The sequence below is a fragment of the Salvelinus fontinalis genome, chromosome 29 (assembly GCF_029448725.1).
Source record: "Salvelinus fontinalis isolate EN_2023a chromosome 29, ASM2944872v1, whole genome shotgun sequence".
NCBI lineage: Eukaryota > Metazoa > Chordata > Actinopteri > Salmoniformes > Salmonidae > Salvelinus > Salvelinus fontinalis.
In genome coordinates this window covers 4,060,159-4,132,247 of record NC_074693.1, presented here as the reverse complement: position 1 = coordinate 4,132,247, position 72,089 = coordinate 4,060,159, and the positions used below count along the sequence as shown (strand labels likewise).

The 72,089-nt window shown below is 44.0% G+C and overlaps 1 protein-coding gene across 1 annotated transcript; it reads right to left on the bottom strand.

Moving 5' to 3' along the window:
• Window positions 1-39,741: 39,741 nt before the first annotated feature.
• Window positions 39,742-66,866, bottom strand: tbx22 (T-box transcription factor 22). Its single transcript, XM_055887973.1, has 8 exons — window positions 66,591-66,866; window positions 65,989-66,205; window positions 63,409-63,510; window positions 57,585-57,759; window positions 55,592-55,756; window positions 45,193-45,257; window positions 45,021-45,106; window positions 39,742-40,555 (listed from the first exon to the last, which is right to left on the bottom strand). Exons 1-8 carry the CDS (start codon window positions 66,745-66,747, stop codon window positions 40,023-40,025), a joined length of 1,500 nt encoding a protein of 499 aa, XP_055743948.1. The 5' UTR covers window positions 66,748-66,866; the 3' UTR covers window positions 39,742-40,022.
• Between the last annotated feature and the right edge of the window lie 5,223 nt (window positions 66,867-72,089).

The window sequence follows — 72,089 nt, the reverse complement described above, 5'->3', positions numbered from 1 at the left end:
CACAGAGCCGTATTACCTGTCACTCCACAGAGTGTTGTTACCTGTCACTCCACAGAGCCGTATTACCTGTCACTCCACAGAGTGTTGTTACCTGTCACTCCACAGAGCCTTATTACCTGTCACTCCACAGAGTGTTGTTACCTGTCACTCCACAGAGCCTTATTACCTGTCACTCCACAGAGTGTTGTTACCTGTCATTCCACAGAGTGTTGTTACCTGTCACTCCACAGAGTGTTGTTACCTGTCACTCCACAGAGTGTTGTTACCTGTCACTCCACAGAGTGTTATTACCTGTCACTCCACAGAGTGTTGTTACCTGTCACTCCACAGAGTGTTGTTACCTGTCACTCCACAGAGTGTTATTACCTGTCACTCCAAGGGAAACAACTACTTCTACTTCTCAGAGGGGGGGACATCACTGATTGAGCACTACTAGCATGCACTGCTAACTAGCTAGCCGTTTCATACTGGGTCTGACCATGGAGCTGCCTCAGGGAGAGATGGAGCTGCCTCAGGGAGAGACTGGAGCTGCCTCAGGGAGAGATGGAGCTGCCTCAGGGAGAGACTGGAGCTGCCTCAGGGAGAGACTGGAGCTGCCTCAGGGAGAGATGGAGCTGCCTCAGGGAGAGACTGGAGCTGCCTCAGGGAGAGATGGTGCTGCCTCAGGGAGAGACTGGAGCTGCCTCAGGGAGAGACTGGAGCTGCCTCAGGGAGAGACTGGAGCTGCCTCAGGGAGAGACTGGAGCAGTAGCATCAGCACAGTGTCTACAGAACAGGTAACACACACCTTTCAACATGCTACATAAATACAAACCAAACTCAGGATGATCTGTCCCAGAGGCTAGCCAGACTGCGAGACCATGGCTGCGGTCAAAACACTTAAAAGACACATCCTCGTCCACTTACCCTCGCCGTATGCCCACCTCAGGGGTTGATAGCAGAGCACCTCACCTGTGAGAACCATGAGCACAGACACGTCTGATTTGTCCACTGCTGTTTAGTTTGAACTCAAGTTAATTTAGAGCTCAGACCCCTCCCCTTGTCCCTTACCATTCTGCTGCAGTTTAGTTTTAACTAAAGTTAATTTAGAGATTCCTTCATTTAATGGACTGTTCTTAATGAATACACAACCAGTTTGTAAAACTGGACAGTTGGTGTGTCTCTCTCTGACCTGGATTTGTGTGTGTGTGTGTGTGTGTGTGTGTGTGTGTGTGTGTGTGTGTGTGTGTGTGTGTGTGTGTGTGTGTGTGTGTGTGTGTGTGTGTGTGTGTGTGTGTGTGTGTGTGTGTGGTGCAGATGGTAAAGTGCTCTGCAGTCAGTCACACTCCTGCGTCTCTAATAGAATTAGCGATGACAGGCCAGCTCCGGCCACGTTTGTGTGTGTGTCTCTGTGACCAGCAGTCCGCGGTGTGTGTGTATGGAAGTGAGAAGGCCTACCCCCTGTAATCAATTAGCTGTGTGAGAGTGTGTGTGGAGGTGGGGGTGAGAGGGGCACATCCTGCGCCAGCAGCCCAGACAGACAGCAGCATCTGGGGCATGCGCCGGGCGACCCTGGCCCCGGAGTTGAATGAACCAGGGCATCCAGGACAGGAGGGCACAGGCCACTCCTAAATCACGTTCTCTTTTCCTTCTCTCACACACCCTTCATCCAACACCCGATATACCCGGTTTAGGAGTCTCCTATCTCTCTCTGTTTCAGATGGATTCTCCTCTCCTCTGCCAGCTTCCTGTGTTTGACAGGTTATCATTCCTGAGAGAAAGAGAGCGGAGAGATACAGAAAAGGAGAGAGAGTGAAAGAGAATTCTCTGGTCTTTTTCATCCCCCAACCCAGTTGAATCGTATGTCTACATATGATAAACCGTTACAGAACACACCCTGCAGTGATTGACAGCTGGGGTCAGGGTGTTTGTTGGTCCAGAACTGAGTGCTGACAGGCTTATCAACCCACTTTGTGTATGTGAAGGCTGTTTGCGTCATTAAAGTTAAGTTTAGGCATTCATTGTTAAGGTTAGGCTTGAAGCAAAAATATTTTAAACAAACAACTTACTATGGCTGGATTTAAACATGCAACCTTTGGCTCCAGATGCAGATGTTTAGGTCATCTGCCATCCCCCTCTACAACATCCTAGCAAATCCAAAACTTACTCGACGGTAACAGCACTCACTTTTGCCCCTAGCAGCCGGTTTCCACGCCATCTCTCGACGTTCTCAGACATGGATGGACTTTGAATACCAGCTTGTATCACTAGTGACCTGGCTGGGATGACGTGACATCAGTGTGAGGCCCCAACAGAGGATGGAGGGAACTAGGCCACACACACTATCCTCCCCTCTCCCTCCCGACCGACCAACCTCCACCTGGTAAAGTAATTTCCTCCAGACTCACCTGCCCCCCTTCTCACGTGACCCCTGCTCCCTGGACACATGCCTGACTGACACCTGCCTGACCCCTCACCTCTGACCCTAAACGGAACAAAACCCTTGGCCCTAGACGGAACACCCAGTCCCAGATGGAACATTGGGTTAGAAACGCTCAACACTATCCACTATCCACACTATCCACACTATCCACTATCCACTATCCACTATCCACTATCCACTATCCACTATCCACTATCCACTATCCACTATCCACTATCCACTATCCACTATCCACTATCCACTATCCACACTATCCACTATCCACTATCCACACTATCCACTATCCACTATCCACACTATCCACACTATCCACTATCCACACTATCCACACTATCCACTATCCACTATCCACTATCCACTATCCACACTATCCACTATCCACTATCCACTATCCACACTATCCACTATCCACTATCCACTATCCACTATCCACTATCCACTATCCACTATCCACACTATCCACTATCCACTATCCACTATCCACTATCCACTATCCACTATCCACACTATCCACTATCCACTATCCACTATCCACACTATCCACTATCCACTATCCACTATCCACTATCCACTATCCACACTATCCACTATCCACTATCCACTATCCACACTATCCACTATCCACTATCCACTATCCACTATCCACACTATCCACTATCCACTATCCACTATCCACTATCCACTATCCACTATCCACATCTCAACACTATCCACTATCCACTATCCACTATCCACTATCCACTATCCACTATCCACTATCCACACTATCCACTATCCACTATCCACATCTCAACACTATCCACTATCCACTATCCACTATCCACATCTCAACACTATCCACTATCCACTATCCACTATCCACATCTCAACACTATCCACTATCCACACTATCCACTATCCACACTATCCACTATCCACTATCCACACTATCCACACTATCCACTATCCACTATCCACTATCCACTATCCACACTATCCACTATCCACTATCCACACTATCCACTATCCACTATCCACTATCCACACTATCCACTATCCACTATCCACACTATCCACTATCCACACTATCCACTATCCACTATCCACTATCCACATCTCAACACTATCCACTATCCACATCTCAACACTATCCACTATCCACTATCCACTATCCACATCTCAACACTATCCACTATCCACTATCCACTATCCACATCTCAACACTATCCACTATCCACACTATCCACTATCCACATCTCAACACTATCCACTATCCACACTATCCACTATCCACTATCCACATCTCAACACTATCCACATCTCAACACTATCCACTATCCACTATCCACTATCCACTATCCACATCTCAACACTATCCACACTATCCACTATCCACACTATCCACACTATCCACACTATCCACTATCCACACTATCCACTATCCACTATCCACTATCCACTATCCACTATCCACACTATCCACACTATCCACTATCCACACTATCCACACTATCCACTATCCACTATCCACTATCCACTATCCACTATCCACACTATCCACTATCCACACTATCCACTATCCACACTATCCACACTATCCACTATCCACTATCCACTATCCACACTATCCACTATCCACACTATCCACTATCCACTATCCACACTATCCACTATCCACTATCCACTATCCACTATCCACACTATCCACTATCCACACTATCCACACTATCCACACTATCCACTATCCACACTATCCACTATCCACTATCCACTATCCACACTATCCACACTATCCACTATCCACACTATCCACTATCCACTATCCACTATCCACACTATCCACTATCCACACTATCCACTATCCACTATCCACTATCCACTATCCACTATCCACACTATCCACACTATCCACACTATCCACACTATCCACTATCCACACTATCCACTATCCACTATCCACACTATCCACACTATCCACACTATCCACTATCCACTATCCACTATCCACACTATCCACACTATCCACACTATCCACTATCCACACTATCCACACTATCCACTATCCACTATCCACTATCCACTATCCACTATCCACACTATCCACTATCCACACTATCCACTATCCACTATCCACACTATCCACTATCCACTATCCACTATCCACACTATCCACTATCCACTATCCACACTATCCACTATCCACTATCCACTATCCACACTATCCACACTATCCACTATCCACACTATCCACTATCCACTATCCACTATCCACTATCCACTATCCACACTATCCACTATCCACACTATCCACACTATCCACACTATCCACTATCCACACTATCCACTATCCACTATCCACACTATCCACTATCCACTATCCACTATCCACATCTCAACACTATCCACTATCCACTATCCACTATCCACATCTCAACACTATCCACACTATCCACTATCCACTATCCACACTATCCACTATCCACTATCCACTATCCACATCTCAACACTATCCACTATCCACACTATCCACTATCCACACTATCCACTATCCACACTATCCACTATCCACTATCCACACTATCCACTATCCACTATCCACTATCCACTATCCACTATCCACACTATCCACTATCCACACTATCCACTATCCACACTATCCACTATCCACACTATCCACTATCCACTATCCACACTATCCACTATCCACACTATCCACTATCCACTATCCACACTATCCACTATCCACTATCCACTATCCACTATCCACACTATCCACTATCCACACTATCCACTATCCACTATCCACACTATCCACTATCCACTATCCACTATCCACACTATCCACTATCCACACTATCCACTATCCACACTATCCACTATCCACTATCCACACTATCCACTATCCACACTATCCACTATCCACTATCCACACTATCCACTATCCACTATCCACTATCCACTATCCACTATCCACTATCCACACTATCCACTATCCACTATCCACTATCCACTATCCACACTATCCACTATCCACACTATCCACTATCCACACTATCCACTATCCACTATCCACACTATCCACTATCCACACTATCCACTATCCACACTATCCACTATCCACTATCCACACTATCCACTATCCACTATCCACTATCCACTATCCACACTATCCACTATCCACACTATCCACACTATCCACTATCCACTATCCACACTATCCACTATCCACACTATCCACTATCCACACTATCCACTATCCACACTATCCACTATCCACTATCCACTATCCACTATCCACTATCCACTATCCACATCTCAACACTATCCACTATCCACTATCCACTATCCACATCTCAACACTATCCACTATCCACTATCCACATCTCAACACTATCCACTATCCACACTATCCACTATCCACATCTCAACACTATCCACTATCCACACTATCCACTATCCACATCTCAACACTATCCACTATCCACACTATCCACTATCCACTATCCACATCTCAACACTATCCACTATCCACTATCCACTATCCACATCTCAACACTATCCACTATCCACACTATCCACATCTCAACACTATCCACATCTCAACACTATCCACACTATCCACACTATCCACACTATCCACACTATCCACACTATCCACATCTCAACACTACCCACTATCCACTATCCACACTATCCACACTATCCACACTATCCACATCTCAACACTATCCACTATCCACTATCCACACTATCCACACTATCCACTATCCACACTATCCACATCTCAACACTATCCACACTATCCACACTATCCACTATCCACACTATCCACATCTCAACACTATCCACACTATCCACATCTCAACACTATCCACACTATCCACACTATCCACTATCCACACTATCCACACTATCCACTATCCACACTATCCACACTATCCACACTATCCACATCTCAACACTATCCACTATCCACTATCCACACTATCCACTATCCACACTATCCACTATCCACATCTCAACACTATCCACTATCCACTATCCACTATCCACACTATCCACTATCCACACTATCCACTATCCACACTATCCACACTATCCACATCTCAACACTATCCACTATCCACTATCCACTATCCACTATCCACTATCCACACTATCCACTATCCACATCTCAACACTATCCACTATCCACTATCCACACTATCCACTATCCACTATCCACAATCCACATCTCAACACTATCCACATCTCAACACTATCCACAATCCACATCTCAACACTATCCACATCTCAACACTATCCACTATCCACTATCCACATCTCAACACTATCCACTATCCACTATCCACATCTCAACACTATCCACTATCCACTATCCACTATCCACACTATCCACACTATCCATATCTCAACACTATCCACACTATCCACATCTCAACACTATCCACACTATCCACACTATCCACACTATCCACACTATCCATATCTCAACACTATCCACTATCCACATCTCAACACTATCCACTATCCACTATCCACATCTCAACACTATCCACTATCCACTATCCACTATCCACACTATCCATATCTCAACACTATCCACACTATCCACATCTCAACACTATCCACACTATCCACACTATCCACACTATCCACATCTCAACACTATCCACTATCCACACTATCCACATCTCAACACTATCCACTATCCACACTATCCACTATCCACATCTCAACACTATCCACACTATCCACATCTCAACACTATCCACTATCCACACTATCCACATCTCAACACTATCCACACTATCCACACTATCCACACTATCCACTATCCACTATCCACTATCCACTATCCACTATCCACACTATCCACTATCCACTATCCACTATCCACATCTCAACACTATCCACTATCCACTATCCACATCTCAACACTATCCACTATCCACTATCCACACTATCCACACTATTCACTATCCACAATCCACACTATCCACACTATCCACACTATCCACACTATCCACTATCCACTATCCACTATCCACACTATCCACACTATCCACTATCCACTATCCACTATCCACACTATCCACACTATCCACTATCCACTATCCACACTATCCACACTATCCACTATCCACTATCCACACTATCAACACTATCCACACTATCCACACTATCCACATCTCAACACTATCCACACTATCCACTATCCACACTATCCACTTCTCAACACTATCCACACTATCCACTTCTCAACACTATCCACACTATCCACTTCTCAACACTATCCACACTATCCACTATCCACTATCCACTATCCACACTATCCACACTATCCACTTCTCAACACTATCCACACTATCCACACTATCCACTATCCACTATCCACTATCCACTTCTCAACACTATCCACACTATCCACTATCCACACTATCCACACTATCCACACTATCCACTATCCACTATCCACTATCCACATCTCAACACTATCCACACTATCCACTTCTCAACACTATCCACACTATCCACTATCCACTATCCACACTATCCACACTATCCACTATCCACTATCCACTATCCACATCTCAACACTATCCACATCTCAACACTATCCACTATCCACACTATCCACATCTCAACACTATCCACACTATCCACACTATCCACACTATCCACACTATCCACACTATCAACTATCCACATCTCAACACTATCCACTATCCTCTATCCACATCTCAACACTATCCACATCTCAACACTATCCACACTATCCACACTATCCACATCTCAACACTATCCACACTATCCACACTATCCACATCTCAACACTATCCACACTATCCACACTATCCACATCTCAACACTATCCACACTATCCACACTATCCACATCTCAACACTATCCACACTATCCACACTATCCACTATCCACATCTCAACACTATCCACACTATCCACACTATCCACACTATCCACATCTCAACCCTATCCACACTATCCACACTATCCACTATCCACACTATCCACACTATCCACACTATCCACATCTCAACACTATCCACACTATCCACATCTCAACACTATCCACACTATCCACTATCCACACTATCCACATCTCAACACTATCCACACTATCCACTATCCACACTATCCACACTATCCACACTATCCACACTATCCACTATCCACACTATCCACACTATCCACATCTCAACACTATCCACACTATCCACACTATCCACATCTCAACACTATCCACACTATCCACATCTCAACACTATCCACACTATCCACACTATCCACACTATCCACACTATCCACATCTCAACACTATCCACTATCCACACTATCCACATCTCAACACTATCCACACTATCCACACTATCCACACTATCCACACTATCCACACTATCCCCATCTCAACACTATCCACTATCCACTATCCACACTATCCACACTATCCACATCTCAACACTATCCACATCTCAACACTATCCACACTATCCACACTATCCACATCTCAACACTATCCACACTATCCACACTATCCACATCTCAACACTATCCACACTATCCACATATCAACACTATCCACACTATCCACTATCCACACTATCCACACTATCCACATCTCAACACTATCCACACTATCCACACTATCCACACTATCCACATCTCAACACTATCCACACTATCCACTATCCACACTATCCACTATCCACTATCCACACTATCCACATCTCAACACTATCCACACTATCCACATCTCAACACTATCCACATCTCAACACTATCCACTATCCACATCTGTAGACAACAAGTTACTGTCTCATCAACACCATGAAGTACCATCCACATCAGGTCTGTAGAAGAGAACATTACAGTAGAGTAGAGACCAGTAGAGTAGAGAACAGTAGAGTAGAGAACAGTAGAGTAGAGAACAGTAGAGTAGAGAACAGTAGAGTAGAGAACAGTAGAGTAGAGAACGGTAGAGTAGAGAACAGTATAGTAGAGAACAGTAGAGTAGAGACCAGTAGAGTAGAGAACAGTAGAGTAGAGAACAGTAGAGTAGAGACCAGTAGAGTAGAGAACAGTAGAGTAGAGAACAGTAGAGTAGAGAACAGTATAGTAGAGACCAGTAGAGTAGAGAACAGTAGAGTAGAGAACAGTATAGTAGAGAACAGTATAGTAGAAAACAGTAGAGTAGAGAACAGTAGAGTAGAGAACAGTAGAGAACAGTAGAGAACAGTAGAGTAGAGAACAGTAGAGTAGAGAACAGTAGAGTAGAGAACAGTAGAGTAGAGAACAGTAGAGTAGAGAACAGTAGAGTAGAGAACAGTAGAGTAGAGAACAGTAGAGTAGAGAACAGTAGAGTAGAGAACAGTAGAGTAGAGAACAGTAGCGTAGAGAACAGGAGAGTAGAGAACAGTAGAGTAGAGAACAGTATAGTAGAGAACAGTATAGTAGAGAATAGTATAGTAGAGAACAGTAGAGTAGAGACCAGTAGAGTAGAGAACAGTAGAGTAGAGAACAGTAGAGTAGAGAACAGTAGAGAACAGTAGAGTAGAGAACAGTAGAGTAGAGAACAGTAGAGTAGAGAACAGTATAGTAGAGAACAGTAGAGAACAGTATAGTAGAGAACAGTAGAGTAGAGAACAGTAGAGAACAGTATAGTAGAGAACAGTATAGTAGAGAACAGTGGAGAACAGTAGAGTAGAGAACAGTAGAGTAGAGAACAGTAGAGTAGAGAACAGTAGAGTAGAGAACAGTATAGTAGAGAACAATAGAGTAGAGTAGAGAACAGTAGAGAACAGTATAGTAGAGAACAGTATAGTAGAGAACAGTAGAGTAGAGAACAGTAGAGTAGAGAACAGTAGAGTAGAGAACAGTAGAGTAGAGAACAGTAGAGAACAGTAGAGTAGAGAACAGTAGAGTAGAGAACAGTAGAGTAGAGAACAGTAGAGTAGAGAACAGTAGAGTAGAGAACAGTATAGTAGAGACCAGTAGAGTAGAGTAAAGTAGAGAATAGTAGAGTAGAGAACAGTAGAGTAGAGACCAGTAGAGAACAGTAGAGTAGAGACCAGTAGAGAACAGTAGAGTAGAGACCAGTAGAGAACAGTAGAGTAGAGAACAGTAGAGCAAAGTAGAGAACAGTAGAGTGGCGAACAGTAGAGAACAGTAGAGTGGAGAATAGTAGAGAACGTTAGAGAATAGTAGATAACAGTAGAGTAGAGTAGAGTAGAGAACAGTAGAGTAGAGAGCGTTAGAGAATAGTAGATACCAGTAGAGTAGAGAACATTAGAGAACAGTAGAGTAGAGAACAGTATAGTAGAGAACATTAGAGTGGAGAATGTTAGAGAACAGTCGAGTAGAGTAGAGAACAGTAGAGAGCAGTGGAGTAGAGTAGAACAGTAGAGTAGAGAACAGTAGAGTAGAGAACAGTAGAGTAGAGAACAGTAGAGTAGAGAACAGTAGAGTAGAGAACAGTAGAGAACAGTATAGTAGAGAACAGTATAGTAGAGAACAGTAGAGAACAGTATAGTAGAGAACAGTAGAGTAGAGAACAGTAGAGTAGAGAACAGTAGAGTAGAGAACGTTAGAGAATAGTAGATACCAGTAGAGTAGAGAACATTAGAGTAGAGAATGTTAGAGAACAGTCGAGTAGAGTAGAGAACAGTAGAGTAGATATTAGAGAATAGTAGATACCAGTAGAGTAGAGAACATTAGAGTAGAGAATGTTAGAGAGCAGTGGAGTTAAGTAGAGAACAGTAGAGTGGAGAATGTTAGAGAATAGTAAAGTAGAGAACAGTGGAGTAGAGAATGTTAGAGAATAGTAGAGAATGTTAGAGAATTGTAGAGAACAGTGGAGAACAGTAGAGAACAGTAGAGTAGAGAACAGTAGAGAACAGTAGAGTAGAGAATGTTAGAGAATAGTAGAGAACAGTAGAGTAGAGAAATATAGAGTAGAGAACAGTAGAGAACAGTAGAGTAGAGAATGTTAGAGACTAGTAGAGAGCAGTAGAGTAGAGAAATATAGAGTAGAGAACAATAGAGAACAGTAGAGTAGAGAATGTTAGAGAATAGTGGAGAACAGTAGAGTAGAGAAATATAGAGTAGAGAACAGTAGAGAACAGTAGAGTAGAGAATGTTAGAGAATAGTAGAGAACAGTAGAGTAAAGAACAGTAGAGAACAGTAGAGTAGAGAATGTTAGAGAATTGTAGAGGACAGTAGAGAACAGTAGAGAACAGTAGAGGAGAGAACAGTAGAGACCAGTAGAGTAGAGAACAGTAGAGACCAGTAGAGTAGAGAACAGTAGAGAGCAGTAGAGTAGAGAACAGTAGAGTAGAGAACAGTAGAGTAGAGAACAGTAGAGAACAGTGTAGAACAGTAGAGTAGAGAACAGTAGAGAACAGTAGAGTAGAGAATGTTAGAGAACAGTAGAGTAGAGAACAGTAGAGTAGAGAAATATAGAGTAGAGAACAGTAGAGAACAGTAGAGTAGAGAATGTTAGAGAATAGTAGAGAACAGTAGAGTAAAGAACAGTAGAGAACAGTAGAGTAGAGAATGTTAGAGAATTGTAGAGGACAGTAGAGAACAGTAGAGACCAGTAGAGGAGAGAACAGTAGAGACCAGTAGAGTAGAGAACAGTAGAGACCAGTAGAGTAGAGAACAGTAGAGAGCAGTAGAGTAGAGAACAGTAGAGTAGAGAACAGTGGAGAACAGTAGAGTAGAGAACAGTAGAGAAGAGAATGTTAGAGAACAGTAGAGTAGAGAACAGTAGAGTAGAGAATGTTAGAGAACAGTAGAGTAGAGAATGTTAGAGAACAGTAGAGTAGAGAACAGTAGAGTAGAGAATGTTAGAGAATAGTAGAGAACCGTAGAGTAGAGAGTATCATGCTTCTAAACCAGTTTGAAGCCTTCTTAAAACCTCTACTTCATCACCATCCCTGATCCGGGAGCATCCTCATCAGTAAAAAGCTGACTAGCATAGCCTAGCATAGCGCCACAAGTAAATACTAGCATCTAAATATCATGAAATCACAAGTCCAAGACACCAGATGAAAGATACACATCTTGTGAATCCAGCCATCATTTCCGATTTTTAAAATGTTTTACAGGGAAAACACAATATGTATTTCTATTAGCTAACCACAATAGCAAAAGACTCAACCGCATATTTTCCCAATTGTTTTACCGCATAGGTAGCTATCACAAAACCGACCAAATAGAGATATAATTAGTCACTAACCAAGAAACAACTTCATCAGATGACAGTCTTATAACATGTTATACAATAAGTCTATGTTTTGTTTGAAAATGTGCATATTTTGAGCTGCAAACCGTGGTTATACGTTGTGAATATGTAGCATCGATTCACCAAATTGTCCGGAGCTATTTTGGACAGTCACCTAATCTGACCAAAGAACTCATCATAAACTTTACTAAAAAATACATGTTGTACAGCAAATGAAAGATACACTAGTTCTTAATGCAATCGGCGTGTTAGATTTTTAAAAATAACTTTACCATAACAAACAGCTTACGTTATAGCGAGACAGTGCCCGCAAAAAGGAAGGAAAATAGAAATAAACATTTTCCACAGAAATACGAAATAACATCATAAATGGTTTTTACTTTTGCTGAGCTTCCATCAGAATCTTGTACAAGGAGTCCTTTGTCCAGAATAAATCGTTGTTTGGTTTTAGAATGTCCTCCTCTCCTGTCGAATTAGCAACCTTAGCTAGCCAGGTGGCGCGAAGATGTCCATCTTCACCAAACGCAGAGAACGTAAAACTCCAAAACTCCCGATAAACGTTGAATAATCTGATAAAACTCGATTGAAAAAACGTACTTTACGATGATATTATCACATGTATCAAATAAAATCAAAGCCGGAGATATTAGCCGTCTATACCGAACGCTTTTCAGAAGCCAATGATGATGTCCTTCCAGCGCCTTTGTAGACAAAGGAAATAGTGGTCACGTCATTCCAAGAGCTCTTGTTCGACCTCAGATCAAGCTAGACACCCCATTCCACCTCCCACTGCCTGTTGACATCTAGTGGAAGGCGTATGAAGTGCATGTATATCCATAGATTTCAAGCAAATGAATAGGCAGCCCCTGGAACAGAGCCTCGATTTCAGATTTTTCACTTCCTATCAGGAAGTTTGCTGCAAAATGAGTTCTGTTTTACTCACAGATATAATTCAAACGGTTTTAGAAACTTGAGAGTGTTTTCTATCCAATAGTAATAATAATATGCATATTGTACGATCTAGAATAGAGTACGAGGCAGTTTAATTTGGGCACGATTTTTTACAAAGTGAAAACAGCGCCCCCATATTGACAAGAATTTTAATAACCAATCTTTCCAGCTCTCCTCAGTCACGTCTTTTAAGCTGACCTGATAAATAAACCGTTACAAAGAAAACACTGTCCATTTCCACCCTAACCAGTCTTTAACACAGCCTGTACACAGACAGGCTTATGGGGCATGGACCTGTGTGTGTGCGTGTGCGTGCGTGCGTGTCAATCTAATGAGGAACTTGTATATTTACACTATGTCAGTCTGCTGCAGCATGTAGTCAATGGAACCCTATTCCCTATATAGTGCACTACTTTTGATTATTGCCCAGAGCGAATAGACCACTTTAATTCCCTGAGAGGAGGAGGGGAGGAGGAGAGGAGGAGGGGAGGAGGAGAGGAGGATATATAAATAAATTCTGTATCTCCACACGGTTTAAATGAAGATTTCCTTTCCTCCTTTCTATCAGCCACATTTAGACTGTTAAACAAGAACACTGTCCGGACAGTGGCTACGTCCACTGGCTGGAACAACCAGGCCATGTTGACGGATTTCCGCAGCGGGCTACAGCCGGACGTACAGACCGAGCTGGCCTGTCGCGATGAGGACTGCATGTTGGACCAGCTCATCGCCCTGGCCATCTGCCTGGATAATCTCCTGCGTGCCCGTCGTCACCCATCCCGGAGGTTCGGGTCTTTCCCAGGAACCTTCAGTGAGACTGAGTCCATGGAGGTGGGCACGACGCACCTTCCCCCTGAGGAACACCAACGCCATAGTCAACAGGGTCTCTGCTCCTACTGCGGGGAGTCGGACCACCCCTGGAACACCTGGCGAGAAGTGACAGGCCGAGGAGCGCGCCTGCACCTTCCCAGGTAGGCATGGACGTGCCTTGCTCCTCTCTGTCCACCCAGCCCGTCGTCCTTTCTGTCACCTTCCTGGACTATCCTGGCCCCTCCACTGAGTCCTGCCCTAGTGGAGTCAGGTTCTGCAGGCATTATCCTAGACCGGTCAGTGGCCTTATCATTACGCATTCCTCTAGTCCCTTTACAACCCCCTATCCCAGTCCTTAGATAACCGTCCCCTAGGAACAGGACTGGTGCGCCAGACCACGATTCTCATTTCCTTCACAGTTGCTCACAACCACCATGAACGCATCACTTTCCTCATCTTAAACTCTTCTGCACACCTGCAGTTTTAGGTTTCCCCTGGTTACAGTTGCATAACCCCAGGATATTGTGGACAGAGAGGATGTTGTTGGGTTGGTCGCAGGAGTGTCAGGGGATGTGTCTCTCTGTGTCTATCTGTGCCTCCTCTGTGGAAGGTCTGATAAAGCTACCCACGTCTCAATCTATAATACCGGGACCTACAGGTGGCTTTATCGAAGACTCGTGCCACGTGCCTGCCCCCATCATTACCCTTGGGACTGCACTATCGAGCTAATGCCTGGTTCTACCCTCCTGCGGGGCACATCTACCCTCTCTCGCATGCAGAGAACGAAGCCATGGAGGTCTACGTCCAATAGGCGCTGGCCCAAAGATTCCTCCGTCTGTCCACCTCTCCGGCCTCCTCCAGCTTCTTTTTCGTGAAGAAGAAGGAGGGAGGTCTCTGCCCCTGTATCGATTACCGGACACTGAATAAGGCAACTGTTAAATTCAGTTATCCCCTGCCTCTCATACCCACTGTGATGAACAGATGCACGGTGCTCAGTACTTTACCAAATTGGATTTACGAGGTGCCTACAACCTGGTGTGCATCAGAGAGGGGGGTGAATGGAAGACCGCCTTCAGCACCAGCACCAGACACTACAAATACAGGGTAATGCCCTGCGGCCTGACACCAGCACCGGGCACTACGAATACAGTGTAATGCCCTACTGCCTGACACCAGCACCGGGCACTACGAATACAGGGTAATGCCCTACGGCCTGACACCAGCACCGGTCACTACGAATACAGGGTAATGCCCTACGGCCTGACACCAGCACCGGTCACTACGAATACAGGGTAATGCCCTACGGCCTGACAAATGCACCCTCGGTGTTTCAATCCTTCATTAACGAGGTGTTTAGAGACATGTTGGGTCGCTGTGTAGTGGTGTACATAGACGACATCTTGCTGTACTCCACTACATGTGAGCAACATGTCTCTCATGTCAGGTCCGTTTTGGAGCGGCTGATACGATGGTACGCCAAGGCGGAGAAGTGCCTTTTCTTCCAGCAGGCAGTCTCCTTCCTGGGCCATCGAATAACCACCACGGGAGTGGAGATGGAAGAGCAGAGGGTCAGTTCAGTCGTCGGTCGTGGCCTGTTCCATCCAACATAAAGGCGGTGCAGCACTTCCTTTGTTTTGCCAACTATCCCTCCTGAAGGGAGGTCATCGACAGCTTCTCTGGACTGAGGAGGCAAACAAAGCCTTCCGTGCGCTCAAGGAATGTTTTACGAACCCACCTGTTCTGGCTCATCATGACCCATCTCTTCCCTTCATCTTGGAGGTGGATACCTCTGAGGTTGGAGTAGGGGCTGTTCTCTCCCAACCAACTGGATCGCCGCCTAAATTCCATCCATGCGTCTTCTACTAGCGAAAGCTGTCTCCCGCGGAGCGTAATTGCGAATTGGGGGAACGTGAGTAGCTGGCCGTCAAGAAGGCGCTGAAAACATGGCGGCACTGGCTGGAGGGTGCTCAAAACCCATTCCTTGTTTGGACGGAACACCGGAACCTAGAGTATATTTGAGCAGCAAAGAGGCTGAATCCGCGTCAGGCCAGGTGGGCCATATTCTTTGCCAGGTTTGACTTTACCCTCTCCTACCGGCTGGGATCTAAGAACGTCAAGGCCGATGTCCCGGGTGCATGACACAGAGGATCGGAGGGAGATATTGACACCCATTATTCCCCTGTCCCGCATTGTGGCTCCTGTCGTGTGGAATGTGGATGCGGACATCCAGCCCTCACCTGCCCACTGTCCCGAGGGGCCGGAGGGGCATATCTGTCCCGAGGGGCCGGAGGGGCATATCTGTCCCGAGGGGCCGGAGGGGCATATCTGTCCCGAGGGGCCGGAGGGGCATGTCTGTCCCGAGGGGCCCGAGGGGCATATCTGTCCCGAGGAGCATATTTGTCCCGAGGGGCCCGAGGGGCATATCTGTCCCGAGGGGCCCGATGAGCATATCTGTCCCGAGGGGCCCGAGGAGCATATCTGTCCCGAGGAACATATCTGTCCCGAGGGGCCCGAGGGGCATATCTGTCCCGAGGGGCCCGATGAGCATATCTGTCCCGAGGGGCCCGAGGAGCATATCTGTCCATAGGGGCCCGAGGGGCATATCTGTCCCGAGGAGCATATCTGTCCCGAGGGGCCCGAGGGGCATATCTGTCCCGAGGGGCCCGATGGGCATATCTGTCCCGAGGGGCCCGAGGAGCATATCTGTCCCGAGGGGCGTATCTACGTACCCTCTGATGTGCGGGACCGTCTCCTTGCCTGGGCACACACAGCATCTGTGTCGGGGCACCCGGGTATAGCCTGTACTATCGATTGTCTCTCTGCCAAGTACTGGTGGCCCACCTTGGCCCAGGACACCCTGTTCCACATCAACCCTGGTCCCATCTCTCCATGGACTTTGTCACAGACGCTATCCAGGTTGTTGTGGACCGGTTTTCAAAAGCTTGTCGTTTGATTCCTCTTCCTGGTCTCCCTACGGCCATGCAGACCGCGGAGGCTCTCTTCTCTTACATCTTCCGGCACTATGGGATCCCGGAGGACGGCGTGTCTGAATGTGGTCCTCAGTTCACCTCCCGTGTCTGGAAGGCCTTCATGGACCGACATTACATAACGCACACACGCATACCGACACAACACAAACACAAATACATACACTACTGTTTAAACATTTTTGCGGTCACTTAGAAATGTCCTTGTTTTTGAAAGAAAAGCCCCATTTTTGTCCATTAAAGTAACATCAAATTGATCAGAAATACAGTGTAGACATTGTTAATGTTGACGTTGAGACTGTCATTTAAATGACAGTCTCAATGTCAACAGTGAAGAGACGACTAAAGGATGCTGGCCTTCTAGGCAGAGATGCAAAGAAAAGGCCATATCTTCTTATGGCTGAAGGGGCAGTATTGAGTAGCTTGGATGAAAGGTGCCCATATCAAACTGCCTGCTCCTCAGTCATAGTTCCTAATATTTGCATATTATTATTAGTATTGGATAGAAAACACTCTAAAGTTTCTAAAACTGTTTGAATTATGTCTGTGAGATTAACAGAACTCATATTGGCAGGCAAAATCTTGAGTTGAAATCAAAACAGGAAGTCAGAAATCTGAGCCTGTATGTATTCACCAGAGTCCCTAAAGAAATCCACTTGAGCTATTAATGATGTTGCACTGCCTAGGGGTTCCACTAGATGTCAACCATCAATAGAAATTCCAATGAGACTTCTATGATGTTGTGGGAGAGAATGAGAGCAGAATCAGTCAGGTGTCCATCAAGCAGCCATTTTCTGATCATGCTTTTTTTTCATGGAAGTCACCTACGTTCCATTGCTCACACAGACAAGAACGAATACTCCGGTTGGAACTTGTACAAGGAGTCCTTTGTCCAGAATAAATCGTTGTTTGGTTTTAGAATGTCCTCTTCTCCTGTCGAATTAGCAACCTTAGCTAGCCAAGTGGCGCGAAGATGTCCATCTTCACCAAACGCAGAGAATGTAAAACTCCAAAACTCCCGATATACGTTGAATAATCTGATAAAACTATATTGAAAAAACATACTTTACGATGATATTATCACATGTATCAAATAAAATCAAAGCCGGAGATATTAGCCGTCTATACCGAACGCTTTTCAGAAGCCAATGCTGATGTCCTTCCAGCGCCTTTGTAGACAAAGGAAATAGTGGTCACGTCATTCCAAGAGCTCTTGTTCGACCTCAGATCAAGCTAGCCCTAGCCCTAACCCCATTCCACCTCCCACTGCCTGTTGACATCTAGTGGAAGGCGTATGAAGTGCATGTATATCCATAGATTTCAAGCAAATGAATAGGCAGCCCCTGGAACAGAGCCTCGATTTAGCTTGGATGAAAGGTGCCCATATCAAACGGCCTGCTCCTCAGTCATAGTTCCTAATATTTGCATATTATTATTAGTATTGGATAGAAAACACTCTAAAGTTTCTAAAACTGTTTGAATTATGTCTGTGAGATTAACAGAACTCATATTGACAGGCAAAATTCTGAGTTGAAATCAAAACAGGAAGTCAGAAATCTGAGCCTGTATGTATTCACCAGAGTCCCTAAAGAAATCCACTTGAGCTATTAATGATGTTGCACTGCCTAGGGGTTCCACTAGATGTCAACCATCAATAGAAATTCCAATGAGACTTCTATGATGTTGTGGGAGAGAATGAGAGCAGAATCAGTCAGGTGTCCATCAAGCAGCCATTTCCTGATCATGCCACTTCCTCATGCACGCCACTGACAGTCCATTGCTCACGCAGACAAGAAGGAATACTCCGGTTGGAACTTTATTGAAGCTATATGTTAAAAACATCCTAATGATTGATTCAGTACTTAGTTTGAAATGTTTCTTCGACTGGTAATATCACATTTTGAAGTTTTTGTCCGATAAAGCTGACCAGAATTAGCGTTTGGACATGTTTACCAAACGCACTAACAATTGGACATAAATAACTGATTTTTTCGAACAGAACAAACATTTATTGTGGACCTGGGATTCCTGCGCTTTCTGATCCTAATCAACAAAGGTAATGGAATATTTATCATGTATTTTTGTGTTTATGTTGACGCCATCTTTGCAGCTGTGGTATGCTACTTTTGAGCGCCGTCTCAGATTATAGCGCAATTCTTTTTCTGTAAAGTTTTTTTGAAATCTGACACAGAGGTTGCATTAAGGAGAGGTATATCTATAATTCAATGTGTATAACTTGTATTATCATCTATATTTATGATGAGTATTTCTGTTGAAACGATGTGGCTATGCAAAGTCACTTGATGTTTTTGCATTTTGTGAATCTAGTCGCCTCAATGTAAACTCAGATTTTTTTATATAAATATGAATTTAATCAAACAAAACATGCATGTATTGTGTAACATGAAGTCCTATGTGTGTCATCTGATGAAAATAATCGAAGGTTAGTGATTAGTTTTATTAAAATGGCTGTGCTTATTGTGGTTTGGTGTGACCTAACATAATCGTTTGTAGTGCTTTCGCTGAAAAGCCTATTTGAAATTGGACACTTTGGTGGGATTAACAACAAGATTACCTTTAAAATGATATAAAACACATGAATGTCTGAGGAATTATAATTATGAGATTTCTGTTTTTTGAATTTGGCGCCCTGCACTTCGACTGGCTGTTGTCATATCGGTCCCGTTACCGGGACTTCAGCCATAAGAAGTGTCAGACTGGCCAATAAAAACAAAAGGTTAAGATGGGCAAAATAACACAGACACTGGACAGAGGAACTCTGCCTAGAAGGCCAGCATCCCGGAGGCCATTGTCCTCTTCACTGTTGATGTTGGGACTGGTGTCTTGCGGGTACTATTTAATGAAGCTGCCAGTTGAGGACTTGTGAGGCGTCTGTTTCTCAAACTAGAAACTAATGTACTTGTCCTTTTTGTCACGACTTCCGCCAAAGTCGGTCCCTCTCCTTGTTCGGGCGGTCGACGTCACCGGCTTTCTAGCCATCAATTGTATTCGGCTCTTAGAGCATTGGGCAGTCGTTCTGCCCCTGAGCAAGGCAGTTAACCCACTGCTCCCCTGAACAAGGCAGTTAACCCACTGTTCACCTGAACAAGGCAGTTAACCCACTGTTCCCCTGAGCAAGGCAGTTAACCCACTGCTCCCCTGAACAAGGCAGTTAACCCACTGCTCCCCTGAACAAGGCAGTTAACCCACTGTTCCCCTGAACAAGGCAGTTAACCCACTGTTCCCCTGAACAAGGCAGTTAACCCACTGTTTCCCTGAACAAGGCAGTTAACCCACTGTTTCCATGAACAAGGCAGTTAACCCACTGTTTCCCTGAACAAGGCAGTTAACCCACTGTTCCCCTGAACAAGGCAGTTAACCCACTGTTCACCTGAACAAGGCAGTTAACCCACTGTTCCCCTGAACAAGGCAGTTAACCCACTGTTCCCCTGAACAAGGCAGTTAACCCACTGTTCCCCTGAACAAGGCAGTTAACCCACTGTTCCCCTGAACAAGGCAGTTAACCCACTGTTCCCCTGAACAAGGCAGTTAACCCACTGTTTCCCTGAACAACGCAGTTAACCCACTGTTCCCCTGAACAAGGCAGTTAACCCACTGTTCACCTGAACAAGGCAGTTAACCCACTGTTCCCCTGAGCAAGGCAGTTAACCCACTGCTCCCCTGAACAAGGCAGTTAACCCACTGCTCCCCTGAACAAGGCAGTTAACCCACTGTTCCCCTGAACAAGGCAGTTAACCCACTGTTCCCCTGAACAAGGCAGTTAACCCACTGTTTCCCTGAACAAGGCAGTTAACCCACTGTTCCCCTGAACAAGGCAGTTAACCCACTGTTCACCTGAACAAGGCAGTTAACCCACTGTTCCCCTGAGCAAGGCAGTTAACCCACTGTTCCCCTGAACAAGGCAGTTAACGCACTGTTCCCCTGAACAAGGCAGTTAACCCACTGTTCCCCTGAACAAGGCAGTTAACGCACTGTTCCCCTGAACAAGGCAGTTAACGCACTGTTCCCCTGAACAAGGCAGTTAACCCACTGTTCCCCTGAACAAGGCAGTTAACGCACTGTTCCCCTGAACAAGGCAGTTAACCCACTGTTCCCCTGAACAAGGCAGTTAACCCACTGTTCCCCTGAACAAGGCAGTTAACCCACTGTTCCCCTGAACAAGGCAGTTAACCCACTGTTCTCCTGAACAAGGCAGTTAACCCACTGTTCCCCTGAACAAGGCAGTTAACCCACTGTTCCCCTGAACAAGGCAGTTAATTCACTGTTCCCCTGAACAAGGCAGTTAATTCACTGTTCCCCTGAACAAGGCAGTTAACCCACTGTTCCCCTGAACAAGGCAGTTAACCCACTGTTCCCCTGAACAAGGCAGTTAACCCACTGTTCCCCTGAACAAGGCAGTTAACCCACTGTTCCCCTGAACAAGGCAGTTAAGCAGTTAACCCACTGTTCCCCTGAACAAGGCAGTTAACCCACTGTTCCCCTGAACAAGGCAGTTAACCCACTGTTCCCCTGAACAAGGCAGTTAACCCACCGTTCCCCTGAACAAGGCAGTTAACCCACTGTTCCCCTGAACAAGGCAGTTAACCCACCGTTCCCCTGAACAAGGCAGTTAACCCACTGTTCCCCTGAACAAGGCAGTTAACCCACTGTTCCCCTGAACAAGGCAGTTAGCCCACCGTTCCCCTGAACAAGGCAGTTAACCCACTGTTCCCCTGAACAAGGCAGTTAGCCCACTGTTCCCCTGAACAAGGCAGTTAACCCACTGTTCCCCTGAACAAGGCAGTTAACCCACTGTTCCCCTGAACAAGGCAGTTAACCCACTGTTCCCCTGAAAAAGGCAGTTAACCCACTGTTCCCCTGAACAAGGCAGTTAACCCACTGTTCCCCTGAACAAGGCAGTTAACCCACTGTTCCCCTGAACAAGGCAGTTAATCCACTGTTCCCCTGAACAAGGCAGTTAACCCACTGTTCCCCTGAACAAGGCAGTTAACCCACTGTTCCCCGGGCGCTGAAGACATGGATGTTGATTAAGGCAGCCCACCGCACCTCTCTGATTCAGAGGGGTTGGGTTAAATGCGGAAGACACATTTCCGTTGAATGCAGTCAGTTTTACAACTGACCAGCAATCCCCCTTTCCCTTTCCCTCGTGACAAATAACATTTGATTTGGGTGCAATTTGCGGCACACCCGTAGAGTTTCTCACCTGTCAATCAAAGTGATTGTTAGCAGATCCCTCCCTCTGGGAGCTGTCTGGTTGAAACCACATTATTTCAACAATTTTCATCTAGATTACATTAACATCTAGATTACATTAAGATCTAGATTACATTAAGATCTAGATTACATTAACATCTAGATTACATTAACATCTAGATTACATTAACATCTAGATTACATTAACATCTAGATTACATTAACATCTCGATTACATTAACATCTCGATTACATTAACATCTAGATTACATTAAGATCTAGATTACATTAACATCTAGATTACATTAACATCTAGATTACATTAACATCTAGATTACATTAACATCTCGATTACATTAACATCTCGATTACATTAACATCTCGATTACATTAACATCTCGATTACATTAACATCTCGATTACATTAACATCTCGATTACATTAACATCTAGATTACATTAACATCTAGATTACATTAACATCTAGATTACATTAACATCTAGATTACATTAAGACATTACCAACAATGTTAACAAGGTTAGATACCGTTTTGGATTTGTAAGAAATCACCAATTTAAAGGCTGTGTGTGTGTGTGTGTGTGTGTGTGTGTGTGTGTGTGTGTGTGTGTGTGTGTGTGTGTGTGTGTGTGTGTGTGTGTGTGTGTGTGTGTGTGCGTGCGACATGGGATGTGAACTAGTAATGAAAAGCAGATCTGTTAATCTGTGTTATTTACTGCCAGGGGGAAGAGACGGACACTCAGACAGGAGCCATGACAGATAGACTCTCAGACAGGAGCCATGACAGATAAACACTCAGAGAGGAGCCATGACAGATAGACACTCAGACAGGAGCCATGACAGATAGACACTCAGAGAGGAGCCATGACAGATAGACACTCAGACAGGAGCCATGACAGATAGACTCTCAGACAGGAGCCATGACAGATAAACACTCAGAGAGGAGCCATGACAGATAAACACTCAGAGAGGAGCCATGACAGATAGACACTCAGAGAGGAGCCATGACAGATAGACACTCAGAGAGGAGCCATGACAGATAGACACTCAGAGAGGAGCCATGACAGATAGACACTCAGAGAGGAGCCATGACAGATAGACACTCAGAGAGGAGCCATGACAGATAGACACTCAGAGAGGAGCCATGACAGATAGACACTCAGAGAGGAGCCATGACAGATAGACACTCAGAGAGGAGCCATGACAGATAGACACTCAGAGAGGAGCCATGACAGATAGACACTCAGAGAGGAGCCATGACAGATAGACACTCAGAGAGGAGCCATGACAGGTAGACACTCAGAGAGGAGCCATGACAGATAGACACTCAGAGAGGAGCCATGACAGATAGACACTCAGACAGGAGCCATGACAGATAGACACTCAGACAGGAGCCATGACAGATAGACACTCAGACAGGAGCCATGACAGATAGACACTCAGAGAGGAGCCATGACAGATAGACACTCAGACAGGAGCCATGACAGATAGACTCTCAGACAGGAGCCATGACAGATAGACACTCAGAGAGGAGCCATGACAGATAGACACTCAGAGAGGAGCCATGACAGATAGACACTCAGAGAGGAGCCATGACAGATAGACACTCAGAGAGGAGCCATGACAGATAGACACTCAGAGAGGAGCCATGACAGATAGACACTCAGAGAGGAGCCATGACAGATAGACACTCAGAGAGGAGCCATGACAGATAGACACTCAGAGAGGAGCCATGACAGATAGACACTCAGAGAGGAGCCATGACAGATAGACACTCAGAGAGGAGCCATGACAGATAGACACTCAGAGAGGAGCCATGACAGGTAGACACTCAGAGAGGAGCCATGACAGATAGACACTCAGAGAGGAGCCATGACAGATAGACACTCAGACAGGAGCCATGACAGATAGACACTCAGACAGGAGCCATGACAGATAGACACTCAGACAGGAGCCATGACAGATAGACACTCAGACAGGAGCCATGACAGACGGACACTCAGACAGGAGCCATGACAGATAGACACTCAGAGAGGAGCCATGACAGACGGACACTCAGACAGGAGCCATGACAGATAGACACTCAGAGAGGAGCCATGACAGATAGACACTCAGAGAGGAGCCATGACAGATAGACACTCAGAGAGGAGCCATGACAGACGGACACTCAGACAGGAGCCATGACAGACAGACACTCAGAGAGGAGCCATGACAGACGGACACTCAGAGAGGAGCCATGACAGACGGACACTCAGACAGGAGCCATGACAGACGGACACTCAGACAGGAGCCATGACAGACGGACACTCAGACAGGAGCCATGACAGACGGACAGTCAGACAGGAGCCATGACAGACAGACACTCAGACAGGAGCCATGACAGATAAACACTCAGAGAGGAGCCATGACAGACAGACACTCAGACAGGAGCCATGACAGACGGACACTCAGACAGGAGCCATGACAGATAGACACTCAGAGAGGAGCCATGACAGACGGACACTCAGACAGGAGCCATGACCGATAGACACTCAGAGAGGAGCCATGACAGATAGACACTCAGAGAGGAGCCATGACAGATAGACACTCAGAGAGGAGCCATGACAGACGGACACTCAGACAGGAGCCATGACAGATGGACACTCAGAGAGGAGCCATGACAGACGGACACTCAGAGAGGAGCCATGACAGACGGACACTCAGACAGGAGCCATGACAGACGGACACTCAGACAGGAGCCATGACAGACGGACACTCAGACAGGAGCCATGACAGACGGACACTCAGACAGGAGCCATGACAGACGGACAGTCAGACAGGAGCCATGACAGACGGACACTCAGACAGGAGCCATGACAGACGGACACTCAGAGAGGAGCCATGACAGACGGACACTCAGACAGGAGCCATGACAGACGGACACTCAGACAGGAGCCATGACAGACGGACACTCAGACAGGAGCCATGACAGACGGACAGTCAGACAGGAGCCATGACAGACGGACACTCAGACAGGAGCCATGACAGATAGACACTCAGACAGGAGCCATGACAGATAGACACTCAGAGAGGAGCCATGACAGACGGACACTCAGAGAGGAGCCATGACAGACAGACACTCAGAGAGGAGCCATGACAGACGGACACTCAGAGAGGAGCCATGACAGACGGACACTCAGAGAGGAGCCATGACAGACGGACACTCAGAGAGGAGCCATGACAGATAGACACTCAGAGAGGAGCCATGACAGACGGACACTCAGAGAGGAGCCATGACAGATAGACACTCAGAGAGGAGCCATGACAGATAGACACTCAGACAGGAGCCATGACAGATAGACACTCAGAGAGGAGCCATGACAGATAGACACTCAGAGAGGAGCCATGACAGATAGACACTCAGACAGGAGCCATGACAGATAGACACTCAGAGAGGAGCCATGACAGATAGACACTCAGAGAGGAGCCATGACAGATGGACACTCAGAGAGGAGCCATGACAGACGGACACTCAGAGAGGAGCCATGACAGATAGACACTCAGAGAGGAGCCATGACAGGAAGACACTCAGAGAGGAGCCATGACAGATAGACACTCAGAGAGGAGCCATGACAGATAGACACTCAGAGAGGAGCCATGACAGATAGACACTCAGAGAGGAGCCATGACAGATAGACACTCAGAGAGGAGCCATGACAGATAGACACTCAGACAGGAGCCATGACAGATAGACACTCAGAGAGGAGCCATGACAGATAGACACTCAGAGAGGAGCCATGACAGATAGACACTCAGAGAGGAGCCATGACAGATAGACACTCAGACAGGAGCCATGACAGATAGACACTCAGAGAGGAGCCATGACAGATAGACACTCAGAGAGGAGCCATGACAGATAGACACTCAGACAGGAGCCATGACAGATAGACACTCAGACAGGAGCCATGACAGATAGACAGTCAGAAAGGAGCCATGACAGATAGACAGTCAGAAAGGAGCCATGACAGATAGACACTCAGAGAGGAGCCATGACAGATAGACACTCAGAGAGGAGCCATGACAGATAGACACTCAGAGAGGAGCCATGACAGATAGACACTCAGACAGGAGCCATGACAGATAGACACTCAGAGAGGAGCCATGACAGATAGACAGTCAGAAAGGAGCCATGACAGATAGACAGTCAGAAAGGAGCCATGACAGATAGACACTCAGAGAGGAGCCATGACAGATAGACACTCAGAGAGGAGCCATGACAGATAGACACTCAGAGAGGAGCCATGACAGATAGACACTCAGAGAGGAGCCATGACAGATAGACACTCAGAAAGGAGCCATGACAGATAGACACTCAGAGAGGAGCCATGACAGATAGACACTCAGAGAGGAGCCATGACAGATAGACACTCAGAGAGGAGCCATGACAGATAGACACTCAGAGAGGAGCCATGACAGATAGACACTCAGAGAGGAGCCATGACAGATAGACACTCAGAGAGGAGCCATGACAGATAGACACTCAGACAGGAGCCATGACAGATAGACACTCAGAGAGGAGCCATGACAGATAGACACTCAGAGAGGAGCCATGACAGATAGACACTCAGAGAGGAGCCATGACAGATAGACACTCAGAGAGGAGCCATGACAGATAGACACTCAGAGAGGAGCCATGACAGATAGACACTCAGACAGGAGCCATGACAGATAGACACTCAGACAGGAGCCATGACAGATAGACAGTCAGAAAGGAGCCATGACAGATAGACAGTCAGAAAGGAGCCATGACAGATAGACACTCAGAGAGGAGCCATGACAGATAGACACTCAGAGAGGAGCCATGACAGATAGACACTCAGAGAGGAGCCATGACAGATAGACACTCAGAGAGGAGCCATGACAGATAGACACTCAGAAAGGAGCCATGACAGATAGACACTCAGAGAGGAGCCATGACAGATAGACACTCAGAGAGGAGCCATGACAGATAGACACTCAGAGAGGAGCCATGACAGATAGACACTCAGAGAGGAGCCATGACAGGTAGACACTCAGACAGGAGCCATGACAGGTAGACAGTCAGAGAGGAGCCATGACAGATAGACACTCAGAGAGGAGCCATGACAGATAGACACTCAGACAGGAGCCATGACAGGTAGACAGTCAGAGAGGAGCCATGACAGATAGACACTCAGAGAGGAGCCATGACAGATAGACAGTCAGAGAGGAGCCATGACAGATAGACACTCAGAGAGGAGCCATGACAGATAGACACTCAGAGAGGAGCCATGACAGATCTGATTACACTAACGCTCTGGGCAAGTTCTACTGTGAGACGTTACTAGACAGGTGCACAGCCCTGCAAGGCTGACCACGGTATGAAAGCAATTAGTCTAATAGGAGAATCATGAAATGAGCCTTCAACGAGGTTAGAATCGGTTTCGTAGAGTTGACTGTATCAGATTACTGGACAAAGACGGGCCTGTTGGACGCTCAAACACCTGACCTATGAGACACACGCATGCACTGGGGCCTCCCATCAATTAACTCCTTCCTGCTATTTCCCTACCCCAGGCAGCAGCCGTAGAACGTTAGTTCACTGGCATGACAGCCCCTCTGTGACAGCTAAATCACTGTTTGGTTTTGGATGTTGGTTTGGAGGGAAACTGGCCATTTCCACAGCTTGGCTAAACCCCCATTTGCCCTCCTGAATGCTTCCTCCCTGTGGTTCCTCCCTGCGCGTCCTGCTTGACTCCTCACTGTGCCTCCTCCCTTCGCCTCCTCTGCCTCCTGCGTGCCTCCTCCCTGCGCATCCTCCCTGCGCCTCCTCCCTGCGCCTCCTCCCTGTGCCTCCTCCCTGTGCCTCCTACCTTTGCCACCTCCTTACGCCTCTTGCATGCCTCCCCCCTGCGCCTCGTCCCTCTGACTCCTCCCTCTGCCTCATCCCAGCGCCTCCTCCCTAAGCCACTTCCTTAAACCACATCCCTGTGACTCCTGCGCACCTCCTCCCTTCGCCTCCTCCGTGTTCCTCCTGCGCGCCTCCTGCGTGCTTTCTCCCTGTGGCCTCTCCCTGTGCCTCCTAAGTAACTCCATCCTGTGGCCTCTCCCTGTGCCTCCTCCCCTGCCTCATCCCATCGCCTTCCTGTGTCTCCTCCCGTCGCCTCCCCTGCCTCCTGCATGCCTCCTTGATTCCTCCCTCTGCCTCATCCCTGCACCTCCTATCTTCGCCACCTCCCTGCGCCTCCTTCCTAAGCCTCCTCCTTGTCTCTCCTCCCTGCGCCTCCTCCTGGTGCCTCCTCCCTGTGCCTCCTGCATGCCTCCTCCCTGTGCCTCCTGCATGCCTCCTCCCTGTGCCTCCTGCATGCCTCCTCCCTATGCCTCCTCCCTCTGCCTCCTCCCTGTGCCTCCTGCATGCCTCCTCCCTCTGCCTCCTCCCTGTGCCTCCTGCGTGCCCTCCTCCCTGTGCCTCCTGCATGCCTCCTCCCTGTGCCTCCTGCGTGCCCCCCTCCCTGTGCCTCCTGCATGCCTCCTCCCTCTGCCTCCTCCCTGTGCCTCCTGCATGCCTCCTCCCTCTGCCTCCTCCCTGTGCCTCCTGCATGCCTCCTCCCTCTGCCTCCTCCCTGTGCCTCCTGCATGCCTCCTCCCTCTGCCTCCTCCCTGTGCCTCCTGCATGCCTCCTCCCTCTGCCTCCTCCCTGTGCCTCCTGCATGCCTCCTCCCTCTGCCTCCTCCCTGTGCCTCCTGCATGCCTCCTCCCTCTGCCTCCTCCCTGTGCCTCCTGCATGCCTCCTCCCTCTGCCTCCTCCCTGTGCCTCCTGCATGCCTCCTCCCTCTGCCTCCTCCCTGTGCCTCCTGCATGCCTCCTCCCTCTGCCTCCTCCCTGTGCCTCCTGCATGCCTCCTGTTCTTTTGTTAGGAGCTTTGGCTTATATTAATCCTTTAAATAATCTTGTCATCTCCAGAAGAATGATGAGAAGAATATATTGATATAATATAATGAGAAGAATATGTAATATAATAGAGTAATAAACTCTTGGAAACTGGCAGAATGAGCCTGGCTAGAGGACTGGCTGCTTCATCACTCAGACCTGAATGAGCCTGGCTAGAGGACTGGCTGCTTCATCACTCAGACCAGAATGAGCCTGGCTAGAGGACTGGCTGCTTCATCACTCAGACCTGAATGAGCCTGGCTAGAGGACTAGCTGCTTCATCACTGAGACCTGAATGAGCCTGGCTAGAGGACTGGCTGCTTCATCACTCAGACCTGAATGAGCCTGGCTGCTTCATCACTGAGACCTGAATGAGCCTGGCTAGAGGACTGGCTGCTTCATCACTGAGACCTGAATGAGCCTGGCTAGAGGACTGGCTGCTTCATCACTGAGACCTGAATGAGCCTGGCTAGAGGACTGGCTGCTTCATCACTGAGATCTGAATGAGCCTGGCTAGAGGACTGGCTGCTTCATCACTCAGACCTGAATGAGCCTGGCTAGAGGACTGGCTGCTTCATCACTCAGACCTGAATGAGCCTGGCTAGAGGACTGGCTGCTTCATCACTCAGACCTGAATGAGCCTGGCTAGAGGACTGGCTGCTTCATCACTCAGACCTGAATGACCCTGGCTAGAGGACTGGCTGCTTCATCACTCAGACCTGAACGAGCCTGGCTAGAGGACTGGCTGCTTCATCACTCAGACCTGAATGAGCCTGGCTAGAGGACTGGCTGCTTCATCACTCAGACCTGAACGAGCCTGGCTAGAGGACTGGCTGCTTCATCACTCAGACCTGAACGAGCCTGGCTAGAGGACTGGCTGCTTCATCACTCAGACCTGAACGAGCCTGGCTAGAGGACTGGCTGCTTCATCACTCAGACCTGAATGAGCCTGGCTAGAGGACTGGCTGCTTCACCACTCAGACCTGAATGAGCCTGGCTAGAGGACTGGCTGCTTCACCACTCAGACCTGAATGAGCCTGGCTAGAGGACTGGCTGCTTCATCACTCAGACCTGAATGAGCCTGGCTAGAGGACTGGCTGCTTCATCACTGAGACCTGAATGAGCCTGGCTAGAGGACTGGCTGCTTCACCACTCAGACCTGAATGAGCCTGGCTAGAGGACTGGCTGCTTCATCACTGAGACCTGAATGAGCCTGGCTAGAGGACTGGCTGCTTCATCACTCAGACCTGAATGAGCCTGGCTAGAGGACTGGCTGCTTCATCACTCAGACCTGAATGATCCTGGCTAGAGGACTGGTAGCTTCATCACTGAGACCTGAATGAGCCTGGCTAGAGGACTGGCTGCTTCATCACTCAGACCTGAATGAGCCTGGCTAGAGGACTGGCTGCTTCATCACTCAGACCTGAATGAGCCTGGCTAGAGGACTGGCTGCTTCATCACTCAGACCTGAATGAGCCTGGCTAGAGGACTGGCTGCTTCATCACTCAGACCTGAATGAGCCTGGCTAGAGGACTGGCTGCTTCATCACTGAGACCTGAATGAGCCTGGCTAGAGGACTGGCTGCTTCACCACTCAGACCTGAATGAGCCTGGCTAGAGGACTGGCTGCTTCATCACTGAGACCTGAATGAGCCTGGCTAGAGGACTGGCTGCTTCATCACTCAGACCTGAATGAGCCTGGCTAGAGGACTGGCTGCTTCATCACTCAGACCTGAATGAGCCTGGCTAGAGGACTGGCTGCTTCATCACTGAGACCTGAATGAGCCTGGCTAGAGGACTGGCTGCTTCATCACTCAGACCTGAATGAGCCTGGCTAGAGGACTGGCTGCTTCATCACTCAGACCTGAATGAGCCTGGCTAGAGGACTGGCTGCTTCATCACTCAGACCTGAATGAGCCTGGCTAGAGGACTGGCTGCTTCATCACTCAGACCAGAATGAGCCTGGCTAGAGGACTGGCTGCTTCATCACTCAGACCTGAATGAGCCTGGCTAGAGGACTGGCTGCTTCATCACTCAGACCTGAATGAGCCTGGCTAGAGGACTGGTAGCTTCATCACTCAGACCTGAATGAGCCTGGCTAGAGGACTAGATGTTTAATCACTGAGACCTGAATGAGCCTGGCTAGAGGACTTTAGCTTCATCACATAGACACTATTAATGACACCTTACATCAGCCTCGTGAACTGTGGAATATTTTAATAGACTTTGGCTCAAAAACTCCCCATACGGTAAAATCCTGTAGTATTGGCCTGTATATTGATGATGATATGGTAAAATCCTGTAGTATTGGCCTGTATTTTGATGATGTGGTAAAATCATGTAGTATTGGCCTGGATATTGATGATGATACGGTAAAATCCTGTAGTATTGGCCTGGATATTGATGATGATATGGTAAAATCCTGTAGTATTGGCCTGGATATTGATGATGATATGGTAAAATCCTGTAGTATTGGCCTGGATATTGATGATGATATGGTAAAATCCTGTAGTATTGGCCTGTATATTGATGATGATATGGTAAAATCCTGTAGTATTGGTCTGGATATTGATGATGATACGATAAAATCCTGTAGTATTGGCCTGGATATTGATGATGATATGGTAAAATCCTGTAGTATTGGCCTGGATATTGATGATGATATGGTAAAATCCTGTAGTATTGGCCTGGATATTGATGATGATACGGTAAAATCCTGTAGTATTGGCCTGGATATTGATGATGATATGGTAAAATCCTGTAGTATTGGCCTGGATATTGATGATGATATGGTAAAATCCTGTAGTATTGGCCTGGATATTGATGATGATACGGTAAAATCCTGTAGTATTGGCCTGGATATTGATGATGATATGGTAAAATCCTGTAGTATTGGCCTGGATATTGATGATGTGTCATGTTATGACCAGGCAGAGGTTGCTAATTATTTTAACCCAGTTTTAACCACTACAGCCTCATCTCTGGTTAAGAAGTTACCTGCTCTGGACACTATGACCAGTCTTTCATTATCAACTTTCACCACAGCAAAGGATGACTAATGATTTGTTTGAGCTGTGCCTGGTAACAGAGGACAACGTTTCCAATCTACTATGCTTAATGAGCACCAACAAAGCAACTGGGCTGGATAACCTTCCTTCAAGATTCATAAAGGATAACGCTCGTGTCGCTGCTAGAATGATAACTCATATTGTAAACCTTTATATTACTAGTGGTACGTTCCCCAAGGATCTCTAAACAGCCCGGATAGTTCCACTCCACAAGAAGAGCAGTGGAACAAATGTAGGAAACTACAGGCCTGTGTTGATCCTCAGAACCTCATCCAAAGTTGTTGAGAGATGAGTTTTTAACAACTTGAGGAATACTTTCTGGAGAACAATCTGGCTCTATGAACTCCGGTCTGGCTCTATGAACTCCAGTCTGGCTCTATGAACTCCAGTCTGGCTCTATGAACTCCAGTCTGGCTTTATGAACTCCGGTCTGGCTCTATGAACTCCAGTCTGGCTCTATGATCTCCAGTCTGGCTCTATGAACTCCAGTCTGGTTCAATGAACTCCAGTCTGGCTCTATGAACTCCAGTCTGGCTCTATGAACTCCAGTCTGGCTCTATGAACTCCAGTCTGGCTCTATGAACTCCAGTCTGGCTCTATGAACTCCAGTCTGGCTCTATGAACTCCAGTCTGACTCTATGATCTCCAGTCTGGCTCTATGAACTCCAGTCTGGCTCTATGAACTCCAATCTGGCTCTATGAACTCCAGTCTGGCTCTATGAACTCCAGTCTGGCTCTATGAACTCCAGTCTGGCTCTATGATCTCCAGTCTGGCTCTATGAACTCCAGTCTGGCTCTATGAACTCCAGTCTGGCTCTATGAACTCCAGTCTGGCTCTATGATCTCCAGTCTGGCTCTATGAACTCCAGTCTGGCTCTATGATCTCCAGTCTGGCTCTATGAACTCCAGTCTGGCTCTATGAACTCCAGTCTGGCTCTATGAACTCCAGTCTGGCTCTATGAACTCCGGTCTGGCTCTATGAACTCCAGTCTGGCTCTATGAACTCCAGTCTGGCTCTATGAACTTCAGTCTGGCTCTATGAACTTCAGTCTGGCTCTATGAACTCCAGTCTGGCTCTATGAACTCCGGTCTGGCTCTATGAACTCCAGTCTGGCTCCAAGAACTCCAGTCTGGCTCTATGAACTCCAGTCTGGCTCTATGATCTCCAGTCTGGCTCTATGAACTCCAGTCTGGCTCTATGAACTCCAGTCTGGCTCTATGAACTCCAGTCTGGCTCTATGAACTCCAGTCTGGCTCTATGATCTCCAGTCTGGCTCTATGATCTCCAGTCTGGCTCTATGAACTCCAGTCTGGCTCTATGAACTCCAGTCTGGCTCTATGAACTCCAGTCTGGCTCTATGAACTCCAGTCTGGCTCTATGATCTCCAGTCTGGCTTTATGAACTCCAGTCTGGCTCTATGAACTCCAGTCTGGCTCTATGAACTCCGGTCTGGCTCTATGAACTCCGGTCTGGCTCTATGAACTCCGGTCTGGCTCTATGAACTCCAGTCTGACTTTAGAACAGCTCATTCCACTGAAACTTGCCTTATCCACCTTTTTGACCACATTAAGCAGGAACGTGAGAACTGGAACTATACAGTTATGCTCATGAAAGCTTGTGAGTTGATGAAACTGAAATGCATAGGTCTAAATGATGTAGCAGTGAATTGGTTTAGGTCTTATCTGACCAATAGAACAGAAGTATGTAATGTTGGTGATGTCAGAGGCCAAATAAATATCCTGTGGAGTACCACAGGGATCCATTTTAGGGCCTCTCTCATTTCTAATCTACGTCAATGATATGCCAGATACAGTAAAGTGAAACTCCTGCTTTCTGCTGATGACTCAGCCATACTGGTACAGTTTACATAGAGGAGACCCTGAGCAAGGAAATGCCTCTTGTTAGAGTTTGTTAGAGATTGGTTGACTGACAAATTGTCACTACATTTGGGAAAACCATTTGGGAAAACCAGAATTTAATTTGTTTGGAACAAAAAGTAGATTGCTTAGGGCTGACAAGATAAAGGTAAATGCTGAATGTCGTCCCCCCCCAGGACCCACATAATGTTATCAGGTATATGCTGAATGTCCCCCCCCCCCAGGACCCACATAATGTTATCAGGTATATGCTGAATGTCCCCCCCCCCAGGACCCACATAATGTTATCAGGTATATGCTGAATGTCCCCCCCAGGACCCACATAATGTTATCAGGTATGTGCTGAATGTCCCCCCCAGTACCCACATAATGTTATCAGGTATATGCTGAATGTCCCCCCCCCCCTCCAGGACCCACATAATGTTATCAGGTATATGCTGAATGTCCCCCCCCCCCCTCCAGGACCCACATAATGTTATCAGGTATATGCTGAATGTCCCCCCCCAGGACCCACATAATGTTATCAGGTATATGCTGAATGTCCCCCCCAGTACCCACATAATGTTATCAGGTAAATGCTGAATGTCCCCCCCCCAGGACCCACATAATGTTATCAGGTATATGCTGAATGTCCCCCCCCCCCCCCCCCAGGACCCACATAATGTTATCAGGTATATGCTGAATGTCCCCCCCCAGGACCCACATAATGTTATCAGGTATATGCTGAATTCCCCCCCCCCCCCCCCCCCCCCCCCTCCAGGACCCACATAATGTTATCAGGTATATGCTGAATGCCCCCCCCCCCCCCCCCCAGGACCCACATAATGTTATCAGGTATATGCTGAATGTCCCCCCCCCCAGGACCCACATAATGTTATCAGGTATATGCTGAATGTCCCCCCCCCCCCCCCAGGACCCACATAATGTTATCAGGTATATGCTGAATGTCCCCCCCCCCCCCCCCCAGGACCCACATAATGTTATCAGGTATATGCTGAATGTCCCCCCCAGTACCCACATAATGTTATCAGGTATATGCTGAATGTCCCCCCCCCCCCAGGACCCACATAATGTTATCAGGTATATGCTGAATGTCCCCCCCCCCCCAGGACCCACATAATGTTATCAGGTATATGCTGAATGTCCCCCCCCCAGGACCCACATAATGTTATCAGGTATATGCTGAATGTCCCCCCCCCCCAGGACCCACATAATGTTATCAGGTATATGCTGATTGTCCCCCCCCCCCCCCAGGAACCACATAATGTTATCAGGTATATGCTGAATGTCCCCCCCCCCCCCAGGAACCACATAATGTTATCAGGTATATGCTGAATGTCCCCCCCAGGACCCACATAATGTTATCAGGTATATGCTGAATGTCCCCCCCAGGACCCACATAATGTTATCAGGTATATGCTGAATGTTCCCCCAGGACCCACATAATGTTATCAGGTATATGCTGAATGTCCCCCCCCCAGGACCCACATAATGTTATCAGGTATATGCTGAATGTCCCCCCCAGTACCCACATAATGTTATCAGGTATATGCTGAATGTCCCCCCTAGGACCCACATAATGTTATCAGGTATATGCTGAATGTCCCCCCCCCCCCCCCAGGACCCACATAATGTTATCAGGTATATGCTGAATGTCCCCCCCCAGGACCCACATAATGTTATCAGGTATATGCTGAATGTCCCCCCCAGTACCCACATAATGTCACCAGGTATATGCTGAATGTCCCCCCAGGACCCACAGAGGAGTACAGGAGTCCCGGGAGGTGGGCTCGTTGTCTTTGGAGTCCAGACTGGACCAACTTAATTATATGTATGACATCTTAAATGATCGTTATATTTTGATTTCATCTGACCATATGACATTCTCCCAATCTTCTTCTGGATCATCCAAATGCTCTCTAGCAAACTTCAGACGGGCCTGGACATGTACTGGCTTAAGCAGGGGGACACGTCTGGCACTGCAGGATTTGAGTCCCTGGCAGCGTGGTGTGTTACTGATGGTAGGCCTTGTTACTTTGGTCCCAGCTCTCTGCAGGTCATTCACTAGGTCCCCCCGTGTGGCACGTTTAAACATGTCAATATAAATGAATGTATTTATGTTAATTTGTAATTTAGTCTTGCCTTTTAATCATTATATGTGTTATTGTTTTTACCATCGACGACCACTTTGGAAACAACCGTTTTAATTAATACCTTTCAGTGATATCCTCTGGTTCCACATTTTATATTTTGTTGTAGATGTATCTGTTTCCCAAAATAAATTTGATAAAAAAGAGTAATGGCTTCTACATCACTGAGCTCACATCACCAGGCAGGTGTGGAAACTGGCAGAATGGGTCTGGCTAGAGGATTAGCTGCTTCATCACTCAGACCAGAATGAGCCTGGCTAGAGGACTGGCTGCTTCATCACTCAGACCTGAATGAGCCTGGCTAGAGGATTAGCTGCTTCATCACTCAGACCAGAATGAGCCTGGCTAGAGGACTGGCTGCTTCATCACTCAGACCTGAATGAGCCTGGCTAGAGGACTGGCTGCTTCACCACTCAGACCTGAATGAGCCTGGCTAGAGGACTGGCTGCTTCACCACTCAGACCTGAATGAGCCTGGCTAGAGGACTGGCTGCTTCATCACTCAGACCTGAATGAGCCTGGCTAGAGGACTGGCTGCTTCATCACTGAGACCTGAATGAGCCTGGCTAGAGGATTAGCTGCTTCATCACTCAGACCAGAATGAGCCTGGCTGCTTCATCACTGAGACCTGAATGAGCCTGGCTAGAGGACTGGCTGCTTCATCACTGAGACCTGAATGAGCCTGGCTAGAGGACTGGCTGCTTCATCACTCAGACCTGAATGAGCCTGGCTAGAGGACTGGCTGCTTCATCACTGAGACCTGAATGAGCCTGGCTAGAGGACTGGCTGCTTCATCACTCAGACCTGAATGAGCCTGGCTAGAGGATTAGCTGCTTCATCACTCAGACCTGAATGCGCCTGGCTAGAGGACTGGCTGCTTCACCACTCAGACCTGAATGAGCCTGGCTAGAGGACTGGCTGCTTCACCACTCAGACCTGAATGAGCCTGGCTAGAGGACTGGCTGCTTCATCACTCAGACCTGAATGAGCCTGGCTAGAAGACTGGCTGCTTCATCACTCAGACCTGAATGAGCCTGGCTAGAGGATTAGCTGCTTCATCACTCAGATCTGAATGCGCCTGGCTAGAGGACTGGCTGCTTCACCACTCAGACCTGAATGAGCCTGGCTAGAGGACTGGCTGCTTCACCACTCAGACCTGAATGAGCCTGGCTAGAGGACTGGCTGCTTCATGACTCAGACCTGAATGAGCCTGGCTAGAAGACTGGCTGCTTCATCACTCAGACCTGAATGAGCCTGGCTAGAGGACTGGCTGCTTCACCACTCAGACCTGAATGAGCCTGGCTAGGAGACTGGCTGCTTCATCACTCAGACCTGAATGAGCCTGGCTAGAGGACTCGTGTGTGTGTGTGTGTGTGTGTGTGTGTGTGTGTGTGTGTGTGTGTGTGTGTGTGTGTGTGTGTGTGTGTGTGTGTGTGTGTGTGTGTGTGTGTGTGTGTGTGTGTGTGTGTGTAACTGAGTCCAACAGCTCAACTAAACTGTAAAATAATATTTGTGCTGTAAAATAATATTTGATTCCATAATTCAACAGAAAGTATTTTTAAAGCGTTTTATGAAGTGGCATAATAATAACACTTATATAATTTGGTGTTTGTTAGGTCTGAGATATACACAGTACATTATACATGTACACACACACACACACACACACACACACACACACACACACACACACACACACACACACACACACACACACACACACACACACACACACACACACACACACACACACACACACACACACACACACACATTTATACACAGCTCAGAGGGAACCTGAAAGCTTGCTTGTAGGAAACAACATTTGGACTGCAGCTGAAAAAAATCTGTCAGAGGTAAAGTAGAAAGGTTAGAGTTGGAGTTAGGGTCAGGGTTAGATTTAGGGTCAGGGTTAGATTTAGGGTCAGGGTTAAGGTCAGGGTTAGAGTTAGGGTTAGAGTTAGGGTTAGGGTCAGGGTCAGAGTTAAGGTCAGGGTTAAGGTCAGGGTTAGCGTAGGGTCAGTGTTAAGGTCAGGGTTAGGGTAGAAACAGAGATACAATTTAAAACAGTAGATGATGGTCTGATACAGCTTTAGTAGTTGATGGTCTGATACAGCTTTAGTAGTTGATGGTCTGATACAGCTTTAGTAGTTGATGGTCTGATACAGCTTTAGTAGATGATGGTCTGATACAGCCTTAGTAGATGTTGATGGTCTGATACAGCTTTAGTAGATGATGATGGTCTGATACAGCTTTAGTAGATGATGGCCTGATGCAGCTTTAGTAGTTGATGATGGTCTGATACAGCTTTAGTAGATGATGATGGTCTGATACAGCTTTAGTCGATGATGATGGTCTGATACAGCTTTAGTAGATGATGATGGTCTGATATAGCTTTAGTAGATGATGGTCTGATACAGCTTTAGTAGATGATGATGGTCTGATACAGCTTTAGTAGTTGATGGCCTGATACAGCTTTAGTAGATGATGGTCTGATACAGCTTTAGTAGATGATGGTCTGATACAGCTTTAGTAGTTGATGGCCTGATACAGCTTTAGTAGGTGATGATGGTCTGATACAGCTTTAGTAGATGATGATGGTCTGATACAGCTTTAGTAGATGATGGCCTGATACAGCTTTAGTAGGTGATGATGGTCTGATACAGCTTTAGTAGATGATGATGGTCTGATACAGCTTTAGTAGATGATGATGGTCTGATACAGCTTTAGTAGATGATGATGGTCTGATACAGCTTTAGTAGTTGATGGTCTGATACAGCTTTAGTAGATGATGATGGTCTGATACAGCTTTAGTAGATGATGATGGTCTGATACAGCTTTAGTAGATGATGATGGTCTGATACAGCTTTAGTCGATGATGATGGTCTGATACAGCTTTAGTCGATGATGATGGTCTGATACAGCTTTAGTAGATGATGATGGTCTGATACAGCTTTAGTAGATGATGATGGTCTGATACAGCTTTAGTAGATGATGATGGTCTGATACAGCTTTAGTCGATGATGATTGTCTGATACAGCTTTAGTAGATGATGATGGTCTGATACAGCTTTAGTAGATGATGATGGTCTGATACAGCTTTAGTAGTAGATGGTCTGATACAGCTTTAGTAGATGATGATGGTCTGATACAGCTTTAGTAGATGATGATGGTCTGATACAGCTTTAGTAGTTGATGATGGTCTGATACAGCTTTAATGGATGATGATGGTTTGTCCAGAACATACTGTATGCTGCCTCTAATTCTCCCATCTCTCTGGCGCTATAGTTTCCAGGATAAGGGCTACTTGTTATTGCTAGGTTAGGGTAAGGTTAAGGTAGGGTCAGGGGTTAGAGGTCAGAGGCAGTGGTTGATGGTGGTGTTCCAGGGTGTCTGGCGTAGCAGACAGTCTGTGGTGCTGTCAGCCAGTTTGGCGTGGCATGAGAAAGCAGCGAGGTGAGCGTTTCTGGGTAGACCTGAGCGGTACAGACAGTACGGGGGAGCTGGGTCTGGGTGGGAGCAGTGAGGGCCGGGTCCCCGCGGGGAGCTGTGAGAGGGAGGGGCCTGTAGGAGGTGTGGCTGCAGGCTTGGAGGATGTCTGGGACCGCCCCCCTGAAGACACAGAGCACTGAAGCCTGGAGCCTTCTTCCCCTGCAGGGCCGAGAGGAGGGGAGGCAGGGGGGAGTAGCGCCGGGGGCAAGGGTAGGGTCTGGCCGGCATGGGGGAGAAGGGGGAGGTCTTGCAGCAGAGGGGAAGACAACAGGAGTGCAGGCTGGTGTCAGGGCAGGAGAAGGAGGAGAGGGTGAAGGGGTGAGAGGTCGGAGGACAGGAGAGAGGGACAAGGCTCTTCAGAGGAGAAGTGCAGTTGCCTAGAGACCCACAGCTACCTCCTGATGAAACAACAGAAGGGGTTTAAAAACAAGATCAATAACTGTAACTAATAACTAATAGTAGTAACTAGTAATCAAAAACTATTCTTAGATTAATAACCAAAAACACACCTAGATTATTAACCATAATAAGAGTTAGATTAACAACCAAAAACACACTTAGATTAACTTCACTAGGGTAGGTGGCAGCATTGGGAATTTTGGATGAAAGCATGCCCAAATTAAACTGCCTGCTACTCAGCCATAAAAGCTAGAATATGCATATAATTAGTAGTATTGGATAGAAAACACTCTGAAATTTCTAAAACAGTTTGAATGATGTCTGTGAGTAAAACATAACTCATATGGCAGGCGAAAACCTGAGAAAAAATCCAACCGGGGAGTGGGAAATCTGAGGTTTGTAGTTTTTCAAATCTTTGCCTATCAAATACACAGTGTCTATGGGGTCATATTGCACTTCCTACGGCTTCCACTAGATGTCAACAGTCTTTAGAACCTTGTTTGAGGCTTCTACTGTGAAGTGGGGGCGAATGAGAGGGGAATGAGTTAGAGGTCTGCCAGGGAGCCACGAGCTGGTCACGCGCGTTCACGTGACAGCTTGCGTTCCATTGCAATTCTACAGACAAAGGAATTCTCCGGTTGAAACATTATTGAAGATTTATGTTAAAAAGATCCTAAAGATTGTTTCTATACATCGTTTGACATGTTTCTACGGACTGTAACGGGAACTGTTTGACTTTTCGTCTGCACCTAGTGTTCACGCCTCATGAATTTTGATTACTGGGCTTAACACGCGAACAAAAAGGAGGTATTTGGACATACATGATGGACATTATCGAACAAAACAAACATTTTTTGTGGAACTGGGATTCCTGGGAGCGCATTCTGATGAAGATCATCACAGGTAAGTGAATATTTATAATGCTATTTCTGACTTCTGTTGACTACACAACATGGAGGATATCTGTTTGGATTGTGTTGGTCTCTAAGCGCTGTACTCAGATTATTGCATGGTGTGCTTTTTCTGTAAAGTTTTTATGAAATCTGACACAGCGGTTGCATTAACCTCTTGACGCTAGGGGTCAGATTTTTTATTTCTTCAATTAACCTGTTTGGGCTGCAGGGGCAGTATTGAGTAGCCGGATAAAAAGTGCCCATTTCAAACGGCCTCGTACTCAATTCTTGCTCGTACAATATGCATATTATTATTACTATTGGATAGAAAACACTCTCTAGTTTCTAAAACCATTTGAATTATGTCTGTGAGTAAAACAGAACTCATTTTGCAGCAAACTTCCTGACAGGAAGTGGAAAATCTGAAATCGATGCTCTCTTCTAGGGGCTGCCTATTAAAGTCCTTGATATTTATTAGTTTAGATGCACTTCATACGTCTTCCACTAGCTGTCGACAAGGAGTGAGAGAAGAAATGGAGTATGTAACTTGATCTGGGCTTGCATAATAGCTCTTGGCATGACGTGTCACCAGTTTCCTGTTTTCTGGAGAGCGCGCGAAGGGACCTGGATTTGCCTTCTGTACAGCTGTCGTTATAGACGACTAATATCTCCGGCTTGATTTTATTTGATACATGTGACAATATCATCGTAAAGTATGTTTTTTCAATATAGTTTCATTAGATTATTGACATTTTTTCGGGACGTTAGGCGTGTTGCGTTGTGTGCCTTTGTTCAGGAAGGAGAGCTTAGCGCCACTTTGCTAGCTTTCCATGCTAATTGACTGGAGAACAGGACGTTCTAAATCCAAACAACGATTGTTCCCGACAAAGGACCCCTTGTACAACATTCTGATGGAAGATCAGCAAAAGTAGGACCCATTTTATGATGTTATTTCATATATCTGTCGTACATGTGAACTAGTCGTTTGCGGCCAGGTTTTGGGTACTCTCTCGCCATAACGTAAACTGCATATCGTAATGAAGTTATTTTTAGAATTCTAACACGGCGATTGCATTAAGAACTAGTGTATCTATCATTTCCTATACAACATGTATTTTTTAGTTATGTTTATGAATAGTAATTTGGTCAGAATAGTTGAGTGTCAGAAAAAGTGTCAGAAAAATATCCGGACGTTGTGGGAAAAAGATGCAACGTTAGCACAATGTATAATCACTGATTTCAGCTCTAAATATGCACATTTTCGAACAAAACATAAGTGTATGTATAACCTGATGTTATAGGACTGTCATCTGATGAAGTTTATCAAGGTTAGTCAAAAATTATATATCTTGCTGGTTTATTCGCTATCGCTAACGTGCCTATTGCTATCGCTAACGTGCCTTGATGAATGAATGCGGTAGTGTGGTAGGCTATTGTAGTAAGCTAATAAAATGCTATATTGTGTTTTCGCTGTAAAACATTTTAAAAATCGGAAATGTTGGCTGGATTCACAAGATGTGTACCTTTCATTTGCTGTATTGGACTTGTTAATGTGTGAAAGTTAAATATTTCTAAAAAATGTATTTTGAATTTCGCGCCCTGCACTTGAAGTGGCTGTTGTCATATTGTGGCCGGCCTCGGGCTTGCAGCCAGAAGAAGTTAACGTTCCCAAGGTAAACGGACATTTTCTCTGGCCCAGATTGTAGAATATGCATATAATTTACAGATTAAGAGAGAAAACACTCAAGTTTCCAAAACTGTCAACATATTGTCTGTGAGTATAACAAAATGTATTCTGCAGACGAAAACCTGAGAAAATATAACCTGGAAGTGATTTTTTATTTTATTTTTTAATCTGTGTTTCCTGGACCGTCTTTCTTCCATTTAAAGGGGTATCAACCATATTCCTTTTCCAATGGCTTCCTCAGGCTGTGACCAGGCTTTAGACATAGTTTCAGGCTTTTATTTTGAACAATGAACGAGATGTTTCAAAACTAGCCAGGTGTCCTCCGAATAGTTCCTGCGTGCGCGAGAGGAGCTCTCCATTTTCTGTTTGTCTCTTAATGAATAGGTTATGGTCCGGTTGAAATATTATCGATTATGTTTGTTAAAAACAACCTGAGGATTGATTATAAAAAAAAATTCACAGGTTTCTACGACCATTACGGATACTTTTTGGAATTTGTCGAACGGAACAAGGCTTTGGTTTTCTAAAAATAACGCGCAACCCAAATGGCATTTTTTTTTGATAAAAGTTTATCGATTAAAAAAAATAACATTTGTTGTGTAACTGGGAGTCTCGTGAGTGCAAACATCCAAAGATTATCTAAGGTAAGCGATTCATTTTATTGCTTTTCTGACTTTCGTGACCAAGCTAACAAAGCTAATGTAAGGCTAACTGTTCTAGGATTGATTGCTACACTCACAAAAGCTTGGATTTCTTTCGCTGTAAAGTATATTTTCAAAATCTGACACGATAGGTGGATTAACAACAAGCTAAGCTGTGTTTTGGTATATTTCACTGTGATTGCATGATTATAAATATTTTTAGTAATATTTTTGCATTTGGCGCCCTGCAATTCTAGCGGTTGTTTAGGAAAATGTAGCGCAGAGAAGTTAAGGAGAAGTGGATCTAAAATTCCATGCATAACAGTTGTATCTTTTATCAATGTTTATTATGAGTATTTCTGTAAATTGATGTGGCTCTCTGCAAAATCACCGGATGTTTTGGAACTACTGAACATAACGCGCCAATGTAAACTGAGATTTTTGGATATAAATATGAACTTTATCGAACAAAACATACATGTATTGTGTAACATGAAGTCCTATGAGTGCCATCTGATGAAGATCATCAAAGGTTAGTGATTCATTTTATCTATATTTTTGCTTTTTGTGACCCCTCTCTGGCTGGATAAATGGCTGTGTTTTCCTGTGACTTGGCTCTGACCTAACATAATCGTTTGGTGTGCTTTCGTCGTAAAGCCTTTTTGAAAATGACACTGTGGCTGGATTTACAACAAGTGTATCTTTAAAATGGTGTAAAATACTTGTATATTTGAGGAATTTTAATTTTGGGATTTCTGTTGTTTTGAATTTGGCGCCCTGCAGTTTCACTGGCTGTTGACGAGGTGGGACACATACCCTAGTGAGGTTAACAACTATAACTATAGATAGATTAACAACAATATCTAGAGGTAGATTAACATCTATAACTAGAGTTAGATTAACAACCATAATTATAGTTAGATTAGCAACCATAACTAGAGTTAGATTAGCAACCATAACTAGAGTTAGATTAACAACCATAACTAGAGTTAGATTAACAACCATAATTAGAGTTAGATTAACAACCATAATTATAGTTAGAGTAACAACCATAACTAGAGTTAGATTAACAACCATAACTAGAGTTAGATTAACAACCATAACTAGAGTTAGATTAACAACCATAACTAGAGTTATACAATGTAAATGTCTGTGATTTGAATTAACAGAATTGTTCTTAGTTTTACTTTTGTAATAATGAGTGTCGGAATTGGTCTGTGTGTGTCTGTCAGTAGCCATTCACCTTGTAGCTGTAGAGTAAATGGTTTGAACTCCAGACTGAGGGGACTTCTCCAGGGATGGTACTCCATGAGGCCGTCCAACACACCCCTACACAGAGAGAGCGTTCACAAGTGTTAAAATAGTCAACTCTATAGAGAATATGGTGTAGACACTTTATAGCTGTGTTTGTTTACCTGTTCCGTCCTGGGTCTCTGAAGCCCTTAGCAAATGGGTTCCTGTCAATCTTCAATTTGGTGATCTGACAGCACAAACAACAAATCAGGACAGAGGGTTAGGAATACGACCTACATGGTTTAGTAGGAGCAATGGTTTCCAAAGTCACAGCTTTGCCTAGAAGGCCAGCATCCCGGAGTCGCCTCTTCACTGTTGACATTGAGACTGGTGTCTTGCGGGTACTATTTAATGAAGCTGCCAGTTGAGGACTTGTGAGGCGCCTGCTTCTCAAACTAGACACTCTAATGTACTTGTCCACCTGCTCAGTTGTACACCGGGGCCTCTCACTCCTCTTTCTATTCTGGTTAGAGCCAGTTTGCGTTGTTCTGTGAAGGGAGTAGTACACAGCGTTGTACAAGATATTCAGTTTCTTTCCAAGAAAGTGTTTTGTTTCTGGCCATTTTGAGCCTGTCATCGAATCCAGATTTGCTGATGCTCCAGATACTCAACTAGTCTAAAGAAGGCCAGTTTTATTGCTTCTTTAATCAGCACAACAGTTTTCAGCTAACATAATTGCAAAAGTGTTTTCTAATGATCAATTGATCAAAAGCTAATTTGATGTTATTTTAATGGACAAAAAGTGTGCTTTTATTTAAAAACAAGTACATTTCTAAGTGACCCCAAACTTTTGAACAGTAGTGTAAGTGAAACCCAAATCAATGTGTTCTCATCATATTTGTTCCTCTTCGATGGTCCAACGTCCCTGTCTGTTGTTCGGTGCTTTCCCGGGTAAGGGGGCAGTAGCTCTTCGATGGTCCAACGTCCCTGTCTGTTGTTCGGTGCTTTCCCGGGTAAGGGGGCAGTAGCTCTTCGATGGTCCAACGTCCCTGTCTGTTGTTCGGTGCTTTCCCGGGTAAGGGGGCAGTAGCTCTTCGATGGTCCAACGTCCCTGTCTGCTGTTCGGTGCTTTCCCGGGTAAGGGGGCAGTAGCTCTTCGATGGTCCAACGTCCCTGTCTGTTGTTCGGTGTTTCCCGGGTAAGGGGGCAGTAGCTCTTCGATGGTCCAACGTCCCTGTCTGCTGTTCGGTGCTTTCCCGGGTAAGGGGGCAGTAGCTCTTCGATGGTCCAACGTCCCTGTCTGTTCGGTGCTTTCCCGGGTAAGGGGGCAGTAGCTCTTCGATGGTCCAACGTCCCTGTCTGTTGTTCGGTGCTTTCCCGGGTAAGGGGGCAGTAGCTCTTCGATGGTCCAACGTCCCTGTCTGCTGTTCGGTGCTTTCCCGGGTAAGGGGCAGTAGCTCTTCGATGGTCCAACGTCCCTGTCTGCTGTTCGGTGCTTTCCCGGGTAAGGGGGCAGTAGCTCTTCGATGGTCCAACGTCCCTGTCTGTTCGGTGCTTTCCCGGGTAAGGGGGCAGTAGCTCTTCGATGGTCCAACGTCCCTGTCTGCTGTTCGGTGCTTTCCCGGGTAAGGGGGCAGTAGCTATTCGATGGTCCAACGTCCCTGTCTGCTGTTCGGTGCTTTCCCAGGTTAAGGGGCAGTAGCTCTTCGATGGTCCAACGTCCCTGTCTGTTGTTTGGTGCTTTCCCAGGTAAGGGGCAGTAGCTCTTCGGCTGCATCAGATTTACAACTGTCAATGTCCATGCTAGCTGGGCTAATAACAAATATAGAATTACTGATGCTAGCATTGGATGTTCTCGTGGAAGCAGAACAACTTGTGTCGTCGACAGGTGCAGGTGTAGTACTGCTGGCAGTAGCAGTACTACCAGTAGAGCTGGTATTTGTCTCTATGGATGCAGGCCTTACTTTTTTTAACCATTTATCAATTTTCGAGCAGCAGCTACATATGGATCTTTAGTGGAATTCCCGCGAGAGAGTAACGGTTAATGTGATTGGATGTTGAGAAATCTGTGAATGTATTGTAATGTTTTAAAATTGTATAAACTGCCTTAATTTTGCTGGACCCCAGGAAGAGTAGCGGGGATCCATAACAAATACAAATACAAATTTGACATTGTGTTGTTATTTCGCTGAACACTAGATGGTTTCATTCGATTTTTGGCAGTGAAACGAGGCTACTCAGGTGAGAAAAAACTAATGTATAGCCCCGTGGAAAAATCTAAATGGAGTATTTGAAAATGTGAATCACATTTTTATTTGGCGTACCCCCGACGGCATCGTACCCGTACCCCAGTTTGGGAAAAGACGGTTTAGTAGGAACTATGGTTTCCCAAGTCACAGCTTGTCATAGTGACCCCTGTAGCAGGGGTCAGGGCCATGAACAATATGAACTACAGTACCAGTCAAAAGTTTGGACACACCTACTCATTCAAGGGTTTTTCTTTATTTTTAATATTTTCTACATTCTCTAATACTTGTGAAGACATCAGAACTATGAAATAACACATTTGAAACCATGTAGTAACCAAAAGATGGTTAAACAAATCCAAATCTATTTTATATTTGAGATTCTTCAAAGTAACCACCCTTTGCCTTGATGACAGCTCAAAATCAAATCAAAATCAAATCAAATTTATTTGTCACATACACATGGTTAGCAGATGTTAATGTTCACATACACATGGTTAGCAGATGTTAATGCGAGTGTAGCGAAATGCTTGTGCTTCTAGTTCCGACAATGCAGTAATAACCAACAAGTAATCTAACCTAACAATTCCACAACTACTACCTTATACACACAAGTGTAAAGGGATAAAGAATATGTACATAAAGATATATGAATGAGTGATGGTACAGAACGGCATAGGCAAGATGCAGTAGATGGTATAGAGTACAGTATATGCATATGAGATGAGTAATGTAGGGTATGTAAACATAAAGTGGCATAGTTTAAAGTGGCTAGTGATGCATGTATTACATAAAGATGGCAAGATGCAGTAGATGGTATAGAGTACAGTATATACATATGAGATGGGTAATGTAGGGTTTGTAAACATTATATTAAGTGGCATTGTTTAAAGTGGCTAGTGATACATTTTTACATAATTTCCATCAATTCCCTTTATTAAAGTGGCTGGAGTTGAGTCAGTATGTTGGCAGCGGCCACTAAATGTTAGTGATGGCTGTTTAACAGTCTGATGGCCTTGAGATAGAAGCTGTTTTTCAGTCTCTCGGTTCTAGCTTTGATGCACCTGTACTGACCTCGCCTTCTGGATGATAGCGGGGTGAACAGACAGTGGCTCGGATGGTTGTTGTCCTTGATGATCTTTATGGCCTTCCTGTGACATCGGGTGGTGTAGGTGTCCTGGAGGGCAGGTAGTTTGCCCCAGGTGATGCGTTGTGCAGACCTCACTACCCTCTGGAGAGCCTTACGGTTGTAGGCGGAGCGGTTGCCGTACCAGGCGGTGATACAGCCCGACAGGATGCTCTCGATTGTGCATCTGTAGAAGTTTGTGAGTGCTTTTGGTGACAAGCCGAATATCTTCATTCTCCTGAGGTTGAAGAGGCGCTGCTGCACCTTCTTCACAACGCTGTCTGTGTGGGTGGACCATTTCAGTTTGTCCGTGATGTGTACACAGAGGAACTTTCCACCTTCTCCACTACTGTCCCGTCGATGTGGATAAGGGGGTGCTCCCTCTGCTGTTTCCTGAAGTCCAAATTCATCTCCTTTGTTTTGTTGACGTTGAGTGTGAGGTTATTTTCCTGACACCACACTCCGAGGGCCCTCACCTCCTCCCTGTAGGCCGTCTCGTCGTTGTTGGTAATCAAGCCTACCACTGTAGTGTCGTCCGCAAACTTGGTGATTGAGTTGGAGGCGTGCATGGCCACGCAGTCGTGGGTGAACAGGGAGTACAGGAGAGGGCTCAGAACGCTACCTTGTTGTTACCTACCCTCACCACCTGGGGGCGGCCCGTCAGGAAGTCCAGGACCCAGTTGCACAGGGCGGGGTCGAGACCCAGGGTCTCGAGCTTGATGACGAGTTTGGAGGGTACTATGGTGTTAAATGCTGAACTGTAGTCAATGAACAGCATTCTGACGTAGGTATTCCTCTTGTCCAGATGGGTTAGGGCAGTGTGCAGTGTGGTTGCGATTGCGTCGTCTGTGGACCTATTGGGGCGGTAAGCAAATTGGAGTGGGTCTAGGGTGTCAGGTAGGGTGGAGGTGATATGGTCCTTGACTAGTCTCTCAAAGCACTTCATGATGACGGAAGTGAGTGCTACGGGGCGGTAGTCATTTAGCTCAGTTACCTTAGCTTTCTTGGGAACAGGAACAATGGTGGCCCTCTTGAAGCATGTGGGAACAGCAGACTGGGATAAGGATTGATTGAATATGTCCTTAAACACACCAGCCAGCTGGTCTGCGCATGCTCTGAGGACGCGGCTGGGAATGCCGTCTGGGCCTGCAGCCTTGCGAGGGTTAACACGTTTAAATGTTTTACTCACCTCGGCTGCAGTGAAGGAGAGCCCGCAGGTTTTGGTAGCGGGCCGTGTCAGTGGCACTGTATTGTCCTCAAAGCGAGCAAAGAAGTTGTTTAGTCTGTCTGGGAGCAAGACATCCTGGTCCGCGACGGTGCTGGTTTTCTTTTTGTAATCCGTGATTGACTGTAGACCTTGCCACATACCTCTTGTGTCTGAGTCGTTGAATTGCGACTCTACTTTGTCTCTATACTGGCACTTAGCTTGTTTGATTGCCTTGCGGAGGGAATAGCTACACTGTTTGTATTCGGTCATGTTTCCGGTCACCTTGCCCTGGTTAAAAGCAGTGGTTCGCGCTTTCAGTTTCACGCGAATGCTGCCATCAATCCATGGTTTCTGGTTTGGGAATGTTTTAATCGTTGCTGTGGGTACGACATCGTCAATGCACTTTCTAAGAAGACCGAAGACCGCTTCGTTTGCCCCTTTTACGGCGTCGTTGTTTAGGGTCGCCGGCTGGGATCAGATCCATTGTACTGGGTGGAAGGCAAAACACAGGATCCGCTTCGGGAAAGTCATATTCCTGGTCGTAATGATGGTGAGTTGACGTTGCTCTTATATTCAGTAGTTCCTCCCGACTGCATGTCGGGACCTAAGATTACCTGGGGTACCAATGTAAGAAATAACACATAAAAAAATTCTAGTTTCCTAGGAACACGAAGCGAGGCGGCCATCTCTGTTGGCGCCGGAAGTAGAACATTTTTGCACACTCTTGGCATTCTCTCAACCAGGTTCATGAGGTTGTCACCTGGAATGCATTTCAATTAACAGGTGCATTTTGTAAAAGTACATTTGTGGAATTTCTTTCCTTCTTAATGCGTTTGAGCCAATCAGTTGTGTTGTGACAAGGCAGGGGTGGTATAACAGTGAGTTACCGCTGCTCTAATATCCAAAAGTTCTTCCCGGCTTAAAGTAATAATTCAACAACGTTCTGGGCTAATAATGTGAGGAGAAAATACTGCAGAGTTACCTAGGAGACAGAAACAGAGCGGCCATGACTAACATCTTCAGCTTGACGATAGATGATAGTAGTAATGTAAATACAGGAACGATAGTAGTAATGTAGCTACAGTGATGTGATGATAGTAGTAATGTGATGATAGTAGTAATGTAGCTACAGTGATGTGATGATAGTAGTAATGTAGCTACAGTGATGTGATGATAGTAGTTATGTAGCTACAGTGATGATAGTAGTAATGTAGCTACAGTGATTTGATGATAGAAGTAATCTAGCTACAGTGATGTGATGATAGTAGTAATGTAGCTACAGTGATGTGATGATAGTAGTAATGTAGCTACAGTAATGATAGTAGTAATGTAGCTACAGTAATGATAGTAGTAATGTAGCTACAGTGATGTGATGATAGTAGTAATGTAGCTACAGTGATGTGATGATAGTAGTAATGTAGCTACAGTAATGATAGTAGTAATGTAGCTACAGTAATGATAGTAGTAATGTAGCTACAGTAATGATAGTAGTAATGTAGTTACAGTGATGTGATGATAGTAGTAATGTAGCTACAGTAATGATAGTAGTAATGTAGCTACAGTAATGATAGTAGTAATGTAGCTACAGTAATGATAGTAGTAATGTAGTTACAGTGATGTGATGATAGTAGTAATGTAGCTACAGTAATGATAGTGGTAATGTAGTTACAGTGATGTGATGATAGCAGTAATGTAGTTACAGTGATGTGATGATAGTAGTAATGTAGCTACAGTGATGTGATGATAGTAGTAATGTAGTTACAGTGATGTGATGATAGTAGTAATGTAGCTACAGTAATGATAGTGGTAATGTAGTTACAGTGATGTGATGATAGCAGTAATGTAGTTACAGTGATGTGATGATAGTAGTAATGTAGCTACAGTGATGTGATGATAGTAGTAATGTAGTTACAGTGATGTGATGATAGTAGTAATGTAGTTACAGTGATGTGATGATAGTAGTAATGTAGCTACAGTAATGATAGTAGTAATGTAGCTACAGTGATGTGATGATAGTAGTAATGTAGTTACAGTGATGTGATGATAGTAGTAATGTAGTTACAGTGATGTGATGATAGTAGTAATGTAGTTACAGTAATGATAGTAGTAATGTAGTTACAGTGATGTGATGATAGTAGTAATGTAGCTACAGTAATGATAGTAGTAATGTAGTTACAGTGATGTGATGATAGTAGTAATGTAGCTACAGTAATGATAGTAGTAATGTAGTTACAGTGATGTGATGATAGCAGTAATGTAGTTACAGTGATGTGATGATAGTAGTAATGTAGCTACAGTGATGTGATGATAGCAGTAATGTAGTTACAGTGATTTGATGATAGAGTAATGTAGCTACAGTAATGATAGTAGTAATGTAGCTACAGTAATGATAGTAGTAATGTAGTTACAGTGATTTGATGATAGTAGTAATGTAGCTACAGTAATGATAGTAGTAATGTAGCTACAGTAATGATAGTAGTAATGTAGCTACAGTGATGTGATGATAGTAGTAATGTAGCTACAGTAATGATAGTAGTAATGTAGCTACAGTAATGATAGTAGTAATGTAGTTACAGTGATGTGATGATAGTAGTAATGTAGCTACAGTAATGATAGTAGTAATGTAGTTACAGTGATGTGATGATAGTAGTAATGTAGCTACAGTAATGATAGCAGTAATGTAGCTACAGTAATGATAGTAGTAATGTAGCTACAGTAATGATAGTAGTAATGTAGTTACAGTGATGTGATGATAGTAGTAATGTAGCTACAGTAATGATAGTGGTAATGTAGTTACAGTGATGTGATGATAGCAGTAATGTAGTTACAGTGATGTGATGATAGTAGTAATGTAGTTACAGTGATGTGATGATAGCAGTAATGTAGTTACAGTGATGTGATGATAGTAGTAATGTAGTTACAGTGATGTGATGATAGCAGTAATGTAGTTACAGTGATGTGATGATAGTAGTAATGTAGCTACAGTAATGATAGTGGTAATGTAGTTACAGTGATGTGATGATAGCAGTAATGTAGTTACAGTGATGTGATGATAGTAGTTATGTAGCTACAGTGATGTGATGATAGTAGTAATGTAGTTACAGTGATGTGATGATAGAGTAATGTAGCTACAGTAATGATAGTAGTAATGTAGCTACAGTAATGATAGTAGTAATGTAGCTACAGTGATGTGATGATAGTAGTAATGTAGCTACAGTAATGATAGTAGTAATGTAGCTACAGTAATGATAGTAGTAATGTAGTTACAGTGATGTGATGATAGTAGTAATGTAGCTACAGTAATGATAGCAGTAATGTAGCTACAGTAATGATAGTAGTAATGTAGCTACAGTAATGATAGTAGTAATGTAGCTACAGTAATGATAGTAGTAATGTAGCTACAGTAATGATAGTAGTAATGTAGCTACAGTGATGTGATGATAGAAGTAATGTAGCTACAGTAATGATAGTGGTAATGTAGCTACAGTGATGTGATGATAGAAGTAATGTAGCTACAGTAATGTAGTTACAGTGATGTGATGATAGAAGTAATGTAGCTACAGTAATGATAGTAGTAATGTAGCTACAGTGATGTGATGATAGTAGTAATGTAGCTACAGTAATGATAGTAGTAATGTAGCTACAGTGATGTGATGATAGAAGTAATGTAGCTACAGTGATGTGATGATAGTAGTAATGTAGCTACAGTAATGATAGTAGTAATGTAGCTACAGTGATGTGATGATAGAAGTAATGTAGCTACAGTAATGAATTTACAGTGATGTGATGATAGAAGTAATGTAGCTACAGTAATGTAGTTACAGTGATGTGATGATAGAAGTAATGTAGCTACAGTAATGTTGTTACAGTGATGTGATGATAGTGTTTCTGTCCTGAACAGATGGTGTGTGTTTCTCTATATTACTATGCAGCAAAAGTGAGGTGGACCCTGATGAAGAGAGCTGCTCCCACGAGAGTCTTCTGTTACTGCAGGGACCACAGGCAACACCACGGTCACATGGACACACACATGGACACACACATGGACACACACATGGACACACACATGGACACACACATGGACACACACACACACACACACACACACACACACACACACACACACACACACACACACACACACACACACACACACACACACGAAGCCAGTCCTCCATATTAATTCTACTGAGTTTCTAGTTCAGACCACAGTGAAGCCATAGTTCCTGATCCATTATACTGAGTATCTAGTTCAGACCATAGTTCCTGATCCATTATACTGAGTATCTAGTCCAGACCATAGTTCCTGATCCATTATACTGAGTATCTAGTCCAGACCATAGTTCCTGATCCATTATACTGAGTATCTAGTCCAGACCATAGTTCCTGATCCATTATACTGAGTATCTAGTTCAGACCATAGTTCCTGATCCATTATACTGAGTATCTAGTCCAGACCATAGTTCCTGATCCATTATACTGAGTATCTAGTTCAGACCATAGTTCCTGATCCATTATACTGAGTATCTAGTCCAGACCATAGTTCCTGATCCATTATACTGAGTATCTAGTCCAGACCATAGTTCCTGATCCATTATACTGAGTATCTAGTTCAGACCACAGTGAAGCCATAGTTCCTGATCCATTATACTGAGTATCTAGTTCAGACCACAGTGAAGCCATAGTTCCTGATCCATTATACTGAGTATCTAGTTCAGACCACAGTGAAGCCATAGTTCCTGATCCATTATACTGAGTATCTAGTTCAGACCACAGTGAAGCCATAGTTCCTGATCCATTATACTGAGTATCTAGTTCAGACCACAGTGAAGCCATAGTTCCTGATCCATTATACTGAGTATCTAGTTCAGACCACAGTGAAGCCATAGTTCCTGATCCATTATACTGAGTATCTAGTTCAGACCACAGTGAAGCCATAGTTCCTGATCCATTATACTGAGTATCTAGTCCAGACCATAGTTCCTGATCCATTATACTGAGTATCTAGTCCAGACCATAGTTCCTGATCCATTATACTGAGTATCTAGTCCAGACCATAGTTCCTGATCCATTATACTGAGTATCTAGTCCAGACCATAGTTCCTGATCCATTATACTGAGTATCTAGTTCAGACCATAGTTCCTGATCCATTATACTGAGTATCTAGTCCAGACCATAGTTCCTGATCCATTATACTGAGTATCTAGTCCAGACCATAGTTCCTGATCCATTATACTGAGTATCTAGTCCAGACCATAGTTCCTGATCCATTATACTGAGTATCTAGTCCAGACCATAGTTCCTGATCCATTATACTGAGTATCTAGTCCAGACCATAGTTCCTGATCCATTATACTGAGTATCTAGTTCAGACCATAGTTCCTGATCCATTATACTGAGTATCTAGTCCAGACCATAGTTCCTGATCCATTATACTGAGTATCTAGTCCAGACCATAGTTCCTGATCCATTATACTGAGTATCTAGTTCAGACCACAGTGAAACCTGTTAGTTCTGACTGGCTGAGAGAAAGTACCTATTGGTTCTGACTGGCTGAGAGAAAGTACCTATTGGTTCTGATAGGCTGAGAGAAAGTACCTATTGGTTCAGACTGGCTGAGAGAAAGTACCTATTGGTTCTGATAGGCTGAGAGAAAGTACCTATTGGTTCTGACTGGCTGAGAGAAAGTACCTATTGGTTCTGACTGGCTGAGAGAAAGTACCTATTGGTTCTGATAGGCTGAGAGAAAGTACCTATTGGTTCTGACTGGCTGAGAGAAAATACCTATTGGTTCTGACTGGCTGAGAGAAAGTACCTATTGGTTCTGACTGGCTGAGAGAAAGTACCTATTGGTTCTGATTGGCTGAGAGAAAGTACCTATTGGTTCTGACTGGCTGAGAGAAAATACCTATTGGTTCTGACTGGCTGAGAGAAAATACCTATTGGTTCTGACTGGCTGAGAGAAAGTACCTATTGGTTCTGACTGGCTGAGAGAAAATACCTGTTGGTTCTGATAGGCTGTCACGGTGGTGAACTCTGTCTCTGGGAAGGAGAAGCTGGCCATACCCTCAGTGGCCAGCGAGGGGATCTTTGATAGGTCCAGCCGGGGGTCGTGGCGGATCACATGGACGCGAGGCTTGTACTTATGCATTGACTGTAGAATAATCTGAACCAACAGAGTAATTTAGAGAACGAAGTCAATGTGATGTCCATCAGCACAACATAGATGTTACATGCATTTTGGCCATGTATGTTGTGTTTTGGCGGTTTCTAAACTTCGTGCAAGATTATATAGCAACCAGCTGCCTTTAAAGATACGCCAACTTCACAACAGGTCTACCAATAACAACCACCAAATCCCAGACAAACATACCGGACACCATCACCGTGCAGTAGCCATTTTAACTTTCATCGTGATCTTTTTTCTAACAAAACATTTCTCATCTCAGATAGTTCGAAGCCTCTTTCAGTAAATTGTTTATTCTTGAACCATAAAATACAGTGATAGAATAGAATTAAGCAATAAGGAGGTGTGGTATATGGCCGATATACCACGGCTAAGGGCTGTTCTTATGTACAACGCAATGCGGAGTACAGCCTGCATAAAACCCTTAGCCGTGGTATATTGTCCATGTACCCCCAACCCCAGAGGAGCCTTATGTAATTATAAATTGTTATAAGACTTGTTTACTGTCCTAATAATGTTGGTAACCAGTTTATAATGTTGGTGACCAGTTTATAATGTTGGTGACCAGTTTATAATGTTGGTGACCAGTTTATAATGTTGGTGACCAGTTTATAATGTTGGTAACCAGTTTACAATGTTGGTGACCAGTTTATAATGTTGGTAACCAGTTTACAATGTTGGTGACCAGTTTATAATGTTGGTAACCAGTTTACAATGTTGGTGACCAGTTTATAATGTTGGTAACCAGATTATAATGTTGGTGACCAGTTTATAATGTTGGTGACCAGTTTATAATGTTGGTAACCAGTTTACAATGTTGGTGACCAGTTTATAATGTTGGTAACCAGTTTACAATGTTGGTGACCAGTTTATAATGTTGGTAACCAGTTTACAATGTTGGTGACCAGTTTATAATGTTGGTAACCAGTTTATAATGTTGGTGACCAGTTTATAATGTTGGTAACCAGTTTACAATGTTGGTGACCAGTTTATAATGTTGGTAACCAGTTTACAATGTTGGTGACCAGTTTATAATGTTGGTAACCAGATTATAATGTTGGTGACCAGTTTATAATGTTGGTAACCAGTTTATAATGTTGGTAACCAGTTTATAATGTTGGTAACCGGTTTATAATGTTGGTAACCAGTTTATAATGTTGGTAACCAGTTTATAATGTTGGTGACCAGTTTATAATGTTGGTAACCAGTTTATAATGTTGGTAACCAGTTTATAATGTTGGTGACCAGTTTATAATATAATGACTCGTTTACTGTTCTAATAATGTTGGTAACCAGTTTATAATGTTGGTGACCAGTTTATAATGTTGGTGACCAGTTTATAATGTTGGTAACCAGTTTATAATGTTGGTAACCCGTTTATAATGTTGTTAACCAGTTTATAATGTTGGTAACCAGTTTATAATGTTGGTGACCAGTTTATAATGTTGGTAACCAGTTTATAATGATGGTAACCAGTTTATAATGTTGGTAACCAGTTTATAATGTTGGTAACCAGTTTATAATGTTGGTAACCAGTTTATAATGTTGGTGACCAGTTTATAATGTTGGTAACCAGTTTATAATATAATGACTTGTTTGATAAACCATGGCTTCCAGCCAATCAGCATCCAGTACCTACACTTCCCGGATTATAAAAGTAGTTTTAAACCTGGTAGTTTGGATCCTGGATGCTGATTGGCTAAAACAGCATTCTAGCCATGTTTAATAAAGTCCTATAGATTAGCAGTCAGATAGTAGAACACAGATGATTAAATGATTGTAGATCAGAAAGAGAGATGTGACTTACGTGTCCCTTGTCCTCCATCTCGTTGTTGGTCAGTTTGACCCGATCGAAGCTGATCACCTGACGCATCCACGTCTCGCCCACGCACGGGGAGTCCGGGTGCATGTACAAGCGTGGCGCAATGCAGGAGTGGTCCGTGTTTCCTGCCACCATCCACTGAGAGCTGTGGTACACATACCTAAATAAAACAGAACATCACATCATCAGAATATCACATACCTAAATATAACAGAACATCACAACAGAACATCAGAATATCACATACCTAAATATAACAGAACATCACATCATCAGAATATCACATACCTAAATATAACAGAACATCAGAATATCAGAACATCACATCATCAGAATATCACATACCTAAATATAACAGAACATCACATCATCAGAATATCACATACCTAAATATAACAGAACATCAGAATATCAGAACATCACATCATCAGAATATCACATACCTAAATATAACAGAACATCACATCATCAGAATATCACATACCTAAATATAACAGAACATCAGAATATCAGAACATCACATACCTAAATATAACAGAACATCACATCATCAGAATATCACATACCTAAATATAACAGAACATCACATCATCAGAATATCAGAATATCACATACCTAAATATAACAGAACATCACATCATCAGAATATCAGAACATCACATACCTAAATAAAACAGAACATCAGAATATCACATACCTAAATAAAACAGAACATCAGAATATCAGAACATCACATACCTAAATAAAACAGAACATCAGAATATCACATACCTAAATAAAACAGAACATCAGAATATCAGAATATCACATACCTAAATATAACAGAACATCACAACAGAACATCAGAATATCACATACCTAAATAAAACAGAACATCAGAATATCAGAACATCACATACCTAAATAAAACAGAACATCAGAATATCACATACCTAAATAAAACAGAACATCAGAATATCACATACCTAAATATAACAGAACATCAGAATATCAGAATATCACATACCTAAATATAACAGAACATCAGAACAGAACATTAGAACAGAACATCAGAACAGAACATCAGAATATCACATACCTAAATAAAACAGAACATCACAACAGAACATCAGAATATCACATACCTAAATAAAACAGAACATCAAAATATCACATACCTAAATAAAACAGAACATCAGAACATCACATACCTAAATAGAACAGAACATCAGAATATCACATACCTAAATATAACAGAACATCAGAACAGAACATCACATACCTAAATAAAACAGAACATCAGAATATCACATACCTAAATATAACAGAACATCAGAAGAGAACATCAGAATATCACATACCTAAATATAACAGAACATCAGAACAGAACATCACATACCTAAATAAAACAGAACATCAGAATATCACATACCTAAATATAACAGAACATCAGAAGAGAACATCAGAATATCACATACCTAAATAAAACAGAACATCAGAACATCAGAACAGAACATCACAACAGAACATCAGAATATCACAAACCTAAATATAACAGAACATCAGAATATCACATACCTAAATATAACAGAACATCACAACAGAACATCAGAATATCACATACCTAAATAAAACAGAACATCACAACAGAACATAAGAATATCACATACCTAAATAAAACAGAACATCACAACAGAACATCAGAATATCACATACCTAAATATAACAGAACATCACAACAGAACATCAGAACATCACATACCTAAATAAAACAGAACATCACAACAGAACATCAGAATATCACATACCTAAATATAACAGAACATCACATCATCAGAATATCACATACCTAAATAAAACAGAACATCACATCATCAGAATATCACATACCTAAATATAACAGAACATCACATCATCAGAATATCACATACCTAAATAAAACAGAACATCACAACAGAACATCAGAATATCACATACCTAAATAAAACAGAACATCACAACAGAACATCAGAACATCACATACCTAAATATAACAGAACATCACAACAGAACATCAGAATATCACATACCTAAATAAAACAGAACATCACAACAGAACATTAGAACAGAACATCAGAATAGAACATCAGAACATCAGAACAGAACATCAGAACAGAACATCAGAACAGAACATCAGAACAGAACATCACAACAGAACATCAGAACAGAACATTAGAACAGAACAGCAGAACATCAGAATAGAATATCAGAACAGAACATCAGAACAGAACATCAGAACAGAACATCAGAACATCAGAACATCAGAACATCAGAACATCACATACCTAAATATAACAGAACATCACAACAGAACATCAGAATATCACATACCTAAATAAAACAGAACATCACAACAGAACATCAGAATATCACATACCTAAATATAACAGAACATCATAACAGAACATCAGAATATCACATACCTAAATATAACAGAACATCACAACAGAACATCAGAATATCACATACCTAAATAAAACAGAACATCACAACAGAACATTAGAACAGAACATCAGAACAGAACATCAGAACATCGGAACAGAACATCAGAATATCAGAACAGAACATCAGAACAGAACATCAGAACAGAACATCAGAACAGAACATCAGAACAAAACATCAGAACAGAACATCAGCACATCAGAACAGAACATCAGAACAGAACATCAGAACAGAACATCAGAACAGAACATCACAACAGAACATTAGAACAGAACATCAGCACATCAGAACAGAACATCAGAATAGAATATCAGAACAGAACATCAGAACAGAATATCAGAACAGAACATCAGAACATCAGAACAGAACATCAGAACAGAATATCAGAACAGAATATCAGAACAGAACATCAGATCATCAGAACAGAACATCAGAACAGAACATCAGAACAGAACATCAGAACAGAACATCAGAACATCAGAACAGAACATCAGAACAGAACATCAGAACAGAACATCAGAACAGAACATCAGAACAGAACATCAGAACAGAACATCAGAACAGAACATCAGATCAGAACATCAGAACATCAGAACAGAACATCAGAGCAGAACATCAGAACAGAACATTAGAACATCAGAACAGAACATCAGAACAGAACATTAGAACAGAACATCAGAACAGAACATCAGAACAGAACATCAGAACAGAACATCAGAACAGAACATCAGAATAGAATATCTTTGACTTTATTGTCCACCCAGAGTTGACAAGTTGGCTTCACTAACAACAGGTGAAAAGACTAATAATGAGTTGTGACCACATAGTTCTCCTCTTACAAAGCTTTGCCATGAAGTAACTGACTTTCCAAGTAAAACATTTTTGTGACTATATTTAGACTATAGAGGCCTAGCTCTATTTGATATACCCCTCCACCCTCCAGTGGTGCGTATTCATGGATGCTAAGGAAAGCCAGGCTTCCCACAGAAATTACCAAGAAAAAGGGGAAAAAACATACATTATTTTATATCTTTCGTGTCTCTGTGTTTCATAATGTTCCTTTCATTCGCCAGAGGCTGAATGTATCTCACTGGAGAAAGCATCCGAGTGAGCGAAACAGCGCCCCTCTGTCTCTCTATGTGTAGGTCATCTGTCTGATCCTGTCTGGTCAAAAAGAGCATGACATTGTTGCAAGGGAAGCCAGCAATCATTTGGCCTTCCTTGATGAAAAAAGTATACAAAAATAGGCAATGAGCTTTGAGCTAAGATGAGTGAACTCAACACCAAAAAAAGCGTTAAGGGAAGCCAGTTTGGAATTTCACATCACATCAAAAGCCAAACCTCATTGACAGAAAAAAACTAGAATTGTTGCATCTCGTTGTGTTGTTATCCTCTGGTGGCTAGCTAGCTAAAATGGTCCCTTTCCTAAATTAGCCATGGATGGAGATAGGGATTTGGACTTGTGGTTTTACTTAATTCTCCTTCCTGGCCAATGATTAAAAAGGCGATTCTGATTGTGCCTCTGGCCTGAGAGGCTGGAAGTTCAATATGTAGATAGACATAGTTAACTAGTTGGCTAATCGTTGCCCATGAAAGGAAGTTAGGCTAGCAAGCATTTTAGTCAAGTAGGCTAGGACAACAACAACTCAAAGGGTTTATGACAGAGTAATAGACCGTTTCATCAACATGAAAGAGAGGAGGAGGGCATTGGTGTTTCTCTACAAGTAGGGTGAGTCAACATGGTGTTATACTTAAACACACACACAGCAAGCAGCACCATGGACATAGTATTGAGCTGACATTGATTTCTAAATAGTTTTTTGGAATCTTGTAGTTGGCGCTGTATTAGACTAAGCAGAGGTGCTTAGATGATGTTGATGTGGTTCTGTAGTAGTGGAGGCAGCTCCTGTTTATGTTCCACTTGTGGTAACTCGTTCCAAATCAATAGTTGTTTAGTAGTTTAAACATGTTAGAAATATGACCATGCTACCGGTCATGTAACTGTTACATGCTATATGCTTTGTGGACTCCACCGGACACATCTTGACCATGCTACCGGTCATGTAACTGTTACATGCTATATGCTTTGTGGACTCCACCGGACACATCTTGACCATGCTACCGGTCATTTAACTGTTACATGCTATATGCTTTGTGGACTCCACCGGACACATCTTGACCATGCTACCGGTCATGTAACTGTTACATGCTATATGCTTTGTGGACTCCACCGGACACATCTTGACCATGCTACCGGTCATGTAACTGTTACATGCTATATGCTTTGTGGACTCCACCGGACACATCTTGACCATGCTACCGGTCATGTAACTGTTACATGCTATATGCTTTGTGGACTCCACCGGACACATCTTGCTCTCAGGTTTTGTAATAAAACAAAGGTGTGGTGGATTTTATTCTGCCATTGTGTCTTCTAAATATGGTATTGGAACTGAATTTTTTTAATTTTCCTGGATATAGTATGCTTACTTACTTACTTACTTTATTGTGTATTTCATATTTCTAATTCTTAACTTTCTTTATTATTTTTTATTTAAATACATTTTTATTCTTTATTGCATTGATGGGTTTTGAGTTTGCAAGAATGGCATTTCACTGTACTTGTGCACGTGACATTAAAAGCTGAAACGTATTGTCTCGGCCTCAGGCCTATCACCGTAGCAAGGCATACGAACTAACAGGTTATAGAGGCATACGAACTAACAGGTTATAGAGGCATACGAACTAACAGGTTATAGAGGCATACGAACTAACAGGTTATAGAGGCATACGAACTAACAGGTTATAGAGTCATACGAACTAACAGGTTATAGAGGCATACAAACTAACAGGTTATAGAGGCATATGAACTAACAGGTTATAGAGGCATATGAACTAACAGGTTATAGAGTCATATGAACTAACAGGTTATAGAGTCATACGAACTAACAGGTTATAGAGGCATATGAACTAACAGGTTATAGAGACATATGAACTAACAGGTTATAGAGACATATGAACTAACAGGTTATAGAGCAAACAACGCATTTATCACAACACATTGGTTGTAATATGACTTTTTTCCCCCTAGCTTGGCTTCCCGGGTGATTTTACCCAAGCACCGCTACTGTCACCCTGTGCTCGTTAAATGTGTGTATATTGGGTAAAATGTTTGATTTACAGTACAAAAATATAGTAGAATTTGCAGCTTCATTCAGAGAAATGTGGAAAGAAAGAAAAGACCGACTGGTGCAATAATGCGCTGGTTTTAAAGTACGTTTCTAAAATAGGAGACCATTTCCTTTCGTGCAATTTACAATTGTAGGCTACATATACGTTGAGATTCTACCTGTATCGTTTGGAGTCGACGGGCAAAACGTCCATGGCGATGTAGTACTGCTGGCACGGGTCCAAGTTACGCACCTTTACGCGCAAGGACGGGAACATCCTCCTGTAGAAAACACACACAAAGAGTTTAAAGTAGGATAAATGAGCTACAATGATCATCATATAATAGCGTATTTAATTCAATACATAATGTTATTAAATATCAACTAGTGTGGAGAAGTAATAAAACTAACAGAGATCAGTGTTTTGATGCGTCAGTTAGATTCGTTGGAAATGTAACACCATTGAAAGAGAAGCTGCGGGCCCCAGTCAAGGTGAAGCTCTGAGACCTCGAAGCCGTTCTGCCGAGATTTATTACTCGTCTCATAAAAAGCACTATCAAATGTTTTAAAAGAACTTTGCAGCAACAGAGATAATAGACTTTATAACAAGTCATGAAATGTTTAGCCTATATAGAATAACATGTGCTTTTATGAAAATGTTATGAAAATGTTAAAGAATATGCAAAGAGATTAAAATGACAAAATTACCCCAAAATGTAATTACAAAATAACAGAGCTCCAATTCCTGAGGAATAAAGCATGTACATTGTTAATTATATGATAAGAGTCAAAGAATATAAAGTTATAGAAATACTATGAAAAAATACAACCCTAAAATACTATGAAAAAAAATCCAGCGGCCTTTATAAAATGATAAAAAGCATCCCCATTTAGTTTTTACGGGGTAGTGCTGACCCTGTAAAATAAATACTCGACAAGCCCTTTCGCCTTTTCCCCCTCCTTCACAAACTGCTGTTGTTGCTTTAACTGTGCAAAAACGTTTTTTCTAGTGGTGAAATCAAATAAACATTCAATAGTTCAACGGCTGCAGTAAATTGTACATTTCATTTGGCTGTCATCTTATACAACGAAAACACAATTTGCTAACTGTAGATACAGCCTACATAAGGATTTCGTACACATCAATCGAATAATAGGCTTTAGGCCTGTATAATAAACTATAGGCCTGTATAATAAACTATAGGTCTGTATAATAAACTATAGACCTGTATAATAAACTATAGGTCTGTATAATAAACTATAGGCCTGTATAATAAACTATAGGCCTGTATAATAAACTATAGACCTGTATAATAAACTATAGGCCTGTATAATAAACTATAGACCTGTATAATAAACTATAGGCCTGTATAATAAACTATAGGCCTGTATAATAAACTATAGTCCTGTATAATAGACTATAGGCCTGTATAATAAACTATAGGTCTGTATAATAAACTATAGACCTGTATAATAAACAATAGGCCTGTATAATAAACTATAGGCCTGTATAATAAACTATAGGCCTGTATAATAGACTATAGGCCTGTATAATAAACTATAGGTCTGTATAATAAACTATAGGCCTGTATAATAAACTATAGGCCTGTATAATAAACTATAGACCTGTATAATAAACTATAGACCTGTATAATAAACTATAGGCCTGTATAATAAACTATAGGCCTGTATAATAAACTATAGGCCTGTATAATAAACTATAGGCCTGTATAATAAACTATAGGCCTGTATAATAAACTATAGGTCTGTATAATAAACTATAGGTCTGTATAATAAACTATAGGTCTGTATAATAGACTATAGGCCTGTATAATAAACTATAGGTCTGTATAATAAACTATAGGTCTGTATAATAGACTATAGGCCTGTATAATAAACTATAGGCCTGTATAATAAACTATAGGCCTGTATAATAAACTATAGGCCTGTATAATAGACTATAGTCCTGTATAATAGACTATAGGCCTGTATAATAAACTATAGGCCTGTATAATAAACTATAGGCCTGTATAATAAACTATAGGCCTGTATAATAAACTATAGGCCTGTATAATAGACTATAGTCCTGTATAATAGACTATAGGCCTGTATAATAAACTATAGGCCTGTATAATAAACTATAGGCCTGTATAATAAACTATAGACCTGTATAATAGACTCTAGGCCTGTATAATAAACTATAGGCCTGTATAATAAACTATAGTCCTGTATAATAGACTATAGGCCTGTATAATAAACTATAGGTCTGTATAATAAACTATAGGCCTGTATAATAAACTATAGTCCTGTATAATAAACTATAGGTCTGTATAATAGACTATAGGCCTGTATAATAGACTATAGGCCTGTATAATAGGCTTTAGGCCTGTATAATAAACTATAGGCCTGTATAGAAAATATGTTTTTGCAAGTGCAACATCAGTGACTTGTTGTAAAACGATTGTACGCCAATACGATTGTACGGCCCTCTTTCCTAACCAATGTGTATTATCCTCATACTGTAAATCAGATTAATTAACAGTTTGATTAGTGTGTAGTCCATCGTGTAGTGTCTTGGCTACTGTGTGTTAGTGTGTAAAGGTCTGAGTTTTACCTAGTTTAGCTAGCTTGTGTAAAGGTCTGAGTTTTACCTAGTTTAACTAGCTTGTGTAAAGGTCTGAGTTTTACCTAGTTTAGCTAGCTTGTGTAAAGGTCTGTAATTTGACAGTTTGGTAGGCGTGTGAAAGGGTCAGTTTTACCTGCCCGCTTTGGTAATAATCATCTCTGTCCCGATCTCATGGAACCTGGTCCACAGATCCGACCCCTGGAGCTCCACCCGGACCTCTCTCTCATCTCTACCCGGGTTAGAGTCAATATCTCCCGGTCTTCTCCTTTCTTCTCGCCCCGGCTCAGAGTCGCACTCTCCCAGCCTTCTTGGCGTGTTACCAGCCTTCCTCCTCTGGTCGTTTGGGTCATCTTTTTGAGTAAAGGAACAGTTTCAGACATTCTATATTGTTGATAAATTAGAAGTGTTGCATCGTGAACATGCGGAATGCTGCTGGCTTGATTCCATTTAAGTGTAAAGCTTTCAGCTGTTTCCTTTAATTAAAACACATCAGTTTGACAAACCATTGACGTGAAAAACGCTAGGAATGTGTCATCAATAGTCCTACAAACTCAAAACAAAGCCACAAAACAAGTTGCTGTTTTCTATTTTACTACTTGGACAGTGTACTGTTTTTCTTTTTACATTTTTATATTTATTTTTTCTTTCTTATAAAATATATGACTTTTTATTCAAGTTAGACGCAGAAGAGTGCGTGTGTAAACCAGTGAGATGCGCGGGTTAAAGTTGACCGACCGTGTTCGTTTGTCTCCTGTCGAACGGAGCTTGTCTCTGTCTCTGTGTCTCCCGGTGAGCTCGAGTCCTTCCCGTTCTCCTTCTTCATCCTCTTTATCGTTTTACCGACCAGCGCTTCCACCGAGAAAGCGTGGGCTCGTGAGCTCAGACCCTGCATCCTGGCGCGAGGCGGTTAGTCTTCTCTGGGGTCCTGAAGGCTGCACTCTTGTCGCGCGCTGTTCCGTTTTTTCCGCTTCACCCAGGGCCTCTGCGAGCCCCCGGTCTGTCTGTCTGTCTTCTGTTCATGTGGCTACGCGACGCAGCTAATTGACCCGGTGAGTTCCCATGGCTCCATGGCGCGCGCACTGTGCATCTAAATCCTTGTTAACGGCCCCGCGGTTTCCGCTTCCCTCTCTCCTCCCTTTCCTCCTTTTCACGCTCCTCTGTTGCTCTCCTCGCTTTCCTTCTCTCTCTCTCTCTCTCTCTCTCTCTCTCTCTCTCTCTCTCTCTCTCTCTCTCTCTCTCTCTCTCTCTCTCTCTCTCTCTCTCTCTCTCTCTCTCTCTCTCTCTCTCTCTCTCTCTCTCTCTCTCTCTCTCTCTCTCTCTCTCTCTCTCTCTCTCTCTCTCTCTCTCTCTCTCTCTCTCTCTCTCTCTCTCTCTCTCTCTCTCTCTCTCTCTCTCTCTCTCTCTCTCTCTCTCTCTCTCTCTCTCTCTCTCTCTCTCTCTCTCTCTCTCTCTCTCTCTCTCTCGGTCTCAAATCAATTCAAGGCGCTTTATTGGCATGGGAAACATGTGTTTACATTGCCAAAGCAAATGGAATAGACATAAACAAAAAGGGAAATAAACAACGTAAATAAACACTAAACATGACACTCACGTCGAAAGACGGCAATTATCAGTTCTCATTATGTATTTCTTTGGTAATTACATTTGTCTAATAGCGTCGTCATTCTATTTTATTATGTGATACTCTTCATTCTCCTTTTGTCTGGGTTTCTGGACAGCTTTTAGACTCACCTCTTGACGGAAACAAACATTTAGACAGCCATATTAGGTGCACTGTTAAAAGACCACCAAGAAACATATTGCTCATCCCAGTCAAAACCGGCGCTTTTTTGTACATTTCAGATTGTAACAAAACAATCTGGAGTTATTCAAATCATTACTTTAGTGGTGAAAAAAGAGTGAATAATGAATTTATTGCTTCATTTGTTTGGTGTGTTGGTTTAAAGCCAGCTTCTCCACGTTCAATTTTTAAATGTGTAATTTGTCTATTATTAAAAACAGTAAAATACATTCAACATCTTTTGATTTTGTTGAATAACTCGTTCCTAAAAGGCACCCAAGTATAAGATTGATTTTAGCTAAACGAAGGATGTTTTTAATACACTAGTATTTTGTTTTAACGTGAACAACAGTATTTCCCGTTTTCCCGTATAGAAAGCCGTGCTCTGACCACACGTAATAAAACAGCCTGTTGGAGAACATTTACATCTCGGATATTTCATCTAAAATAACAGGTGTTTAAAACGGAAAAAGACTGAAAATCAATGTTAGTTTCTCAATCAAATAAATACAACTTTAGTTTGTCAATAAAATACATGAGATGTTAGTTTGTCAATAAAATACATGAGATGTTAGTTTGTCAATAAAATACATGAGATGTTAGTTTGTCAATAAAATACATGAGATGTTAGTTTGTCAATAAAATACATGAGATGTTAGTTTGTCAATAAAATACATGAGATGTTAGTTTGTCAATAAAATAAATACAACTTTAGTTTGTCAATAAAATACATGAGATGTTAGTTTGTCAATAAAATACTTGAGATGTTAGTTTGTCAATAAAATACATGAGATGTTAGTTTGTCAATAAAATACATGAGATGTTAGTTTGTCAATAAAATAAATGAGATAGTTTGCCTATATTTAAGCGAACCCATTATAGTCTTTTATATTCCATATTTATTTGATCTTTTCAGCCCGCGTGGCAACATAATGTTGAGAGTGGTAATAGAATGTTATTTAAAGGACAGAGGGAAATCCTGGGACAAATATTTGACTCGAGACAAACTCGGAACATCTGGAGAGCCTATTTAAAATATATCCATGAAACCGTCTCTCCTTCTCGGTTGAAGCTGACATTTCCGTTATTAATTTGGAGGCTTTCTGTAAGTAAAACGGTTTTGTGTCTCGCGCTGCACCGGTGTGGGAGAGGGTCTGTGGTGCTACGTGAGAGCTGTCTGGTTCTCATAACAGGGATCAGATGGAGTTTGGCGTGCGGAAAAACGGGGCCATAACGACAGCTGGAGATTATTACATTACCTTCTGACATGAAATAGACCCATTCAACACAAACACAGAATGTTTTTTAATCACAGAAAATAATTGGTCAGAAGGCGAAACAAATGATGCTGTGTTTACGATGGTCTGGTGAATGGTTGGTTTGGTGCCTGACGGAGGCCCCGGGACTCTGATGTGGTGAATGGTTGGTTTGGTGCCTGACGGAGGCCCCGGGACTCTGATGTGGTGAATGGTTGGTTTGGTGCTTGATGGGGGCCCCAGGACTCTGAAATGGTGAATGGTTGTTTGGTGACTGACGGAGGCCCCGGGACTCTGATGTGGTGAATGGTTGGTTTGGTGCCTGACGGAGGCCCCGGGACTCTGATGTGGTGAATGGTTGGTTTGGTGCTTGATGGGGGCCCCAGGACTCTGAAATGGTGAATGGTTGGTTTGGTGACTGATGGAGGCCCCGGGACTCTGATGTGGTGAATGGTTGGTTTGGTGCCTGACGGAGGCCCCGGGACTCTGATGTGGTGAATGGTTGGTTTGGTGCCTGACGGGGGCCCCAGGACTCTGATGTGGTGAATGGTTGGTTTGGTGACTGATGGAGGCCCCGGGACTCTGATGTGGTGAATGGTTGGTTTGGTGCCTGATGGGGGCCCCGGGACTCTGATGTGGTGAATGGTTGGTTTAGTGCCTGACAGAGGCCCCAGGACTCTGATGTGGTGAATGGTTGGTTTGGTGACTGATGGAGGCCCCGGGACTCTGATGTGGGGAATGGTTGGTTTGGTGCCTGATGGGGCCCCCGGGACTCTGATGTGGTGAATGGTTGTTTGGTGCCTGACGGAGGCCCCGGGACTCTGATGTGGTTAATGGTTGGTTTGGTGCTTGATGGGGGCCCCAGGACTCTGATGTGGTGAATGGTTGGTTTGGTGCCTGCTGGGGTCCCCGGGACTCTGATGTGGTTAATGGTTGGTTTGGTGCCTGACAGAGGCCCCAGGACTCTGATGTGGTGAATGGTTGGTTTGGTGACTGATGGAGGCCCCGGGACTCTGATGTGGGGAATGGTTGGTTTGGTGCCTGATGGGGCCCCCGGGACTCTGATGTGGTGAATGGTTGTTTGGTGCCTGACGGAGGCCCCGGGACTCTGATGGGGTGAATGGTTGGTTTGGTGCTTGATGGGGGCCCCAGGACTCTGATGTGGTGAATGGTTGGTTTGGTGACTGATGGAGGCCCCGGGACTCTGATGTGGTGAATGGTTGTTTGGTGCCTGACGGAGGCCCCGGGACTCTGATGTGGTTAATGGTTGGTTTGGTGCTTGATGGGGGCCCCAGGACTCTGATGTGGTGAATGGTTGGTTTGGTGCCTGCTGGGGTCCCCGGGACTCTGATGTGGTTAATGGTTGGTTTGGTGCCTGACGGAGGCACCGGGACTCTGATGTGGTGAATGGTTGGTTTGGTTCCTGATGGGGCCCCCGGGACTCTGATGTGGTGAATGGTTGGTTTGGTGCTTGATGGGTGCCCCGGGACTCTGATGTGGTGAATGGTTGGTTTGGTGCCTGATGGGGCCCCCGGGACTCTGATGTGGTGAATGGTTGGTTTGGTGCCTGACGGAGGCCCCGGGACTCTGATGTGGTGAATGGTTGGTTTGGTGCCTGATGGGGCCCCCGGGACTCTGATGTGGTGAATGGTTGGTTTGGTGCCTGATGGGGGCCCCGGGACTTTGGTGTGACAACAGGAGGGAACCGGAGAACTAGCGATGATGACCCTGACTAGATGGGGCTCTGTCGGTACAGCTAGGCTCCAGCCTGTTTTGGAACGAGACTCAAATGGGGCTCTGGTGGTACAGCTAGGCTCCAGCCTGTTTTGGAGACCTGCTCCTTTATATTCGTTTTCATATTTGTATTTAACTTTATTTTAATCCATAAATTACTGTGACAAAGTGCATCACAATCATGGTGGCTTTCTGGTTAGTTTGGGAAGCTTTCTGGTTAGTTTGGGAAGCTTTCTGGTTAGTTTGGGAAGCATTCTGGTTAGTTTGGGAAGCTTTCTGGTTAGTTTGGGAATCTTTCTGGTTAGTTTGGGAAGCATTCTGGTTAGTTTGGGAAGCTTTCTGGTTAGTTTGGGAAGCATTCTGGTTAGTTTGGGAAGCTTTCTGGTTAGTTTGGGAAGCTTTCTGGTTAGTTTGGGAAGCTTTCTGGTTAGTTTGGGAAGCTTTCTGGTTAGTTTGGGAAGCTTTCTGGTTAGTTTGGGAAGCATTCTGGTTAGTTTGGGAAGCTTTCTGGTTAGTTTGGGAAGCATTCTGGTTAGTTTGGGAAGCGTACTGGTTAGTTTGGGAAGCTTACTGGTTAGTTTTGGAAGCATTCTGGTTAGTTTGGGAAGCTTTCTGGTTAGTTTGGGAAGCTTTCTGGTTAGTTTTGGAAGCATTCTGGTTAGTTTGGGAAGCTTTCTGGTTAGTTTGGGAAGCATTCTGGTTAGTCTGGGAAGCATTCTGGTTAGTTTGGGAAGCATTCTGGTTAATTTGGGAAGCATTCTGGTTAGTTCTGGAAGCTTTCTGTCTGCTCCTCTGTAGGCCTGGAAGCTAGGACTTTTTTGTGGGCTTCAACCAGGGTCTACACCCTGTCACGGATAATTTCCATTATGGATAAAAAGCCATTTAGTACACAATAAACTCCTAGTTTCATTCCTGAGCTTACAGCCAACAACTGGTGAATTGTCCTGTTAATGTGTGCAGTTGTGTGTGTGTGTATGTCAGTCCTCGGGGCAGAAAGCTCTGTCGCTGCTCAGATCGTAACTCTCCTGATCACATTATCTAGCTGTCAACAGACTGACGACCATACAGGATGGGGCCCGGAGTGTGTGTGTTCACAGGAAGCAGCGCTAGTTGTTTTATGGTTCTAAATCTAACACAAGTCATGGTTTGTCTGATTCGGGATGTTTGGCACACGTGTTTCCTTTTATTAAGCTCGACGTGCACGCTCTTAGCTCGACGTGCACGCTCTTGGCGGAAACTAGAAACTCCAATCCAATTTAGACATGCTTCAAGTTTCCATCGACCCAGGAGCTTGGCTGATCAGCTGTAATTGGTCTTTCCCATCATGTCCGGCCTACAGGGACACATGGCAGGTTGACTGGTTCTGACAGGATCTACTAGGCAACTTCAGAACTCTATTTCAATAACCTGTTGACACTAGAGTCATGCCTACTGGACTACAACCTCTCAAGAAGGTCCTTGCCC

Bases quoted from the DNA above. Each gene is read 5' to 3' on its own strand.
- tbx22 (XM_055887973.1), bottom strand. From the start codon at position 66,747: ATGCAGGGTCTGAGCTCACGAGCCCACGCTTTCTCGGTGGAAGCGCTG. The intron at 63,511-65,988 runs GTAAAACTGACC...TGTTTTCTACAG, and splicing joins ATTATTACCAAAGCGGGCAG to GAGGATGTTCCCGTCCTTGC. The intron at 57,760-63,408 runs GTAGAATCTCAA...TGTTTTATTTAG, and splicing joins GTCGACTCCAAACGATACAG to GTATGTGTACCACAGCTCTC.